The following is a 72,089-nucleotide window of genomic DNA, read 5'->3' on the forward strand; positions in this document are numbered from 1 at the left end:
GGAATTTTAAAGAGCTCAAAAAGGAAATCCCGGAAGTGTGAGGTTTCTAGAAATTCGCCATGTACTATCTCTGACGCAATTTCAACCACAAAGAAACATTTTGTGGCATTCCTTGCCGATTTCACACATTACATAAAGCCTATACGGAGGGGATGCGCGAAAGCGAGGCGGAAAACTCACGCAAAACGTATTAGTCATTCCCTCGCTTAAGGTGAACTGGTTGTAAGCGGATGTCCATTCCCTCGCAAATTGCTCTCTGTTAACTCATAGGAGAGAACGATTAGGATGAGCTGTCACTTGAGGTGAATTTACTGATAAACTTCAAATGCATAGCAGAAGAATAAAATAACGTGATGTGGGTGAAAACGGAAAGAAATATGCTGCTTCATTTTCCTTCGCGCAACCTTCTGCACGCCACGGAAGCTTTCATGTCCGCTGAGTAAAAACTGGCTAACTCATTATTCCCTTTTCACTCTTTTCATTCTTCATGAAGCCTTGTACTTATGTACTTGATGGATAATGCAAGTCGTTGAAACCTTATCTTTTCTAAATTGTTCTTTCTTTAAGCGTTTAAAAATAGCATAACCGTTTTTCCCCTCATCCATTGCTCATTAATGATCCTACATAACAAATTTATTGTCTTCTTGTTGGGGAAACTGGGAAAAATGTCGGCTTTCTTTATATGTAAATCAGGTGTTGTGGATTGTAGTTATTTCCTTTGAGTGTAAAGTTATTTTCTCATCAAGTAGAGCTATAATTATGAAGCCCTTAGGTGCCTTACATTTTATGCAAGTGGACAAGTATGCCATTAAAGTTCTTTGATGGGTACATACCATTCCCGAGGAGTCATCGTCAGAAGTAATCTCAAAGCGGTGGTGATGTCGTCGCTTCGATCACCACCTTTGATTAGGGTTTATTTTTATTTTTTTTTTCGAATAAACCTTCTCTTCAATTTTGTGTTCGCTACGAATTGACCACAACAGTCCTAGAAACTTATAACATTATTGGTTTTCGAAGGACTTAATTTCGTGTGCGAATGGTGATAAACGCAAAGATGAACAAAAGTCTGACCAAGCATTGATAGCAAAATATTTTTTATTGATCTGAGTAATGGTATTAATTTAATGTAAGAATTAATGTTTGTTAAACAAGGATCCATCGAAGAGTCAATTGAATTTTTAATTCGTCATCAGAAGCGTCTTCTGAATTTAAATCGACTTGGCTCGAAAATTTATCTGAGGGTTGATATTGATCTGAATTCAAATTTCATTTACTTGCAGGTTTTTCTCAAAGATTAATAGACTAGATTCTTAAGACTTTAGTGTTCCTAGTCTCTTTACGGCGCCAAAAGCTGAACGTATGCTCTAGTTTTGTTTGAATTTATTAAAAATAGTATTTGTAGTTATAATTTCCATTCTTGCTACAAGCATCCATGGATCCATGTATAAGTATAGCCATTTGTATGTTTCTTGCAGGAATTGGAGAGCTATGTGGTTGTTTAAATGAAGAATATTACGTGTGAGGAATCAGGAATGATAAGATTGCATAGTGGAGCCATTTGAGAAAGAATTTGTGATATTAAGATGATCGCATTTGTAAATTTTGGTTGTGCATGCCATTCTTAGTAATGGAGAAAAAAGGACCGTGAACCTTAATGAATTAACAGAAAGGCTTGAATTAATGTTATCGTTTCTTGAAGCGCTGAATATATTTAAAGATAATTTGCTGAAATTAATATGAAAATAGCAAGATGGATTCAATAATAAAAAAATAATGTCTAATAATTTGAAGAGTGTAAAGTCGCCTTCGAACAACATACTATAGTGAACTTCAAAAATGAATTTTTAAATAAAATTACAGTTCTGACCACCTAGTGATCAGCTCACATAATAATAATCTATAGAAACCTGATTCATAGGGTTCAAATATCGAAACATTTTGATTCTTTGCATGGGAATGCAAATCGATTTTGATTTGTGAATTTTTCTGTTATTATATTCGTTTACTGTGTTCCAAATTTTGTGGAACGAACGTAAAAATCTAAGCATGTAAAATATTCGAATTATTTTCAGATGCCTCCTAAAAATAAAATAATATAAAGTGGGCTTTTAGAATATCACCAAAGGAATCCATGACTGCTATCATCCAAAATATTGGGTATCAAGTGTCGACAACAAAGTTCATGATTGATATTCCAATTTAAATTTCATTCACCACCTTAAATTCGTGTTTTCATTTGTATTTTATTTCAAATTTAGATTTTAATTCTATTTTATTTCGGACTTCGGGAAAATCCGGTTACAAGTACTCCTGTTACAGACATGATCAGTGAAATTTGATCACCAATAATGAGATTTCCTCTTTCTTGATGTGTATTTTTCAACTCCTAATGCTCTTTGAGCTCAAAATACACATACTGTACCACTATTCTTAATCGCCACCGCTTTAGGAATGTGGGACAAGAATCTCGTAAAGCATATGAGTTCTGGATCTGTGCGTTGGATATGTTATTACGGAGACCGAGTTTGTTAGGGACACCATATGAATGTTGCATGGAATGAGGCTCACGGTTTATCATCTCCGAGCAATCTACGTAAATTCAAGAAGCTAAAGGTGGCCATAAAGCCGTCGACTCTTGAATTCCTAGGTGGGCTGATTCAGAAACGCGGCCGGAATGCAATCATGGATTCGAGCGATTTCCTAGCTAGGTTACAATACCTCTGAGCCCGCTCACTTCAATCACGTGATCCTCTTTAAACGTCAGTCCGTTTCCAATATCCGTCGGTCCCGCTATTCCGCCCTATCGTCCTCGGGCGGCCTAACCACCACCACCACCACCGCCGCCGCTTCCTCAGCCAGCACAAAACCGTTCCCACCTACTCCACCTTCCCTCCCTACCTTCAGCCCCAGCAACAAACCAACCAGCTAACCAACTGGCCGGCCGGCTTGCCTGCCTCTGCTCCACTGATTCCATCCTCCTCCCTCGTTGCGATCAAAATCCGATCAAATCAGCGACAACTCGCTCGGAATGATTAATTTGCCAAATGCTAATATGCTTATAATGACTGATTGATGCACGCCTTCCCTTTGTGAGTCTCCGCGGGGGTAGTACCATTGTCGTTAATTCTTTAGAAACGATTTCCCGTTTGTTTTTGGCGATAAGGTGTTGATTTTTCGGAATAGGCTTTTAAATGTAAGTCACCTTGTTTTCTTTCCCAAACGCGTTCACTCATTCCAGGCTATTATTAGTACATGGGTATTTATTTATTAATTTTATTAATTATGGATATTTCTTTAGTCGTTAAGTTTAGATAAGATTAATTAAGTTTTAATATGATAATAATTTAATCGTTTTTCTCTTTGCAGGTAATTGTCCACATTGTGCGTTTTCTTCATGTTGTCTGCTGTTGACTAAAGAAAATGGTGTTTGAACTTCTTGGTCTTTTAAAGGTAATTAAATATTAGTTGTAATCTCACCATGAAAGGCAATGAAAACGTACTTAAATAAAAAATATTTGAACTATTATGTATGCATGTACATGATGTATGTGTGTATGTATATATAGATACACACACACACACACAATAATAAATATTTGTATTAAATTATTTTAGATATTTTAAGATTTAATTCAATGAATATAATGAATTTAAGCTTTTATCACCTCATCTTTGCCACTAGGTTGGCACAACATTCTTGCCCCTATTACTTTTATGTTTGGACGCGATTTATCTTGTGTTATTTGTTTTAGTAACACGTAAATAAGAAAATTGTGCTGTACATGTACCTCTTTGGCTATGTGTTTCAAAGTGCAAGACTTTAGTTTTATTCTGGCAGCAAAGAATCGTAGTAAATTGATTTTTTAGTTCTCCGGAAGCTATCCTCTATCATATTAAAAACAAAAGCATTAAAATTTTAAGTAACGCTATTCAAAGACAACTTAATATAATGGTTGTTTGCGCTGCCGTGAAGTAAAATATGTAATTAGAAACTTGCCAAATGTATTTATATCTTCGTTCGTCCACTAATCTTGCAAGTTTTCTCCGAAGTTAAGATTTATGATATAAAAATTGTTCTTAAGCTTGAATAAGGCGAAATCGTTCTTATTTTTAACAATTATTATTAGGGTTTTAGGCAAAGTCTAAAAATGACACTGAAAAAAATGGAACGATAGTTTGAAGAATTTTATTTCAGGCTTTAGATCCTAATTTTACGCAGTGAAGTTGAAGATTTTAATGAGATCATTAAGTCTAATAAATAATAGGTCTAATAAAAGTAATGGTATGAATTTGAATACTTTGATTCTTGATATGCATGTAAAAATGATACCGTCAGTATGAAAGTACTGAATTGTATACATTTCAACGATTTGCGAAGAATTCCCTCTGCATGCTTTCGCTGATTTTTCAACCACTGCTTGTGCAGCTGCACGTCGTGGTAGGAGAGAGGGGGGCATTTTAATTTTGATGCCTGGAGTGTTCCTACCTGCACCGACTCTGAGGAAACCGCAAGAATGCTGCTAAAAATAATTTGACCGCACTGGACGGAGTGCACTAGACAGAAGAAAACTGCTTAAATACGGGTCTTTCCACTGAGATATTTTCCTTTGTTCTGACTTCATAATTGCAGTTCCATTTAGGTTTTCTCTCCCCCTGCCCCGCTCTTGCCATTACGTGGTCAATGCCTTTCCATCATTTACATTTTTTCCCGCTTACTACGACCGAATGAACGTCGCCGCAGTTTCTCTCTCCCCTTGAAAGTTATTTCTCTCATTCCTCGTTTTTTCAGAATTTCAAGGGCAATAGTAGCCCCGATAAATATGAATGCCCATCTATGATGCCTCCTCTTTTAAATTTATTTTTTCTCATTCATTCCGAATAGAGCCATATGGATCTCTCACTGCGAAGAGTATAATAATGTGTCCAATGAGGCCATTCTCTGTAGCGTATGTTGGTATTATCTGTTAAAAATATAATCTTTCAAATAGTACACTTGGTGAGTAAAAAATGGTGAGGCACTGAGGCACTCCGCTCAAATTGGCATACTATGGATTAAATATTTGCATTCAAAGTCGTTGAGACTCGACAAGCTCTCCAAGCTTATGAAAATGATCAAGTTTTAAACACAAAATTGAACTTTAATTTCTCCAATTAAATTTTGTTGCATTTTGCATGAGATATTGGTTTTGACGTACTTATCGAATCGCGAAATCGACTGATAATTGACTTTCCTAATTCTGTTTTGAAGTTTGAATTTATTGAATCTGGACGTAAGTATTGGTGGATAGTAACTCTATTTAACACCGAAAACCTCACACCAGTAAAATATTTCCTTAAAAAGTGAGTATTTCAAATAGATTTTGTGATGAAGGTGGTGGCTTAAGTAGTACGCAATACATTTGTTTGGTGCAGTGCAGCATCTAGATACTTTCGAGCCGCGCGGCCCCTTGAAGGCTGGTGTTCCCAAGAGGCCGCGCGCTATTTCTAACCCCTCTCCTTTTACATTCCCAGAGATCAGTAGCCCGTATCTCATAGCTACAAGTCGGTTTACAGATCCTTGTAATTTTCACGTTCGGAGTCTTTTGATGGAAATAAATGGGGGAACTTGCCTGCATTACACTGCATACGAATTTGAAAGGCATGCCTGTATATTACTTCTGAGGCTTTTCAGAGGACTTGTAAAGTGACTTTTATATTCAAGTCCTCAGATAGTTCTTCTCGCACGATGCCTACATAAACTGTTGTTCAGTATAGCGCGTTAATTCTTAACGAATATGACTATTGCTTTGTAAAATGGGTGGCAATCCAATAATGTATTATTTAATTATTCGTAAGACTGAAATCTTTCCGTGGGAATGGTACTATACAAATGTTATATTAACAGTCAAATATGGAGGACGTTTAAGTACGCGAAAACTATAATGAATGCGTCTCATGATCATTACCGACCCGAGATTCATACAGAGTTGATAGGGAAGTGCACCTGAAACAGAGATTAGCGTATGTTTTGATTCTGCTGGGAAAGCACACATGGTGACCTAATGAGTTGTGCATAGTTTCCTTGTTTCACCACGTGTGACATCAGAGGCTCTCGGTAATCATCAAAACATCCTCCATTTGTGACGGATATATCAAACCACTCTTTTTGTGTTTAACCGTTGTCTGACGAAATTAGAAAACCTTCTCAAATATCTGCTGTCTGAAATCAAATTTAGCGTTATGATAAGATGAGAAATTAGACGAAAATGGAGCGAGCACGTTTCAACATATGTTTGTTTCGGTCCAAGCTTTTCATTACGCTCATTTTCTAATCGTGATATTACAGCCACCATTGAAAATGCTGATGGCTCTATTGAGACAGTGGATGCAAACCTAGCTGTATCCTCTTAGTGAAACCAATTTCATCAAAATTCCCTATGTGAAGAGTGATTGGGCGAGCCGTCAAACAGCATTTCAGAGAAATATGTTTGCCCTGTCTCCTTATGAGAATCGTTAATCATCGGGGCGCTAGAAGCTTTTCCTCTAATAATTACGCCATCTCAATTTTCGAACTGTCCTCGCAGTGGCAACGGTTTCTTAATGCTTGTCGTCGGATCTCATCAATTTTTTTTCTATAATTACGTATACTTACTTTCCGCCAAGTGATTTGTTTCTATCGTCTCGATCTGTTTCTACCGTCTCTACCGTGCCTAGTCTCGTTAAATTTTCATTAGCAGGACGCCGCTAGGCTTTAATGTTATAATGCACCCATCCGGGCCATCCCCGGCCCTCATTTCATTCCGCCCGCATACCATGGGGGGCTCCCCCTTGTCTCCACTCCCTTCACCCAAGATCGCGCGTTCTGTGTAATCAAGATCCTTCCGGAAATTAGCATATTTCCCCGCTTCGTTATGCCCTCCTTCCCGACCCCCATCCTCCTACCTCAGGGCAAGAATCGATGAACGAGGGCGTGATTTAATGGCGGCCCCTTCGCGTATTTTTTTCATCCCCTTTATTTCCACGCCTCCAAGAATCTTCCGCGTAGCATTTTGTTCCATTCGTGAACATCAAAAAGATACTCTGCCCTTAATACTTCCCCCCTGTGGCGAGTAAAAAAATTTCAAAGTAGCTGGGTGACTGCTATGCATTCCTAGTTTTTTTCCTTCCGGTACTGGCGGAAAATTCACTTTCCACTTTCATACACCACTATGCTCCGCGGATGGGTAACCTTTTCGAATTCATCTTTCCGTTGGATCGGATGAGTCGCTGTTGTGCATGTTTGCTTGAGAACGCAGAAGCCAGATATCAATTCAAAACGATGCACTGAGTAACATTTTGAACGTTTAAAATAAGTTTGCCTTTTGATGTTAGCTCCATTTATATTCTACTGGTTCAATCGAAATACATGTATAGTGCCAACCGTTTTATTTTATCTGTTCCATTAGTATCGTCATGCTGTAGCGACATTAGACGGAAACTGCCAAAGTGTCCATGTTCCTAGGAGGAAAAATGTATAATTAAACATAGATATTGGAGCTCAAAGAATGAGATTGTGGAGGTAAAAAATGGGCGCAATCAAGTGAACAAATATTGGAAATATCCTACCTATCGAGAGATCTTAATTTGCATGTATATCTAGCATTAGAACTGGGTTCTTCTTTCATTCTTCCACGGTTAGGATGTTTTTTGAACTCTTTGATGTCCTCAATATATGAAGGTCATAACAATAATTTACATTGTCGGGTTTCTACTGTTATTAATGCTGACTGATTTTAGTAGCGTGTGGATCCTGTCCGAGTGCACTGTGGAAATCACTTCGAATTAAGTTCTTTGACTATTGGGTGGGTCGTTGACATATTTTAAGCTCTTGGTGGGACGGTGACCCCTTGACCTCTTCGCTTTGATTAAGCTAATGCATACGGTAGGCTTCTCTCCATCCATCATCCCTTCCTGAAATCCTATCTACTGCCGGAATACCTACATATTTCTGATGGTTCATATGCCTTTCTCTGTCAGTTGCCTACTCTCGTATGACTTTAATTACTTAAATCACATTCGTTGGGCAATTTTAATCAATACGGTAACATACTTACGGGTGATGAAATTTATGAATACTTAATGAACTTCGATATCATGCTGATTTGTGGTATTATTTGTTACATAATATTTTGAGGTAAGGAGTTTGTGCTGGATCGCCTAACTTGATCACCCCTACTTGCTTTAAAGTTGGAGAATGCATCATCTCCCCGCGATTTTCCCGTTTGATACTCACCTTGTCACTGAAATTCACTCATGGATTCATAATGTTGCCCATTCTTGCAGTTGCTGTTAGGTATAAAATAACCTACTTCATATTCATAACAATCATGTCATGTAGTTTAACCTGAAACAGGCGAATGATGGAGGGATGGCTGGGGAAATGAGATACGTGAGACCAGTTTAGGATAGATAATCAATAAACTAGCGTACGAAGTTTGGAGTAACATTGGGGAAGCTTCACACGTGCTGGATTTCACGAAAAAATTAAGCGGAATTTTATTTGCAAACTCGGTTATAACATCGCCACGTCTGGAAAGGCTTCTCTCCTCAGCCACGTAAGACTAATTGACCCAAAGAGCAAGCTCCAGGAGTCATACTTAAAGGCGAATCACGGAGCTTACCGCCATCTTCTCTTAAGTCGGGCAATTCAAACACTGTGATACTGCCCCATCGCATCATGAAACCCTTAATCGCCGCGTAAACACGGGAGTCTTCTCCGAAGTAATCCCTAGGTGGGCATCACTCATTCGCGTCGAGGGAAGCGTGGTGGAGATTCAGGCGGGAGATTAGCGGCATGCTCTTTCGGATAGTCAAATATTTCGATAACGCAGACCCCTGCCCCCTCCTCCGGGCAAACTTTCGCCAGAAAACCCTAAACTGTCCTTGCAAGATAACGTTACCAATATTGTCTCATTAAGGTAGCATCCGTTTTAATAGGCGTAATCCAGAAGAAACACTTTTGAAAGTTTCATACACCTGGTAACACATTCGAATTCCTCTGAAACAAAAACTATAATTATTGAACAATATAGATTTGGGAACGATTGAAAAAGTAATATTTTCCTTCGGTTTCGACTTGATTCCTTCAAGCTGACAAATGCGGATAAATCTGATGTTTTTAAGCGTGAGGTGAACAGTACGAGTTATTGTAACTTTGTTCGAGTATCTAGATTTGGCGTAGTTATCTCGGTTTATGAGTGAAATCGCATGTTAGTTGTGAATAGGGACTACCTAATCAGTACGCAATACGTGAAGTAGTGACAAATTCCAAAGACGACGAATTCCAAAGACAAAGATCTTTGGAATTTGTCAAAGGGAAAACACCATACGTGTTTAAAGTTGGCTTTAACCTCGTGGACAGTGGCGCCTCGCGCACGACTACGAATACATGTGACATTGTATGTACGGTATTTCGTCATAACATCTAGTTCCTTTAAAAGCCCCAAAATTTCAGAGTTTAAGAGGACGCCTCGGTAGCTTAAGTGGCTAAAGCACTCGACCGGATATTGAGGGATCTGGGTTCGAGTCCCAGTCAAGGCGAATGATTTTTACGCTCTGAAATTGTTGCAGTGAAGTAGTGAGTTCAAAAGTATTTATATACGTAGTAGTACCTATTGTTGCTTGGCAAAGGATAAATTAACATCCGCGTTTTCCTTACCCGATACTCTACATGTCCGCGATTTTACGTCCAATCTCTCAGTTGCCATACTTAAAGCATGGCTCGTTCTTATAAATACTACATAAATAAAACCAAATGGATAGCATGCAGAATGTAATGCCCCTTCATGGAATCGAACTAAAGCCTCATACTTGGGAAAGACTCAAATTTGCCAGTCGCCGCACTAATTCTCTCCACCCCTCCCGCGATTTTTTCACAGGGAAAGCATGTCCTTCATATCGGAGAGAGCTATCATTATGTGAGAGGCATTATATTCGAACTTCGATTCAGGTCACGCCCACCTGTACTGATTCGTCCGTCGAACTCCTTCGAGGCGGAGGGTCATGAATAGTTTATTTTCTGCGAAAATCTTCCATCACGACTTGGTCGGCCGTTGCATGTGTTACTGATTTATCCACATTTCAATTGCTAATAGGTTGTTGGAGACTTGGGCTAAAGCCTAGTGGGAGGGCCGAATCTTACGACCCCTGCTGAGAGAGGGAGAAGATGGGAAGGCCGTATATGCATATGTATTATATATATATATATATATATATATATATATATATATATATATATATATATATATACATGTTTTTTAAAGTAATCTACCGGTTAAGGTAGGTTTTGGATGGACACAACTACGAAATAAATAGTTTCTTACTCCTGACAAAACACAATCCAGCAATCTACTCTACATCAAGTCCCTCTTCAACTCTGAGTACTTTCTTCCTCCCTTCATCCCGTTCAACATCGCTATCCTGTTCCTTTCCTCGTTTGCCTTACATTCTCCCCTCTATTACAGTCTTCAACGTCCCACTGTCGGTCAATACCCCCTTCATCCATTTTTCCCACCTCCTTAGGACTTCTCCCAATAAACCCCTCTCTTCGACCACCATACATAGCACATTTTCATTTGTTTTCCTTTCGGTCCATTTCACCTTCTCCGTCCTTCTTCACAACCACATTTAAAAAGACACCAATCTACCTGTTTCTTTGCATGAAAAATTATATTGATTGGCAATTTTACAGTTGCTGAGTTATTTTAAGTTCTTCGAAGCTTTATAATGAATATTTATCTTTAAATTCATGACGTGTGATAATAGCATCTGTTATGGAATTAAATTTTCATTGATGTGGAATAAAAGTTGTTTTAGGTAATGGTCATGAATCGCCCACTCCCGTTGTAGCGAAACCGCTTGATTTTTGTGGAATTACCATCGCCTAAACGTTCCGATTTCGATACAATAGGGAGAGAAAGAAGGTTTTTTGGAGATTTCCGGGAAGGTCGGACAAGGTAATGTAGGGGATGCCGAGAGAAAATGGAATTCGGACATACGCAGAGAGAATTTTGAGAGATCGATGATGCCTACGGAGAAAAGAAATGTGCATTTTGGATGGAACAAAGGGAGTTAGAATGCAGAGCCTAAAAACGAGTTATTTTATTCTTTTTATGGGGTTTAAGAATATTTTGAGTCGCGTTTAGTCAGAGTTTAGGAATGCAGTGGTGGCTTGGTTCCATCCATAGAATAACATCCAGCCATGTAATATTATAATGTACAATTTCCTATTCCGTTCCACCCATTGGGCTAATATATTTTACGACCGTTTTCACGCCCACCGTGATGAAGAAATTAGCTTAATTCAACGATTTGATTTTACGGGGTGGGAGAAATTATGTGAAGAACCAAAGCGGCGGTGTAAAAGTTAAAAGCCACTTAACCAGAGCAGCAGTTCGCAATCTCCTGACCACATCTCCCCCACGCCCCTCTCATGCGTATTAATTCATTCCATATTACATTCCCTCACCGCCAACACAGCCATTCTCTCCCCCCCTCCCTTCCTTTATGTCTCCAATGACAACCGTCCCATGTACTCCACGCCACTTGTTCGCCGATAACGACTCCCTCGCACTCTCTCACTCTCTCTCCATCTCTCTCGAGACTTAAGAGGGAAGTCCCTGGGATCGCAAAGCGGGAGTGGGGCCTGAGGGAGTCAGGGAAAGAGAGAGAGAGAGAGAGAGAGATATTTGTTCAGATGCAAATGACGTGGTTGTCATCCGCTCGACTCGTTCCACTCCACCAGCGCGCGCGCACACACACACACACGCACGCACTCACATGAATACACTGACAACCACGCACAGCCAAACTCGCACACTTTCTGCACGCGCGCACAAAACGCACGGAGTCCCTCTTTTGTGCCCCCGGTCCTATTATTTCACAAAAGTGCCGACTCGTTCTGCGTCCTTACACTCCAAGGTCCTGACTGCGACTCTTTTCCAAGCATGCAATTGGGGGGGAGGTTGCTGACACTGGGTCCGTCGAGTTCGCGGGCGGAGGTTTGGACGAATTGTTCGTCGTCGGCGGTCTCATTCATTCCAATGGCGTGGGGAGGAGAGAGCTGAGGGAGAGGGACAAAACCGTGTCCCATGGAGAAGTCGAGCGCAAGAAAATTTCTCCCTTGTGCATTTGTCTTCAATGTTTTTTTTATTCTCACTCCAATGGGGACATTGAACTTCGCGGGAAATTATTTGGCATATTCTTCCGTCGCGGGCTGTGAAACAATCAATCCGATTTCGTCGGATGAGTGCTTCCAATAAAACGTCGCCCGCGTTCCTTACGCGGCGGTGTTCTTCATCTCCTTAGGACGTTGAACTCAAACCTAAATATAAATTGTACTTCTGCTCTATTTATTGGTTGTGTTTGTTTATTCATTTCAAAGAGCAAATTACGGAGCGAGTGTACTTTTTTCACAGAGTCCTAGAGAAAAAATATGTTTTAAAAAAATGCATTGTGGACAAGGTACGGCTGATGGTGTCCCCCGCTGTAGGGAGAGAGATGACACAATGCACTGGTCGCCCTAATCGGATGAGCCTTGCAATCAATTGATCATGGATTGAATCCCGTTTCGGTCATGATGTTGTGATTCCATTTGGAATTTTGATTTTTTAATTATATTGTTTGATTATATAATGATATTCGTTGTACAATTCAACGTTATCCGTGCGTACTATTAAACTGATGATTATATAAAACTACCAGCCCGGAAAATAGAAAAAATCGAATTAAACTTCGATATTGGACTAAATAAATACTCTAGAGCACCATAGTAGTTCCCGTTACGTTTCCTACGTTTTTTCCCACCTCGATTTCCTATTAATTACTCTACATGTTTAAATGGTGGAATGCCTAGAAAAACAAGAAGTTCTCTCTTGGTTCAATTACAATTTCAGATTCATTTTTTCTGCGGAATACCTACATGTATGGCTCTAATTATCTTTGATCTTTGTTGAATTTTAGCTCTAACATTCAACTACACATGAAAGATCATATTAGCCGTTTTCTGCTTCCTGTAAGTTATCTATATGATAATTGATCCGGAGCGTTTGGCAAACGCTAACCATTTTATAGTACCGTTGGCAGCCGCAGTAAACGATAGAATATTGCAGTGCGGATAGCAGTGTGAGTAATAATAGCACGTAAGTGATGGCAATAGTCCACAGCCATTGTATTTTGCACACACCTAACCGTAGAAATTTGATGCAAAAATTGTAAAGAATCCTGTATATGCCTCCTTTGTATGAAATAATAACTGTTATGATTCATTTTAAGTTTTCATGTTATGATGCTACTCTTTCTCCTTTTTCTCGGACTTGGCTCCTTCGGGTTGAAATTTGCGTCGCGTTATTTTGGAGTAACAGTAGCACAGATTTATCATTAAGATGTAATTAATGATTCCACTAATAATAAAAACGTTTTAACTCCATTCAATAGAATCAAGCAATTGGAACAAAGTTATCCAAGCAAGCAAATATTCCAATTTTAACCATCGCTAAGTTGTTTATTTTTTATTTAGACATACTGCTAAGAACATTTAAAGAGGAGGTGAACGTTAATCTGTAATGAGTACATAAGTGATGATGACGCTCACTGGTTAGAAAATATTTCACTCCTTTGTCCTACAGGATGTCATGTGACTTATTTTTGTGTCATTTATTTTGCGAGACCGACAAGTCCAAGATACACATCGCCCAGCAAAGGTTGAAAGGAAGGAAGAATGCGGAAGTGATCGATATAATATTGAGAGAAAGTTGATGCAGCCACTCCTGCAGTCCTTAGTTTTCTCTAAGAAAGCCGGCTGTCAATCAACAGTTGAAATTTGCATTAAATTTACATGGCAATATATTAAATGATAAAGAGTATTGGTGAGAGTACTTCATCCACAACCAATATTTTAAAAAGTTCGTTATGTGACCCGCATATAAAAAATCTATCTAATCGAAAATCTATACTCATATATGTGTGTGTATGTGTGTGTGTGTGTGTGCGTGTGTGTGTGTGTGTGTATATATATATTTTTTTTTAAGGTAATCTACCGGTTAAGGTAGGTTTTTGGATGGACACAACTACCAAACAAATATTTTATTACTCCTAACAAAACACAAAATCCATCATCCTACTCTATATCAGGTCCCTCTTCATCTCTGAGTACTTTCTTCCTCCCTTCATCCCGTCCAACATCCCTATCCTGTTCCTTCCCTTTCCTCTTTTGCCCAACATTCTACCCTCTATCACAGTCTTCAACATCCCACTGCCGGTCAATACCCCCTTCATCCACTTTTCCTGCCTCCACAGGATTTCTCCCAACAAACCCCTCTCTTCTCCCACCATACCAAGTACTTCCTCATTTGTTTTCTTCTCTGTCCATTTCACCTTCTCCATTCTTCTCCACACCCACATTTCAAAAGCCTCCAGTCTACGTCTATCCTCCTGCTTCAATGACCACGTTTCCGCACCGTACATAGCTACGCTCCATATCAAAGTTTTTACGAGTCTTTTCTTAACATCCTTACTCAAAGTCCCCGTCATCAACTCCCTCCTCCTTGTAAAAGCCTCTTTGCCTAGCGCAATTCTTCTCCTTACGTCCCTACTACTTTGACCGTGTTGGTCCAAAACACTACCGAGATACGTAAACTGCTCTACCTGCTCTAGTTTTTGCCCTCCTATTTTAATGTTAAGCTTGGCCTTTTTCTTTCTAGAAAATCGCATAACCTTTGTTTTCTTAATATTGATTCTCATCCCATACCTGTCGCACTGAATTTCCAATTCACTCAGCAATGCTTGCAGCCCCTTGGCTGACTGACATACTAAAGCTTGGTCATCAGCAAACCTAACTGATTTTACGAATTCCCCACCCACTTTCATTCCTACCTCGAGTTCTTCCCATGCCTCTTTAATCATTTCCTCTGCATACAGGTTGAACAGCAACGGTGATAATGGGCAACCCTGCCTCACACCCCTTCCTAACACTGCCCATCCTGACTCCCCGTTTCTCACCCGCACCTGAGCAGTCTGAGACATGTACAGGTTGCGGATTAGCCTCCTTTCCCTCCAATCTATTCCTATTTTCTGCAGAATACTCATTAGTTTTTCCCAATTCACCCTATCAAACGCTTTTTCGAAATCTACGAAAGTGTGTATATATATATATATATATATATATATATATATATATATATATATATGTATATTTATTTATTTATATTTATATTGATATATACATATATTTGTATTTATACATGTATACGTACAACCTTTACACTCACACGTTTATTACCGACCCTCATGCCTTTCCTTTTGTGCTCCTTATGAATAATTCGCAACCTCTCTCTCAGATGGCCGGACAGTTAAGGGAATGAATAGGGGAATGTAAAGGGGGGGATCCATTGGTACTGCTTTGTTGGGTGGATTCACTTTCGCGAGCAAGAGACTAATTGTTGTTCGGGGGCTTGGGACTGGCTGAAGATCGATGGCCACCGACATCGTGCCGAGATAGCTTTAAAAAAATCGAATTCAGCTGACAGAGTTATTTGTAACTGGTGGCTGGATAAAGGGAATTTTGGTTTATATATGCATATGTTTCCCGTTCCTTTTTTTTGCCCAACGCTCAAGAAATGGGAGAGTTGTGGGTGGAGGGAGTGTTGAAGTTTGTGAACGTCGAGAGGAATGATTAATTTATTCTAAGCTCCGCGAAGTTGAATTTTTGGTTGCGGGTCTCTTTTGTTGGTTCGGCGATAAGGATGTCGATTTATGACTCTGTTCACTTCCCGTCTCACCCCATATTTTCTCCCTCTCTTCCTTTCCTAGGAATAGCTTTGGGGGATCTGCACAATTTTTAAGGTCGGAGACTATGTATAGATGTTCGCGTGGTTGGTTGCCCTTTCTCGTTTAATTTTTCCATTGAAATTTAACCGATTCCCCCTGTGATTTTTTCGAAAGAATTATTATTCATAGAGAAGGACTTCCCGGTGACTGGGGGATGAGAGGATAGAAACCCGGCGGCGGCATTAGCCTCAATGAAAGACGGGAAGGGGTCCACAGTTTAATGTCCAATACGATGGACGGCTCGCTCTATCTGAAGTGCCCTCCGCTTGGTAACCATGTAGGAATGGGATATCAATGAAAAATTCTGTCGCCGACTAGATTGGAACCCTCGGGGTGGGAAGCCCGTAAGCGATGAGTCACCGCACCAACCAATTTACCACGACGCTTAGTGATTCCAATCAATTTTGACGCATGCAACTTTTTTCATTTATTTGCGACGAATAAATGTACAGCGTTAGTGATAATCAATCGGGATTTAGATCACCACATGTCCAATTTTGTTTTTCGTTTTGAGCATTAGTGAAAAAGATGAAAAAACAAAGTTTTAACGGCTCGTTGGTATCTCTCATGAGCAACTCAGAATCATCTGCAAGGTGACAAGTGTTAAAATCTCTCAGATGATATTTGCAACATTTTATATCGTTCTATATTGGTCTTTTAGAGTCTCCTCTTTAATCACGGATATCCATTTGATTAAGAGCCATGAGGAGAAGCGATACCCTTTGCACTGGATATTATTCCTCAGGTGCAATGTTTTCAATTAGAAGTATATACATCACCAGTGGCGATTACAGTAATTCTTTAAAAGCACTGCGTTAATTTTCATCATCAAGTTCGTTATTGTCAAGTGAATAAACTCTTGGCTAAGTGTCAGCCTTTTATTTACGGTATCATATGGTGAGCATGAAATTTTCCTACGCACAGTCGCAGTGTCAGAATGCCCTGCGACTCTAAACCTTCCTGAAAATGTACATAAATGTACTCTCATATCCTTCTCCCCATCTCTGAGCGATATAACTTAAACGCGTGATGGGAATAATTTCTCCCTCTCTCTCTCTCCCTCCCTACGTCTCTTGTGTATTCGCCGCTTGTGTCGTCACCGCCATCCGCGGATGACAATCGAGTGAAACTTGTTCATCCGCCGTCGTCCTTGGCTCTCGAGATGATTGTTCGTGGGGGCGGAGGGGAGGGGTAGGGGAACAATGAGGGCAGCAACGCGCCGACGCGAGGGTTTTATTCAGCTCTCCATCCTTGACGTGACCATAAGAGAGGGACTTCCTGGATGACGAGTCTGAATTCCTTCTCCTCGAGCCCTCTCCCATCTCTTACTCTCTTGATTCAACGCAGTGCTCGGGACTTTTCATTTCACTGCTTTAGAGTTACTCGTCTTCTCGTTAGCACGGAGTATATTATGCCTCCATGTTACTGGTCACTGAGGTAGGCGCTCAGCCTTTGGTGGGAGGGTGGGGGTCGTCAACACCGTTGAAAGCTTGATGGATGATTATGGTGAGAGAGTGTTTATTTGCTCGGGACTTCCATTCAGAAGGCCCGGGTTCGATCCTTCTGAGCGGCATGAGTAACAGCAGTTTTCAACCTTTACCTTGTTGCTGAGTGAAATCGTTGTCATGATTCTAGGATAAGCTCCTAAGAAATCCCTATATATTATATAGTTAAATGACTAATCATAAAAAGTTTTTGTTTAGTATTTTGTTCATCCGGTCGCTCGTTTGGACTTATCTGATTTTTTGACGTTTTTCTGCCCTCGATTCTCATAATTCGTCTCGATAGACTTTCCATTATTTTTACGTTTCAATGATTTTCTGTCATTCGCTTTGTACATTTGGATATCAGTATTCCTCTATGCTCAGTGGGAATATTCATTCCGGAACAAAGCAAAGTTTCCGTTCATCTTTTGTAAAATTCTGCCCTAATTCTTCACTATTAATGTTATTCGACAGTCAGCCATGCTTTGAAAAAAGGCCAAAGTGCTGCCGTTCCATTCCTGATTATTCATGTGAATCTTTCTCCACTAGCACATCTATTTGCTCATTGATAAATTTGCAGATCAACCATTTATTTAGGCTTTTAGAGAATTATTTAATGGCAGCACGTTTTCAATGCCCTCATAATTATTTTCTCTATTCCTGCTACAGTTTAATTCGGTAATATTCTATACGTATATCTACCCGCAAGCACTTAACGATTAATTGTTCTGACTTCTGAGAGTATATTTCTATTATTAGTTGAGAAGTTTATTACTTTTTTAAAGAAAGCGTTTTTTGTTTGTGCTACGTTGCTCTGAACGTCTTCGACTATCCTTACTGTTGGTTCCAAATCCATTAATGCATAATCTCTCCCTAGGTGCTTCTGTTAATCATTCCATTCCCTGGATCTCTGCGCTTGGAAAATTGGATATAGCCCAGTGCATTATGGGTGACGGCGTAGCTTTTGATAAATCATCGGCAATTTCGTTCCACTTGTCATTGCTTTTGCCCTATAAATTTAATGTACGATTTCCTTTCTCAAAGTTCCTTGGGGTTTTATATCACTCAGTTTGGGTAGATAATGAATTCTCACCTTCAAGGCCGACTGCAATTTCTATTTCCATCTCCTCCCGTCTCGTTAGGAAGAATGAGGAGGGTAACTTTGATTCAGACGTTTTGCTCGGTCCGTCGCTTGCAAATCTCATCCCTTAGATCATTCGCTCAGCGCGAGTGTGCATCCCTCTTGCCGCATGGCATTCGTGGTGTTAGCACATGGCAGGCCAGAAGGCAATTTCCCACGGGGGAGGAACAGGTGGGCGGAGTGCATATTGCTTCACACACGCACATACACCTACACCGTGATCTCCGGGTCTGTCTTTTTTTCTACACACAGACTGTGCGAGGTGTTCCATCCGCCTTTGGAAGTCGTGACCTGCTCGGATCGCGACTCCCCGCATGCTCTCCTCCTTCCAACCGTGACAGCGATTCCTCTTCTTGCTCTCCATCGCCCCGGCAACTCCTTGGGTGAAAGCTATAAACGGACTACGAGAGTGGTCTGAAAACTTTCCGACCTAACAAAGTTACAAGACATTTTTTCTGAAATTTTCTGAGTCGGAAACTTTTCAGACCACCCATATAAAAGCGTCACATGACCGTTGAAAAATTGTTGGGGATGTGAGTCATTCTACGTACGAAAATTTCTTACAAGATACGGATCTACGGATCTCACGGAAAAATATATGTATTGAGCTTGATGATAACAAGTAGGGAGTTACATGCGCAATCATTGTACTCCTCACATAAAGCATGTTCATTTAGTCCGGAAATGAAGGTAAAGTTCCTTAAGATTGGAAAATACGTACTTCTTCGATCAAAAATATTAGAGAAAATAAACAACATTTCATATATATTGCATCTGGATTCATTAAAATTTGCTTTTTCAAACTAATTAGTCTAAAAAATTGCGAGTAGCGTCATGTGCTCTCTAGATCGGTAATTTTTTTTACCGATAATCAGTAGCTATTAATAGAATATAGGAGTAGTTCTGAGATAGAAGCTACGTCTATCAAAAAAATTATTGAAGTTGATCGATCTCGTTTGAGAGCATGTCAGTGAAGTCAGATCACACGAGATGGAAGCTGTTGACGATGACTTCAAACGTATAATGTTTCTTCATTAATATTTCACGTAGACAGTTACTCATCCGCTTGCAATGCCAAATACACTAAAAAAATACGAATCGAAGTTGAACACTGGTTTATTAGGAGAGATCAGGGAAATAGACGGGCTAGCGATAGCGCCAAAACACTTTTCCTCCCAAAAATTGCACTTTCAAAAAGGACAAAGATAAGGTACTACGGTTAGAACTAATTTGAAACTAATATATAATTAATTGTCTTCAAAGTTGACCGTGTTCTCACACCCTTTGGCAGCTACCACAGAGGCAGCTGCCAGAGTAACGCGTTGACGCGCGCATCTAAATTCTTCCAATTGCTCAAGAATCGATAAGACATCGTCGTCTTTATGGTTTAGACTCCGTAGCTTAGGATTTTTTAGCCCAGCTCCTTAGAGGAATCGGCCTCTGAAGACCATGCGGGAATTCGGAGAAAGCCCGCTCAAAATTAGTGCGAATCCGATAACCATCTACGTCATGATGCCTTTGCGAGCAGCGTTCATATGCACGTGTTTGCTTGTTTGTGTGTCACCGTGTACTCAATGCACATAGCATGCATCAAAGCCGGGAACGCGGAATGCCTGGGAGACGAGATGACGCTATTCAAGGCATGAGTCTTGAGGTCACTTGGCAAATAGGCTGAGAAATTCAAGTATACATCCGGGAATGGAGAGTAGCCGTGCCATCGGGAGCAAGCTACATTCTTTTCGTAGAATCAGGAAAACATGGTGCAGGAAATGGTCATTGTCGTGGTTGTGTGGGAGAATAATGAGTGTTTATATTTAATTCTCACTTGAAAATCAAGTCTAGTAGAAGTAAAAGAAAATAGATCGCTCCTAAAAATAATGGCATAGAGAAGCTTAAAGCTTATTTGACATCTTCTGAAGCATATTCGGAGGAAAGATGATGGGAAAGTAATCAAGAAGACGTTCCAGAGCTTGGCTCTCCAAGCAAATGAAGAGGGACTTCACATCGTATGGTAGCTCGAAGGTAGCTGCAATGAAGAGAGAGAGTCGAATATTCCATCGAGAATGAATGTAAAAGCCGATATATATATTCCATGCAAAAAATAAAACATATATAGTCTGTTTGCAGGCAGTCCTGTTTATAATATACATACTATTTTGCCCAAATACCGAGGATTTGAATCCACAGAGCGTTTCAAGTATGGATTTATGTTTTTCTCTCGTGTGTATCTCTTTATGAAAAATAAAACAATACTAAAAAATGCGACTACAGTGAAAATTATGAGAGATATTTAAATATGATAAAAAGTACTCGTATTCTATTATTTTTTAAGTCAACAGTGTCACAATTTCCCCCAACATTCATATTGTAACCCTTAGTGGTTGTAGGGTGCAGAGGAAAATCTCATTGGACTCTTGAAAAACTAAAGCCTGGGTTTGGGAAAAAAGTAAAGCGTCACCTCTTACGTTGGTCACCACCTCGCTACATATAGACAAAGGGGTCTGATTAGTGGAAATATATTGAGAAGTTTTTTTTTACTTCGTAATATATTGTAAACTGTATTAAACTCTTGGTGGTGGGTCAACGCCCCTCCGAACCCTCTTTTCTTCCTTTCGCTCCATCCACTCCCCGTTAAAACCTTTACCCCACTCCGGAGCCCTTGGCGACCGTTTTTCCCCCCTCGCTTCTAAATCTGTTCCTCCCCCTCTCGCACTTCATCTCTTGTGTTTTTCGCCACTTCCTACTCTCACACCTCCTTTTATCTTTCTATCTCTGCTCGCGGAAAATTTTGAGCCTCGTAATCGAGTTTTACCCCGGCTCAAACTCGATTACGTCCACCACCGCGTCTTTTTTCTGGTGCGTAACTCTCTCTTCACTTGCCTCTCATTCTGCAAAAACTTCTATATATTTACTAAAAAGGAAGTACCGTATTCTTTTTACCTATTGTTGCATCAAATATTAGGACATGGTTGCTGAACTTCGTTTTCTCGTGCATGTATTTCATTTTGCGTTTTTAGCGTGGTAAAAATACTAGGGCTTAGACAATTTCGTCTTTATCATTTCTTAGGATATTTTTTTTATCCCCTTTTCAACGCCTCTTAATTTTTATTGGAGTACTTCTCTATTTTCGTCCGCTCCGCTTCGTGGTCGTAATGCATGGAGCACGAAGTTTTAAAATAATTTTAGCGTTATCTATTTTTCTTTCCTTTAAGACGTATGAATCTGGTTTTCCACCTTGATTGTATTTCTCTAATCACTTTTCTACATTTCTCCCTACTCGTTTCTCATCGTTTCTCTACTCTTGCTTCAAATGTATCGTTCCTTGCAGGGAATCCTATTCTTTTTATAATGAATAGCGCATTGTGTTAGTTTGCCCTGATTAGCCCTGACAATATTTAATTGATTGGCACAGCTATTAATGGGGATTTAAGGGAAATTCATCCCGTCTAACAATATAAAAATTGGTTGGTTAAAAGTAGAATTCATAGCTTACAAATATATCGTGTTATAATGGTGTGACTATCGTAGAAGATTAGTGTAAGGATGAAAGGCTCTGGACATACCGTGAATACCGTGAATCCTAAGAAATGTTCATACTATACTTTGAACTCACCTTAATGTAGTATATGCAAATAAATCAGTGTTGATCTGCATCAGATATATGATAAGTTACCATGTTTTTTCATCCAACTTATGTGTAATTGATCCATTGATGTATCTTGCGTATTCGAGCGTTACTAAACATTATGTATGCGTAAAACTCTAATGAGTAATCTCTAGTAGTAGATGTAACTTTAAAATATTTTCGATTTTATAAATGAAATCTTGTCATTCAGTAATTTCACAGAACACGTGCACACCGACTGGGAAGAGAAACGTGATGCAAGTTTTTAGAAATATCGGCGCATGTAACCACAATCTGAACGAACATGACAAGAGGCATCAGTACTCCGTATTTCAGAACTTTCAGATCTCTACACTTAAACTGCTTACTGGTAATTCCAGCCTGACTTGGATTATTTTGAGAGTGTCCGAACTTTCTTTGACCACATTCTTTTCCCCCTCCCAGTCCGCACTTCTTTTTTTATATTCCATCAGGTTACCTCTGCCTCTTTATCGGTGTCTTACGTGAAGAGAATTGTCGACGGCCTGCTTGTGACCGCTCCCCCTTCACTCCGTGAGGTAGCTGAGCTCGTTAAAGTCCTAGCCGCGTGTGGGAAATTGAATTTTCTCCTCAAAGCAGAAGTTCTCAAAAAGCTCTAGTTGTCTTGACAGCTAGTTGCAAAAGGCTTCGCAGATAACCTCGATGAAACCTTTTACGCGCATGTTAAGCAACTCTAGCCGAGGCCTAGCGCACATCTACCATCATGAAATCTTCTCTCCAACGCGATCCAATGGCTAGAAATGCATGTGAAGTAAAGCAAATTAACTGCTAGCAGAGCTGGAGAATTACACGTATGGAATTGAATGTTTATGTTCGGAGGAGTTCTGATTCCATTTATTGACTTCCTACAACTCATCGTCTCTACCTGAAACTATTCCTAAAGTGTACATAGTCAGAGGAAGGGGAAAAAATACTGTAGGAAATATCCGCAAGATTATAAGGGGAAATATAAAATTCTCAGTGAGTCTCTTTGAGCTAACAAGTTATCGTTTAGGTATGAACTCTCCGGAGCCCAAGGCAGTCAGACTCACGCGCTAGATCATACACCTCGCTCCTTCAGCCTTCTTTTCAACCCGTGTTTTCATACTTACCATTGGCGACTTATGAAGGACTCAAAAGCCATTGGTCACTATCACAAGTAGTTTTTAGGGGAGGCGACCGACAGTTAAGGTCATTTGCGCCATTAGGGATGGATAGGAAAGGAGGAAGGGTGGAGAGAAACCCGGTGTCGACATTATCCTACTCCTAACGAAAGGTTCGCAATTTAACGTACCACCCGACGGACGGCGCTCTCACTCAAAGTGCCTTCCACACAGCACCTTAAGTAGGGATCAGGATACCACTGAAAAATGTCTGCCGTCTCCTGGATACGATCCCGGGCACTCTCTGTGGGAAACTAGTACGTTATTCACCGCACCATCTCGATTACCGTCACTATCTCAAGTTACTAAATATGTCCCGGGGCAATGTGAAATATGAGATCAAAGGCATTCGGTTGCCGATGGACAAGTTTTCAACATTTTAAAGCGAGGAATAGAGATTTCTTGTTGTGAATAGTTATTTTTTTTGCAGTAAATGAATTAGTTTGAATTAAATTGTTACTGCTATTTTCCAAAGAACATTACATGTTAGCGTGTGGTTTCTTATTATTCGCTAAAAGAGAATGCGGTGGATTTATTGTACCTACATTTCGGTTATAAACCTTAAAACTTGCGACGAGATATGTGGTGAGTTAAGGAATATTAAAAAATTAATATAATACAAAGAAATAAATATTTTCAAATACAAAAAATATTACAAACTGCGAGAATATACGCTTTAAAAGCTAAACACAGAAATATACGGAATCATTGATATTCTATCCCACATGTTCCATTCCGATTTTTACCTGTTTTTGTTTTATTTTTCACTTTTTGAGGGTCGGACTGGCCTGCCGGGTAGTGTCCGGTTCGGTCATGTCGTACAATATCTTTCTAGGTGGTCGGTGGGAAACAAAACGTAGAGGGCGTGAGGAGTGGAAATTTGATCAAAAACTCTCCACTGTCTCCTCGAATCGTTCCATTCTTAGATTCCGCCACTCGTTCCTTCCTTCCTTTAGAGAACGCGCCGTCGCATTCCTTTCCATCTCTTACCAACCCTTTCTTCTCCTCTCCTCCTTCACCCCTCCCCCCACCATTTCCTTAGCCATCCCCTCCTCCTTCGCCATTCCGTGGACACCACTCCAGGACGGAAGACGCTAATGACTTAATGAGATTTTCCGTCTCCGGACCCTTGACACCCTCGTCCCGGCGCGATATCGTTTTCACGTTCCCTGGGCGCACAAATGAAAAATGAATTCGCTTAATTCCTCCTTCCCTTTAATCTTCGTCCTCTCCGGAACCAGAGGTGAACTTGTCCAGCGTTTTATTTTTTTTCGACGCGAAACTCGTGGCCCCACACCTTTGATGATCTTCTCCAGAAGCCCCAAGGAAATTGAAATGATACTTTTGTCTGCTGCCCTACTTCCATTTGATCTCATCACTATCGTAGTAAGCTCTAATTCCTCATGAGCCCCTGGTTAGACTCTATGATGATTTCCTACTTCAAAATAACACGCGAAATTTACGAGGGGGCGAAAACTTTCTTAATATAACAAACCGAGGAATCATTCTATGCACGATGGAGTGATTGTATCCTAACTGCTGTGCTAAAGAAGATCGTGCGCTATAACCTCCTTGTATTCGTATCTCGAATAAACAGAGTATATTATAGATCTATGGTACAAAATTCAGGCTTTTGATTCGATAGCTTTGTTGTACTCGAAGGAAGGAAATCTTTTTACAGTGCTGTGAAGTTTTAAAATTTTAAATTTGGCATTTAGGAAAACTTGTTCATCATTTTTAAAGTTTTTTTATTCCAGTTTAAATTCGAGTAGGGTGGTTATAATTGGTCTGACTTCCTAAATGGAGGCCAGGAATGTTATATATTATGCTTACAATAGGTTTTCATATGGTTTATTCGAAACAGTAGCAGATTTAAATTCTCCATGAATTTTGAGCGAATGGTAATCTTTAATTTAAGGATGCAAGCTATATTAACCTCAGTAGTATACGTTTGATTAAGGTGATTATTTTATTACGTGCCCTTATCAAAACCCCTTTTTAACTTTTTAAGAGCATAATTATTTTGAAAATTATTTGTAAATGATAATTTGCTCATCGTTAAAAAATGAGGATATACCCCTTACCTTACCCTCAGGAAGTATTATCTTTACAATTATGTCGGAATTGAGAATTTCGCTATTTATTTGGACGCCATAGTAAATTATTTACCTTTGTGCCAATAAAATAGGTAATATTCTGTAGTTTAGCCTTGCAGGTATCGATTTTTATCCATTGAATAACGTGTACCAACTGTCTTAAAGTCATGGCATAGCAATTAAATATTCATCTTTTAAAGAGCGAATTTTGATTTATGAGTAAATTAGTCTTTTGGCCCAAGGTAATCTGACGGAACACAGGGGCATTTCTCGACCCGTGTGTGACACATACCCAGAGCACTCCATCATATATCCATTTACCCGTAGTGCCTCCGTGCTTTATCGCGTCTCCAGCTCGTCGCGTGTCCAACTCAAAAACTGAAGCTTCCCGGCGTTGACAAGGCTGTCTCGCGAAGCGTGCGGTGAAAAACGAGGGATGGCGTGGGAAATGGAGTGAGCGCGTGTCACAAATCCTTTCTCAGACGATTCTTCAGTGCGTCAGATTAGAGCTCGTGTCGAATGGGCTTTCGGAGGTGATTTCTTTTCACTCTTCATGAAATTGACAGATTAAGAAGGTGATGATTGAAGGTCAATGCCTATTTTTTTTAACATTACCGAGTACGTATATCATTGTCTTGAAGTACTTTGCCCTGAATCTTCAATCAGGAATTTTATTCCTAATCAGCGCGATGTCATTTAAACTGGGGTGAAACGTTTTATATGATTCTGTAACATTTTTTACTCCGATTTAATTGCGTTACAATTATCAGCATCTTACAGTGTACACCTACGATTAGGAAATTTATGTGAAATACCCAATGTTTTTCTCAGATAAGTTCGCGTTAAACTGGGATAAATGCTGAAATTAAACGCTATAGGTTGGTCGAAATGCGGGTGGACTTCGTCAACATTAATCTCTTTTTCGTTCAACACATATATTTTGGCATTATAACCTCCGATTTAAATTTTAGGCTATTTAGGTTTATTATAATGATTCGACATCAGGTACAGAATGCTCATATGAAATGTAAATAAAATAAATTCAGATTCGCAGTATATTAACTAATTGATTATTAGTAAGCCCTCGATATACGAGTATTAATTGTTTGCAGTCCCTATGCTAACTGATCATGAGTATGCTGTCACTATATCACTTTTCTTTTCCTGAAACAAGAAATGCAGACTTCGCAAGAAATGGGCCTCAGTACAGACCTAAACGTAATAGAATATTGTCATTTTAGAAGTGGATCAGGTCTGTAATGTCTTTTCGTTAGAATGCGAGAAATAAACCTATATGCCTCTAAGGAGTGCTGACGTAATTACTCTATCCACCCGTACTTTTTAGAATGGAAATACACAAATACTAAGAAAATAAACAGGATGTTACGAATGCTAAGGTGGAAGTTCTTGGGTCTCGACGTTAATAAGTTCCTGCCTGAATTATTTGTAGGGAAAATTAAAAATTTCACTAACGCTCTTGGAAATTTAAGTGATAGTACTACCTTGATCAAAAAGTTCCCGGAATAAACACCGTGTGGCGCTCCCATCGTTCCGATTTGAGTTATGTTTTTTTTTGTTAAATTGGTACATCTGTTGTTGATATTCCCTTTAAATCTTAGTGTCATAACTTGACATTTGCAAAAGTTACGTAGCCAAGAGTACATCTATCTCTGTGTGTGTTGGCGATTTTTTACAATTGCAGAAATGGATTTAAATTTGCAACAACGAACTTGTATTAAATTTTGCGTAAAAAACGGATTTAGTGGCGCACGGACGTTGGAAATGTTGGAAAAGTGTTTCGGCAACGATTCTCTAAAAAAAACGGTCGTTTACCAGTGGCACGAGCGGTTCAGAAGTGGTCGTGAGTCAATCGAAGATGATGAACGCAGTGGCAGACCATCGACATCGAAAGTCGGTGAAAAAATTGATAAAGTAAAAGAAATGTTGGTCAATAACCGCAAATTAACCATCAGAGAAATAGCGGAGGACTTGAACATTGCCTATGGATCCGCCCAAGACATTGTGGTTAATGATTTGGGTTTCCGTCGTGTAGCAGCCAAAAGACCTCAATTTCATGCAAAAAAGAGACCGTGTTGACGTCGCAAAAGACATGATTTGCGAGGCTGAATCCGATCCCACATTCATCAAAAGGATCATTACTGGAGACGAGACGTGGGTTTATGAGTACGACACGCAATCCAGACATCAGGCAAGTGAATGGCGTTCACCAAATGAGCCGAGACCAAAAAAACCACGTCGTTTTCAGTCAAAAAAGAAGGCAATGCTGACGGTTTTCATGGATTACAACGGTGTAGTGCATCATGAATTTTTGCCAGAAGGCCAGACAGTAAACAAAGAGTATTATTTGGGCGTTATGAGACGTTTGCGTGAAGCAATTCGCCGAAAGAGACCAGAAATGTGGGCAGAAAACTCGTGGATTTTGCACCATGATAACGCACCGTCGCACAGTGCTATCATTATTCGTAATTTTTTGACGAAAAATGCAACAAATACCATCCAACAGCCACCGAATTCACCTGATTTGGCTCCCTGTGACTTCTTTCTGTTCAATCGAGTTAAAAAACCATTACGGGGAACGCGTTTTAGCAGCCGAGAGGAAGTAATGGAAAAATCGCAGGAAGCACTGATGGACATACCGAAAACCGAATATAAAAAATGTTTCGAGGATTGGATCAAGCGCTGGCATAAGTGTGTTGCAGTCGATGGGGATTACTTTGAAGGGGACAATATAGATTTAGATGAATAAACTTGTATTTTTAATTTTCTGAATAAATTCCGGGAAATTTTTGATCAAGGTAGTATGTGCTAAATACGCGAAAGAAGAGGTGTTATATTCAAATGAACTGGCTACTCTTGGAACCTCCTTGATTCGCTTACTCAGAAGTGGATTCTTCACGTATTCAGTGCCGAATTATATTCTTTTACCCTTGTTTAAGGGCCCTCCAACACTATCGCAAAGGTCATTGAATGGCAATTAGTAGGCATTGAGAACTTTTGTCCTTCCTCCTCCGATTTATAGTTGAGTTTTCATGGTTCACAATCATTTGCAAATCGTTCTACTCACAAAGTGATGCCTTTCTTTTCGCTTGTGTCAGAGCCGTGACCTTTTACGTTAGATTCCAGTCTCCTACCCTCTCCTTGAGTCATCGTCCCGATTAGGATGGAGATAATTACATGCTGTTCCATGAGATATGTGAGTCGTCAGGAACCTGGGGATTTAAGCCCTGGATTCTTCACTTTTCCCATTAGAATGACGAGTTTAAAAAATTGGAGCTCGCATCGTTGCACGGCGCCCTTAAATCACTCAACTAAACCACCTTCCACCATCTTCCCTCTCTCAGTGAAGTGTTTATTTTCTGCTCCAATGCATTCCAGTTGCCGTAGATGTCTCTCTCATTCGTATGGCCGCTTCATAACAGCGTCAGCACTAACAGCTTGTCCCACTTGTTACGTATTTATATATTTTTTAAAAGGATCTCCCTCTAGTCACTGCAAAGTCATACCTTCACGTGCTCCTCTCACTCGTTTGTTTTAAAGAGCGTGGCGCTTTCCTCGCATTAATTCGCAGTGGGCGTTGAACTCATAAAGCAGCGCGTTTTGTTTGGAGATACGAGGCGATGGAGAAACGAAACGTATTTTTCCCCGCGTGGTGCACAACATTTAAACGAAAAATGTCTAGAAAAGTAGGATTAAAATGTCTGCCTTGCGAATACTCATTAAATTTTCAAATTTTCATTTGCTCAAGTTCATGGAGTAATTTGTGGCCGGCAATTTTCAAAATTAATTTGAGGCGTATGCCCTATTTGATCTCCTTTAAACCTGTTAACATATTTTGTGAAATTTTTCCTGTTCACATTCTCTTTTCTACCTTCTTACCTTGTAATTAATTCATAAAATATTAACACAGAATTCATTAGCCTGAATGATATTTAATTGGAAAGCACATTAATCTGCTTAATTTCTTAATTTGTTAAAATATTTAATCAAAAGATAAATGGTAATGTCTCTGTGAAATCCAGGTACCGTGGAAACGTAATTTTATCTGTTGATTAAAGCAAAAGTAATACTGAGAGATTTTTTTTATGTTATGAATAGGGAACGTACTCCTCGTAATAATTTATATCAGATGTTGCTATGTAATCAGAAAAATATGCCAGGGCTTCTCTTGTAAAATAATAAAATGTACTGAAAAATCTGCGTTCAGGGATTTATTTTTGAGAAAATAATTTTTCAGTTCGACGAGGGTGACTCGAAGTTTCCTTTAAGAAATAATGATGAAGTAATTCATGGATGACTACTCCTTTCATGTCCTCCATTGGGCCCAGGAAATATTCCTGGTAATCATTACTCTCCCAGTCTTATAGTCGCTTCAATTTCAACAGTATCCCCAACCCCAACTCTCAAGCCTTTCGAATTTGCCCTAGAGGAAACGTACTTAAAAATTGTCTGCGGCACCAACGCCGCTGCCCTCGGCGTCAGAAACAATACAGAATACAACCACCGCATTCCTTTCCGCTAGAGGTCGCGGGTGCACCTACCGTTTCCCCTTTCTCGCGAGAGATGGCAGCGGCTGAGAGCGGGGAATTTTCGAGTGGGTGGGGGTGGAGGGGGACAGGAACTCTTCGAAGGAAAACGACTCTTTAGCTCTTTCCTTTCCTTTTAAGTGTTCCTCTCCGCGGAAGTTCGTAATTAAAAAGGACTTCTTATAAGGATTTCATTTGCGACCCCACGCTAACTCCACGCCCCCACCCGAGTCAAACTCCCTCCCACCACCCGTCAAATTTGTACGACGTGCCCCCACGCCTTGCCTTCTCCTCAAACCCCTCCTTCCTAACCCTCCCCATCCACTCCCACATATCCCCTTTCTTGCCGACGCTGACGAAGGAATTCTCCGACTCTGGTCTCCTCCCTCCCACTCCTGTCACGCTGAATGGTCCCATTAATCGCATCGCCTTCAGATGAAGTACCCCCTACCCCCGACCCGCCTACTCCGCCCGGCACAAAACCAAAGAAATTTAGGTCGCTTACGAGGAAAAAACCAGGATGGTCCGCGCAAAAGTCCTCCCGAGCCATCTTCTACCTGTTTGTTTTGTGTCCCTGGCAATTCTTGTCGATGAGACCCCGGAAGCTTTCCGCCGTTCTCACTGGTGCGCCTGTCAAATTGTTTTTGGAAGTCTTGGGGTTCTGTATTTCATTTTTAATTTACTGCAGCAATGTCCGAAAAATGGTCATTCATCGTCAAATACAGAATTCCATTCCTTCCTCGATTGTGGTTCGTTCGCTAATTCGTTGTGGTTTACTTAACACTACAAAAGCACTGAAATTCAGGTCATCTAAGTTGCTTACTTGTGGAAGTGGCGGTTAAAACTGTCCACTTTGGTTTCACCCTTTAGAAGCTATTTTAATGATGGAGTGGGTAACCACCATCTCGATTCTTCACTACTCACCCGTGAATCCCTGGCCTGTATTTACTTGGCGACACCCTGCAAACTTAATGGTCCGTACGGAGAGTTTTTGTTGTAAGCTTCGTCCGCGGAAGGCATCGGCCTCGGTGTAAACCTCTTCGCCCTCCACAGAATTCCTCCCACTATCCTCTTCTAGCTGGTCTTTAACCTCTTAGCGCCTCCCTTCATAATAAAAATGCATTTAAGTTCGCTCACGCGGAAGTATTACCTTCCGCTGGGAGGATCGTCATCATTTCCCCGGCGATATCTTCAAAAATAAAAAATAAACATCTGATAGAAAAGGAGGCCAGTGGGAAACCGGTTTATTGCGAATAGATTTAGAATCCAGGGTCCTTAGACCATGAACAGTTACCCCCTCCTTACAGTGTATACAGTACCCCTGATACGGTAACATCCCTCTCCTGCCGTGCCTTTGGGATTAACTTCCATTACTTCATTACCACACAATAGGTGGTGATTCCGTTAAAGTCATCAAAAAGAAACGACGGCTAGTATTATATAATATTGTTAAAAACGTTACCATAATTATAGTGATTCATAATCATAGTTTATTCTTTGGTTATGGCTATAATATTATTTTGGCAATATTACTGCAGTGTTGAAGGTCATGAACAAAATGACGAAATCAATAGTAAATTTAGTCAGGAAATGGTCGACTGTACCTCGAGGATAGTATCATCTTCAGCGCTGAGGTGTGCGCCATTATCGCGATCCTACAAAATTATTACTAATATGTTTCAAGCATTCTAAGGGCTAAAACTATAATTTTGGAATTCCTATGGCTATTTTTCTTCATGTTGTGATAAAATAAATAGGCAAGGTTTAAAGAAAATTAGGCAGGTGAAATAATTGATGATTTCTGAAAATAATTAGGAAATATTCAATTTGATAATGTAATATTTTTCCTACTAAATGAAATAGTAATCAAACTGTCGTTTAATGAGTGTTTTAAATGAAACTTTTGGTTTGGTTTTCTTATGAAATAATAGGTTTATACTACTTTCGAGTGTACTCTACCTCCGGATTGGCGAACAGAAAAAAGTACTTTTCGAACTAGACTCAACAAGGAGCTAAAATTTTAATGAAGCCGAGTTCTTCTTTCCACTCCACCGAAAGTGGTAACTCAACGTTTGGATTTCCGGGAAGTTGTTATTTCTAGTGCAGTTGCAGTCGGGGAGGGTCATGCCTCAAACACGTCCCTTTCATTCCTTGACTCCGACTTCGGTGCTCGCTTTAAAATGGAGAACATTTAAAGCGTTTTTCGGGATCGTCACCACCAATCTACTGAGCGTAGCAGGACGGTGAGAGACTTGAGTGATGGAGCGGGAGTGAATTCGTGGAGAAAAGAAGAATTAAAAAAAAAGAAAAAGAGGATTGCGACCCGCATGTCCGACCTCCCACGCCCTTGCCTTTGCCCCCTCTTTCTCCGCGTTGGGTGATGCAGCGGGTAGCCACCGCACAACCATTAACGCACGCGGCATGCCGAGTTCGTGAATGTATGGGAGATGCCGTGGACAAACTTTCGGGTAATGGAGGTGACCTCGCAACTTTTCTTTTCCTCACTTCCCTCTTTTCTTTCCCTCTCTCTTTTTTCCAACCTCCCATCCTGTGTAATCATGGTTAGAGGTTTTCGCGGGGCGAGATTTTGAAGGAGTAATCTGCTCCGAGCGACCTTTCTGTCTTTTCACTTCATCTATCCATCCTCCCCCTCTCGCACTCCGCGTTACGTAGTATGTGGGTCGTTGTGGAATTCGTTAACAAAATGGACTTTAAATTGGCTTCCACTAATGCACGCGTATGTACAATTTTCGTGCCTTTGTTTTTCCTTAGTTTTTTTCATCTCTTTCGAGATTACTTATTTTTTTGTGTAGTTACCCAGTCAAGTGAAGAAAGAATAAACCTGGTATACGAAAATTTTGCATCCTCAATTTGTTTCGGGTTTGGATTGGTATAGATTTCTTTTTCTTTTTACATTCTTGTGATTTTTAAATGAATGAATTAATCAAAAAAATCTGCTACCTCCGCCATGAATTTTCATCATTAAAAATGAGCGAAGTGAAACAAGTAAAATGATATCACAAGCAAGTTCAATCTGCGTTCACGTTGGTTTTAACAGTGGCTTTATTTGTTTAATATATTGTGAGCTACCATTGGTTGCCAATGGTTGAGGATCCTCTCTCGGGTAGATACAAATTGAGAAAGAGAATGATGACGTACCGAAGCAATACTTTTTACTGAGAAGGGTTTGAAAAGCTTTGGGAAATGATAATTATCTTATAGTTTTAATCCGATAAGAAATGTATACTTATCTAAAGAGAGAATGAACAGAAATGAATTACTCATCTGAAGGGATGAATAAACAGGATCTCAACTAAAGGGAGATTTAAATGGGTTGTGAATGGTTTTCATTTTTCTTTGATTATTTTGGCGATTTATTAATTCACTCCAAAGAAATCATGCAAAAGTCATTTTTATTAATAATATGACGGAGATATCAAAAGGTATTGAAAATGCCATCCATATCTTTGCTTTAAGTAAATCCCACGCCATTCCTAGTGCCAATCTATTCTGACATGTTTGCTCCCATGTACTACGATCAATGTATATTGATCATGAATAAGGCTTTATTTGTATCTTTCTCCTTTCCCTCGTCTCCTAATTCCATCTCCCCTTTTATTTCCTTCGCCACCTCTACATTCCCCACTCTCATAATACCGATCTAAATATTCTTAATATTCTCCCCTCGAAGCCCAGGCCAACCTTCCGAAACCCGGCCCTTCCTTTAATTTCCGCACTGTCGTAACTCAGCCCTCTCAGCCTTTGCTTTCACTCCTTAATTATGAATATTGGCGTGGCTCTTCATTTTATATAAGCCACAGAAACCATTTCCCATCATCTTACTACTTCTTGACAATCTCGTTATAATAATCCTCTTTGAAAGTCTTGCCTTCTCATCAAAAGATTGATGGGTCGGCTTAGTAGAGTCGCTAGTCGAATCGCTATCAGTTCATTGTTTTTTTCAAATATGGGCTCAAAGAGTGGTCAATTTTATTGAGAATTAATTTGATGATTTTTTGTGGTGCTTATTTTCTTAAATATTTTCCTATTAGCTCTATCATTATCTGAGATGTTCGAGGCGTTTAGAATGAGTTCGATGTTAAAAGAATGGCTTTTTAAATGAATTGGAAGTGTCAGCTATGATAAATCCTGATAACACGAGGAATGGGCATGAAACACAAGTATGTTGTAATACTAGTGGATGGCTGTTAATCGTACGCAGCGTTATTCATTAAGTTCACAGCAATTGCTAAATTTAGTAAATATAAATGAAATTACACAACGATGTAACTTAATTGAAATGCCACTTACATTACATCATTAAAACACCGAGAAAAATACAACTAGAAATTGTAAATTGTTATAAAACAATTGAGATTATGGTAACCCTTGATTCCTCACGCCCTCTGTTATTTCAACTCGGGTGCTAAGCATCGGAATCTCGAGAACACTTCACTAGGGTTCCTGATTTTCTCAGCTCACGGGTATGAACGTAAGGTTCTTCGCGGTCTTTTTTGCGATCATATAAGTGGCTTAATTGACAAAGATCACATTTTCACATTACTTTGTAAATTCTATGCCAGTAGAGGTCGATAATTTTATATGATGATGTAATATGTGCAAGAAAGCATTCATACAATGGTGAATTTCGTTATTAAACGTTCTAATGATTTTGTACAATACCTCGAGCTTCCAAATTGTTGGAAGAGTTTGGGATCCCTAGATTTTTTCATTGTCGACTCTAAAAAATACGAAATTATGCAATCTCGTAAGTACTCTAGCATCACAGAAATTTAGTGACCTATTTGAATGCAGGAATAAAATTTCACAATCGCAACATTTGTGGATCATGATGATGGTGATACTCTGTGTCGAAAACGGTCGCAAATATCGTGTGGAACAGCTAAACATTTTCCTTCGTATTTTCGTGAAGGAGTTCCACAAAGTAACGCCCTCTACCATCACATACATCCTAATATTAGTTTTAAAAGATTTACCAAAGTTTTAAGTATCAAAACAGCTAATTGGAAATAAGCAAGCATACAAATTATGTTGGCACTCGAAAAACACAAATTTGCATTTTATATAAAATTAGCATACTATATTCTACTCCTATCCAGGGCTCAAAAAAATTGATAAGTTCTTAGTAAGGATTTAAACTAAAAAAATCATTAATTTAGGACTTATACTTCCTTCATCTAGACAAAATTCCGAATTTTTTCCATTCAATATTCACCAAGAGATTACAGTAAGTAGCACCAGTTAAATTCCTCCTCGCTCTTATTGGACCGATTTTATTGTGCATAAGTAACTAGTAAAGCAATTCCGCTAAGATCGCGTTTAAATACATCAAAATTGTAAATGAAGTCGATTTTTTGTAAGAAATTTTCATTGCATAATTTTTTCCTGTTTTTCTTTCAACAAGTGAACGCCACTTTTTTGCATGTCGAACTAGAAGCTTTTTAATACAGTTTTATGTCCGTATGCGATTGTGTTTTTTCCAACTGAAGCAATAAAATATGAATATCTTTTGTCATCTAGCTGCTCATCTGCCGCTAGCCCATTCAATTTTGCACGAGAGTGTTACATATTTTCATTTCACTGCCTGTTCTAAAGGGTATTGATTTTTAAAACTGTATTGTGTGTTAATGTCCCTTTTTTCCTTATCCATTTGTTTTAATGGGTGTAACTTATTTTTTTTAACAATTTTTAATGGGTGTCATGCCTAATCTGTGCGAGATAGGATCTGCCTGCTTAGATCTACTAAGCAGGCGTTTAAAAATATTCAGAGCGCGAAGAAAACTCAAAATTGTTTACTCCTCTGGTTAAGTGTTGACCAATTATGTACATCTCTTCCGTTTTCAGAAGGCATAAGTGAATATTTGAACAAATTGTTCACCTATGAATAATAATTTAAGCGTATAGATTTTTCTATGGTTGAACGTATTTAATTCAGGTATGGATATTTTTGTGATTTTCGGCCGCAGGATTTTCGTGAAATGATCTCTCTCTTCGTTAGGCCCACCCATATTACGCTTACCAGCGTGTAAATAGTGCTCAGCCTTTGTGGATGAGATTGAAAAAGTAAAATGAAATTTTCCATCACATTTTTTCCGCTTTACCCCTAAATCGACTCTTCAAAAACATCCCCCACCTGTTTTTTAGGCGATTTGGTGGATTTTTTCGAGTATGAATAATCCTTTGATGTAAATAGTAAGCATAAGCATGGTGCTAAAGTAGCCCAGACGCCTTATTGCAATATATTTGTATTAAAAGTTTTGTCGAAAATAAAAAGAATTTTTTTAACCTACTCTATTTCAGTTTGTATTTCTCAATTTTTTTAGTGGTGAAATTTTAATTTTCAACGGTATAACTTCGACTTTAATGATGTCGTGGAGTAAGGAAGTCCTCGAATTATAGTTTTGGATTTCTACTCCATTCCTCATCCTAGCCACTGTGTCAATTCGCTTGATTTATTTTTAATTGATTGTATTATATTGCTATTTCATAAAAAACGTTCCCCGTGGCACTTCTTACGGTTGCACATGAAGGGGTACTCTTCATGACAACGGAGAAACCAATAGTCTTCTCTCGGAGGTGATCGGCTTAAAATTAGTGGCATCTTCTCCATCGAATCAGCCCCACCCCTTTCATCATCTTACGGCATGAAAGTCATCAACTTTTAAGCCTCATGAAAGTTTTACAGCTAGACGAGGAGATGCTATACGTTGATTGGACAGAGGAAAAAAAATACGACTCCGGCATCAGCAAAGTAAAACGAGGTCTCTTTTAGGGTCGCAGAAGGGGTTAATTTAACAACTCTGTTCTCTTATTCCACTTTTAATGGGTACTCTTTGAATAAACTACCCTCTGTAGTAAATTTTATGCCTTTAATTAATCTGAGAGAAAATTCCCTATCGACATATGCTCCTTCAGGGTATATACAAACCTTAAATTGATATTTCAGACTCAAGTCATCAATATTAAAACTCAATATGATCGATTTCAGTGGTAATATACATTTTAGTTTAGTTAGTTGTTTTAGCCATTTAGTAAATGTAACGTTTTCCGTTCCCTAATATTTTTAAATCTTCAGGCTAATGTCTTGTTTGCATTATATTGTACATTGAATGAGGAAACAATGCCTTTTTTCTTGCATTATTTAGGTGGATCGTACAATACTTCCTTGTAAAATGCTAGAGACGGAGCTCGTAGTTTCGGCAAAGGTTTACTTTCAGTAAGCCTCGCGTCCAACTAGACTGCTGCTTAGGTTTCAGCGATATCCATCGCGTGGTTTTATTTTCATGGTCGATTGAAGCTGAAAAATTTTTTTATTGAGAAATTTCGAACAAAATGAGTTCCAAGTGGTGATTAAGCAGTTCCATTTAATAGACTTAACATCGAAAGAGATCAGAGTCGAGCTGTTTGAAGTCCAGGGCACATCTGCTTCTGTTTTTACGGCTATTTACAGTTGGTTAAATGAGTTTAAAAGTGTCCCTACATCTACAAATTATTAACATCTTTCAAGTCTGACAGTGGAAGTGAATTTCTCGTAAATGATTGACAAAATCCGTGTTCTGGTTTTGAGTAATCAACAAATCAAAGTTCACCAAATGGTTGAAACCACTGGTTTATCACAAGGTATAATGCTTTCAACTTCTTAGGAAAAATGGTGTGTGGGAAAAACCTTGCAAGTCTGTGCAACTCTTGCCTTTGCTCTCAGTGGAGAATGAACGCAATCGTGTAGTCGATTCTAAGGCTGGTTTGGTGTTTTTCCATCACAATCGTGACGAGTTTTTGCATTCATACATAAATTTGGACGAAACATGGATACACTACTACACTCCAAAGACGTAGGAACCGTGGGTTTCCAAAAGCCATCCGGTTCCAAAAAAGGCGAAGAACGTGAACTCGTCCGGCAAGGCTATGACCCCGGTTTTTCGGGATAAACACGGAATCATCCGCATAGATTACTGGCAAAAAGGAAAAAAAAACTATAAACTGAGAGAAATATGGGTCGTTATTGCACGATTTTAGCGAAGAAATCAAGAAACAATATCATTTGGCAAAGAAGAAAATTTCTTCAATCAAGACAATGCACAGGTGCGCAATTTCAATGTCAAAAATTATGAAATCAAATTAGAATCATTTCAACTACCACCCCGTAGTTGGCTCCCTGTAACTTTTTCACTTTCAAACTTGAAAAATGGCTCGGCAGAAAACGAATCACCTCGAACGAGGAGGTCATTGCCAATACGGATAGCTATTTTGAGGACCTTCCGGAATCCTACTTTTAGGACAGCTTCAAAAAGTTTGAGAAACGCTGGGAAAAATGCATCAAGCTAAATGGACATCATGTTGAAAAATAAATAACATATACAAAAAATAATTTATTTTTCTTTTTTCCTAAGCACGTATTGAATGGCCCACGTGTTTGCTATTCTTTTTTATTGCATCTGTTTTTCTCCTTGTTATTAATATTTAAAGAATCAACAGAAGTTTAGAAGAACAAATCTTATTCCTAAACTGTGCTCGTTATAAGCCTAACGTTGTTTCTATATAATGTATGGAATACGTAAATTATTAGTTAACAATTCAAAAGAACTGACGATTTTAAGTGCTCAATATGCCCGCTTCCTCAAAAAGATTCATCGGAAAAATATACCTGTAGATCTCTGCTAGTGTTACTATCTCATTATGTATACGAACACTTTGTCCAAAGTGCAGAGGAGTGGGGTATGACGAGCTTGAATATGACGCAATATTATTCATTATTTTCTTTCTGTTTTTGCAAACAAATTTTGCCATTATCATCTATAACATAGAATGGCCACTCGAGATTATGCCGCGGAAAGGAGTGGCCAATCTTAACTTACACCTTTGTGTAGATACCCCGCCATACTATAAGTGGCACCCGGCCAAAAAAGAAAGTTAACGAACAGTTTTAACGGTGAATGGAGAAGAAAGAAATTCTCTGGGGAATGGAAGGCTTTCATGTCCAAAACCCTTCGCAATGATAAAGATTATTCCTAAGTACAAAAATCGAAAAATTGTAGAAATTATGAAAATAGGGGAAATCATGCCATCTGTGTGTCTTCCGGTGAAATTCGTTATTTCCTTTCAAATCATCAATTTTTCACCTTTCTACTGCATGTATTTTAATTAACCGATGTTGATCAAATACAATGTATAAAAGCTTCAGAAATACTGAAATTCAAAAATGGATGAAATACTGAAATTCAGAAATGGATGAACTTTGAAAAGATATCACTTGCATAGCTTTTTCTTTCCTACCTACTATTCCTTTCATTTGTTAAACCACCATGCTAAAAAAATTGCAGGTTTTGTATGTGAATATATTCCAGGGTAGACACGCATAAATGCTTTCAGGCAAGGGTACGAATTAAAATGGGCATGAAGAGGAGGGGCAGGAAAGCCATATTAAGACCAGTGGTGAGCAGACGAGGAGCGGATGGAGAGTAAGTTTGGGTTTCTAAAGGCCTGGAGGAATAAAGACGGTCAGACGAGGGTGATAAAACCTGACGGCTTTCTCAATTAAGGTTTCCTCTTTCACCATTCCTAGTCCAACTACGTGAAATTTAGACTTGAGGGTTTTTTTGACCGAATGTTGTAAGAGGAAGGGTTAATTTTTAGTCAAGGGCTTCTCACCAAAGTCGAGTATCTACCCTACCCATCTCCAAGACAGTCAGTTATTCCTGCTGTTACACCGCTGAGGTTAATTCCAACTTTAAGAATGAAGTCTGTGGGTAATCAGAGAGGGGAAGGATAAGGGTTGAGAAAGGGTGGTAGGGATATTTGGATACATTTATTCTAGTTTAACTGTGAAACTTCAAATACGCCAGTCGTGGGATAAGGTGTGTCGACATCTCATATTGACTACTGACATCCTGCACCCCGATTCTTCGACTGCGCTGATTGATAGGCATTTTTACGGCCCACTTCCAGCCGCTCCGCTCTCTAAACTGAATACACCGAAAAATATCAACCGAAGCTTCACTCTCTTTTCTCTAAAGAGCTCTGCGACTTTCAACGTTCAACTCATGTCAGATTTATACACTAACCTTCAGGCGATCCCAAATGACTCCCACGTGTCTTCTCTTCAGTCCTCTTCCAGTTTGTCTCGTTTATTTCTTTACCGTAACATCCGTCAGGAGACCAATTCTTCACCAAAGGTCCTACTACATTCACCTCTGGCATCGAAATCACAGTAAATTTTTGACCCATTCATCCGTTGATCTGAGGAGAGAAGTTGTTTAATTCCCTAATAAATTTCATGCAGCGGAGTAAATCAGGCCTCGGTACGTAAAATGTGACGTTCGATTCATCAAAAACTAAATAATATAATTTTATTACCATCCCGATGATTTTCCTAGGTTTTAGAAAAAATGAATTTCTTTCTTTGTGATAGTTCTGGTGGAGTGTTTTTCGTAATTTTATTCTACCCCAATGTGAAATATTTCTCTCGAGTAAGTTGAGACGGGCTGCCGCCGGCTCCACAGGAAAGGGAATGGATAGAGAAGGGGTGAAAAGGGAAGGGAATATAGACGGGAAAGGAAGAGGAAAAAACGCCCAGTAGAGAGAGAGGGGAGAGTGGAGGGGGGGGGTGGAGGAGTAGAGACAGGAGTGGGAAGAGTGTTCCCTTCGAAGGAACAGGGAGCGGTCGTCCGGGTGGCCCCTGAGGTTAGGGAGCCGGGGATGTGGAGAGAGGGAGGCGGAGGGAGGAATAGGCCACACCAAATGGATGAAGGGTGTTTCGCGGTAGGAATTAAAAAAAAGAAAAGGCAAAGAAAGAACAGGTCGTCGCTTAAAGTCGGAGGGAGAATGTGGTTGTGCTGGGAGAATGGCTGTCCGCATTTCGTGAAGGAATTAGCGTGGAAAAAGCTTGTGGATAGGGTGAGATGGAGGAAAGGAAAGAGGTTGCATGATAAAGCGAGATGGGTCGCTGTAATTCGGAGCTGGCGGAGCCCACTCAAGCCTCTGAAGGATTGCGTTACCGATGATCAAAGAAGATAGCTTCAAATTGTTCTTCCTCGGATACTGAATCCCGTATCTTATTGCAAAATGAGGCTAGTAGTGCTCTTCCAATGCTATTTGAACACGCAAGTTAACAGCGTCGATTTTACAACTTGCATGTAGTTCTCTTATATTTCAAGAATGAATCATAAATTTCCCCTGTTACTGACACACGAATACATATAATAAAATCAATTAATGAGTCAAGTACATTCCCTTCCTGATGATGTAAGATATCCTATTTTCTGAAACCTATTATGGTGTTCACGCCCTAATTATATACTAATTTTTTGCACTATGAAACAGTGATATGAAAATTTGAAAAACCAGCCCGAATAAATATAAATAGATATCGATGAAAGGTTTTTGAAACCTAGTACTGGGCGTGGATCCCTTAGATATAATCGGCAGGTAAAGTTAGAAAGCTATTTGTAAGATAATATGAGAATTCTGTGAAAGCATTGTCCAAAATTTGTACTCGTACTAGTTCTTTGGTATTCAGCCCATTAGTAAAAAGATTCTTTTTCAAGCCTAGATTTATATTCTATTTTTAATGGCTGATTGATTCAGGTTTACAAGTTAATTTTCACCAAATTATTTTCCAGTGGGAAGTTTTGATTTTAATTACAGTATTCAAGTTGTTTGTATGAATGCACTCGCAAGTCTTGCAATCCTCATCTGTCAAAAACTGTGTATTTGCTTCAAGCAGGTGAAGTTTCTGGGGGATTTGTACGTACTAAATGAGAACTTAGAATTGGTTATTTTATTGAATTCCTTATTCAAAATTCAGGGGTGACTGAGCCGACCCGAAATACATTTTTTTTTTTCTATCAACAATTCAAGTAATCCAATCGAATCCAAAATGGATACCGGATTTGACGTGTCTGAAAAGATTCACCAACTTCGGTTGGAAGTATTTTGGTGATCCAAGTTGTATTTTATTTTTCCACATTATCATACTTTTTTCTCTTTCATTGTTTTAAAGTGAATATGAGGAGAACTCGTGGCAAGTTTTTTTTTGCAAACTTTAAATCGAATGATGAGTTGCTGAATTATTTAATATACCAGTAACACTGAGAAACTATGCTTGTTCTTAGTTCTTAGTAGGGGCACATGGGATACTAGTTCAAAAAGACTGAAAGGTGAAAGTTTTTTCTTCACCGTTAAGGGGTTTGGGTTTGGTGGGAAACGCGCGAGAGGGAGTGGGTACGGATAAAAGGGAATGAACCGGGATTTTCGAGTGGAGGGAAGGAGTTGGGAAGGAGAGCAGGGATGAAACACTTTTGAGGGAGATGGGGTGAGTTCGGCCAGGCTGAGCTGTTTGGTGTCCAAAAGCCTGTCCAGAGCCTGATAAAGGATTAATATTGCAATACCACGGTGCTGAATTGAGGAGTTATGCCGTTATCCGGCACAAAACCTCGGCAGCGATACTTTCTGTCAGTCGTTTTGATTGCTTTTTGCCTTTTTTAATGACCATCATATGCTCACAGTGTGAATGAAATGAGAACGTTTTCTGTCATGTGGGACTTTGCCTAATGACTCCGGCTTTACCATCTCATATGTGACAATCATTGTCATACTTTTCATTTAATCCAAGAACTATGCTCTTTTCGTCAAACTATATCCGTGGCCCTTATTACTGTTAGTTTCCCAAGCCTAATAAAAACCTTTTCATTCTAAAAAAAATAGAATTTAAAAAAGTAAAAGCATAGAAGTATAATCTTATCACCAAGTTTCCTGTCCAAGGAATCATCATATCCTGTGTTTTTGATTACTTTGGCCGCCAATGTATTCTAAATCTTTCATTAATAAAGCCTTATCATTCCGTAATTTATTATTGCTCTTATCTTGCGTAATGCAGAATAGTCCACAGAATGTATTCATATTAGGGAAAGTTAAATAAATAACGAATCATTTTAAAATACATTTATATTATTTTATATTTATTTTATCTACTTCACATCGCTAATTGTGCCTCACAGGAATTTCTTGAAGACCTTGACTTTATCCTGGTCGCTGAAGTTGCTTATAAATGATTATTTGAACTGTCTGAGAAAAATTTACCTTTAAGGATCTTGTCATCTAATTCTATTATTTAATTGTAGCAAAAATTCAGGGTGTCTCTTAGAATTACTTTTGCTTTTTATTCAAATGTGCAAAACTTTCCACTCCCGAGTTTTCGTCGTGTAGCGTTTTGCATGGTGCTTAAAATACTCCCCAAAGTGTCTTGGATAAGTTGAGAGTTGAGCTTTAGGGGTTCTTTTATGAGTGCGAATCCCGCTATTTCGGTGCCACGGATTAAGAAGTGCTCATATACGGTTGCAGATTTCTCTTAAAGTTTTGAAATTTCGCTGGGTTTCACGGTAGCAAATGATTTTGTGACTTGGCGGAAAATCGAGTAGAAACTTTTAATCTCGATAAAAGGAGTCCAATGCAGCGCGCTAAAAAATAAGCCGGGGAAATTCGTGATTAATTAGCGGGATTTCAAAAACCCAGGACGAGGCAATTCGAAATTTCAATGTGACTGGGAAAAATCTTAACAAAACTTGCGAAATTTCACACGTTTTCTTGTGGCATCCTTGCGGTCTCCAGTGAATTAATTATCCTAATTAGTTTTTAAAATTCAGTCAATCTGGGAATATGCAACGATGCATCAATCAATTCAAGTGAAAATAGTATTAATTTCAATGACGACTTTAACCGCGAAATTTATATTGGAAATCTAAATGGAATATTTTTTTGTTGGACAACACGCACCTACATTTTTATCTGTGTATAATGTTCGTTGCTGATAATATTATTAGTTATATATTCCACTTTTAAGCTTACTTAATTATTCTTAATGAAAGTCCTCTTCAGTTCTGTTCGGTATCTCTAGGCGGGCAGGAGGTAATGAATAACCTTTTGTTACCCATTAATTACTATAGAGTGCCCTCGTTAGGAAAAAACTCAGAATGTAAACCTCTCTTGAAGGAGCAATATTTTTCCCTCCAACGGTGTTAGGTTATAAAAGATACATAGAAAAATTCCAGCATTACTAATTTTATGATCACGAAATACACGATGTTTAAACCCTTAAATCTGCGATAACGAGAGTTTGCTGAGCACTTATGGGTGACTTTTGTGTGAAGCTCGTTCCCACTGGATGCGTAACTCTTGAGCGGCATATGAACATGCCTTAATTGTATGGAAGACCTCGACCCTGATGCTTAACCAATGAATAATTCCGTCTACAACCCGAAAATATCTATGCCTGCATATTTGTCGGCGTTAAACTATTTTTACATCTTCATGGCTAAATTATTGTTCTATTAGAGTAGTTTACATGCCTAATTTCTTTCTATTTTATGTTCCGTGTGTTTTCATAAATAACTGATAGTTGGATACTTGAACTTGGCTTGGAGTAGAAGTGTAAATCAATTGCGTAGTTTCAGGAGTGATGTTTTGGAGGGAGAACATGATAGTTTGTTAAATAATGACACTATTCCAGTATATGAAGATTTATTATGATTTTGATTCCGACGTTACTTTGTTAACTTCAAGACCTAAATATGGCGAAGGAACGTCGAAATATGATCGCAATAAATCTTTATATAGTGAAATAGTGTGACTATTTAACATACTATCATGAAGAATGAAAGAAATCACTCGTTGTCAGGAGCTCTTGTTTCCTAGGGCGATACGTTGTAGCTCACTCCGTTACTTTCTTGTATAGAATTTTTGTTTTCCCATAAATTCCGCATTAGTTTCTATCATTACCTCCAAGTTAATGGCGTTACATTGAATGATAGTACCTTCACTCTAAGTTACATCTCATTAATAAAATTCCTTACGAATGGCTAGGTCAAGGATAGATCCCCCTATATCCTTTGAGTGCGACCATTTATGAACCCTATTGCCTATTCTTGGAGTAAACTCGTTTAGTTCGCAGCTAATCTCAAAATTTCGATCTACCACCGTAAGCAACCCAGATGAACGCACTTGATAGCACAAAGCATATTTCGAAGAAGGAATCACGGTAAGATACAAAATGAAGAGGGTTTTGATTACGTCAGGATTACATTGGAATCAACATTTCTACTCGTTGTAATTCACGTTACGCCGTAATACCCACATCCTGAGGAAATATTTGAACGAACCATCAAATTATAGGTTTTCCGGTCAATACGCTTCCATGAAATTATCGGAGTTTCTCCGAAGCCGTAATCTGTCCCATTTGAATGCTTGTGTTGCTAAATCCTGGCTGAAAGGCAGTGGGAATGAGAAATAGGAGCTCATGAACGAATTTCTCTCGTTGCCATGGGAGAGCAAAATGTTTTGTTGGGAGGTGGGACGCTTTCAGTTCTGTGGAGAAATAAATCCCCGTGCCATCAAGATAAAACCTTTATAATCCCCGTTGGACCCGTGCAGTGAGGCATTTCGGAGATTAAACGAGGTCGATTGAGCTGCTGTTCCGCGTCTTACGCGGAACGTTGTGGTGAATCACATCATCAGGGGGCAAAGGCCTGGATTAAAAAGAGATACATAACAACGCGCTTTCGTCTGTTAAAATTTCCTTCAATTGTCCTTATCAAGTACACATTTTGTATGCATTTCAGTAAAGGAAGCCCTATCGCTTCCTAATATTCCTGCTATGCGATCAATGAAACTTAATTGTCCAGAAAAAATTGACGTATCGCGTAGTAGTTGATTGTTTATTATAAACAAATATTTTATCACGCTAATTATTTTCTACGATTAATGTCTTGCGTGGTTTATCTATCGCCATAAGTTATATTTCTGATGATACTTCTGTAATCTGTTATGTAAAATAATTTACCTGTGCAACTTGAAAATAATATGAAACTAAAAGTCGTGTTCTACAAGCTGCATCTTATCGATGGCTTTTTTATTTCTAGTCGGATGGCTTTCTGGGTCCAATCAAATTAATGACTAGTTTGCTTGTTTGGTTTAATTAAACTATTAGTTTTTGAATGAGGTGGATTGAATTTTCATAATTAGACAGCTCCGGGACAGAGTATTTTTTCAAAACTGTTGCGATAACTGCCCAGTATTTGAGCAGCTCTATTCCCTTGCTGAGAATGAATCTTCGTTTCTACCTATAAAATTACTGTTTCTATAGGAATGAATGGCTCAAGAAAATCCGAAACATATGTATATACGCTATAAGCCTATGGTATATATACGAGTCTACTGCCTCGTATATACACTATGTAGCAATCTCACTTTTTCTATGTCACTAATTACTTTTAGATTAGTGTATTTGGTTTTTGTAAATAACCTGTATGATTTAAAAAACAATTTTTCTTAACCCTTTCCCTGCATGAGAAAATGTACCCCAAAATTAGCCTCATACTTAGTTTAAAAATTACTCGTTCCTCATTTTAATCAAAGGGTGCGCGTCGCGCCGCAGTGGTCAAAGTTGCATCGGGGCTTAGCCGGAGAACTTGAAGTTTACCGTATGAAATTGCGATGGCCTTCATGGTTTCTTAATTCTAAGCACCATAATTTTATGTAAGCTCTCCGAACGTGTCTCACAAAAAAAGACGACCCAGACAGTCAAGAAACAAATTTCATCCCACTTCCGAGGATCTTGTTTGAACCCCGTCCGCGAACACGAATAACGAGAGGTCGAGAGTCATGTATGCGGAGTCCACTCCTCTTCCATCACGGCGACAAAATACGTGATCTCGTTAGTTGTAACCGAAGTGTCCTAGAGTTAGATAATTCCGCGTCAGAATCTTTTTTTTCTTTAATTACGTGGGGGTCGACGGTTGTACGATTTACTCGAAAAAGACCCTCCGAAAGGAACTGTGAAAGTACTGAAAAAAATTCGAGGAAAAATGTTTTCGACCAATCCTGGAATCACAGAGAAGGGGGTGAGGGTTCAGACATTATGCAGTCGTGGGACGCGCTCGCATGGTGCTGAAATTTTGGGAGGTGGGTACGCCGGGTTGAAGGGAAGTGGGCGAGGGGAAATATTCCCCTGGTAGGAACGGAAGCGACTCCTCAGGAACCCTTTTTGAAAAAAAATACTACCTCATTCCGTAGCGTCCTGCTCACCGAGGTGTGGCCTCGCAAGGGTCTTCTTTTCTGTGCCGGCGACCGGCCACGTATGGATCAAGTGGGCGTGTGGTTGTAGGTACACGTTCCCATCTCCTGGTGGCAGGCGGCTGCGAGGCCCAATCTCCAACGCCATGGTCGCTGAATATTTTTTTCACTGAGCCGCGGAGATGAAAATTTTTCTCCGTGGTGTTCTGGTCTTGGGTTGACGTGAGCCACAGAGACGTGAAATAAAACCTCATTTATGTACATAATTCGTCTTTTGATGGAGGGCTGAGTAGTGCCGAAAAGTAGGTGCTCGTTTCCATCACCGAGATTGCTCTCGCCGGCCTAGCAAGACTTAAAGGAGGTTGTAAGCAAAAAAGGTAATGAATTCGTAGGTTTTTCGGTGTGGGAGGAAGTTGATAAGGTCGGTCGCGGGTCGGCGCGGCATAAGCAGAGTGGTTAGTGGCGCGCGAGAAATTTTGGACGTGCTACCCCATCTCTTTGAATTCCCGTGTGTTGATTTCGTTCCTCAAAAAGGACAGAAGTATCTGCTTGGAATGAAACTCTCGCTGAAACTAATGCTAGGAGTGGAAATATCCAACTGACAGGTTAATGAGGGGTCCCACGCATAATGCACTGGTCTGACTGGAAAGGATGTTAATTGGAAATTATACCAGATACGAAATATAAATAAGCCAAGAATTTAATTCGTTAACGATGAAATATTTCTGAAATTCTCCATGTTTTTTAAGGTTCCGCTGAAATTCAGGCGATCTGTTGAATTCGGTTGCAAAAGAAAACATGTTCTCCGTGTTTAAACGTCCTTATAATCCTCAGTGTACATGTATAATGAAGATACATCAATGCAAAATTTATTATTTTTGCTCAAAAATAGCTTCTGTACGTAAGTATCATTGCGGATTAGAATAGTAATAGTCAGTTCATAAACTTAGACCAAAGTAACTGTTAGGAGACAAGATTAGTTGATACTTTTCAATTCCTGTTTTTAAATTGTGTACTATCAAATGAGTGTATACATTTTGAAGGATGTATGTTTATGTCCATCAAACCGCAGTTTTCTAAACAATATAACTTCGGGTGTATGTAGAGTTTACCTAGAAATAAATCTGACGACCTAAAATTCTCATATTTAGGACAGGCAGGCATTCTCATATTGGTGGATGTTGAGTTACTTTCCCAATCGACTCTGTGATTGGGTTATTGCGACCATAAATGTGTCCTTTTAGTGCCTATAAAGAATGAGCATTAGTATAAGATTTTATATATGTTAATATTTCATATTTTTGATAATCAATCATGTATCGCCGAAGAAATAACAAAGTAAATAATCATTTTAAACCGCGGGAACAGCAATCAGTACTAAATGAAACGGGTGGGATAACTGGACACTTCGCTCTCTAAAATAAATAACTAATTCGATTGGTTTTCATGTGGAATTGCATATTTACGCAGTAGCTTTTGCCAAGGCCTACGATACGGTTTGTTCATTTCCAATATGAGAATTATATGATGACAATTTTAACGCTAGAAGTAAGGGGGAAGTAAGAAGAGCAGGTGATGTGAAGGTGAATGGGAGGAAGTGTGGGATTAGCGTCATAGCGACCAACTACGAGTTTCCTCCGAAAAGTAACCCGCGGATGATATCGCCCCACTTGCACCTCCGTCGGACGTTTTATTTTCCGCAGATAAAAAGCAGGGAGAAAAACCGAAAACCCAAACCTCTTTTCACTTCGAAGAGTGAAGTGGCTTCCGTCATTCATTAAGACCTAAAGCGACGATAAACAGAGGGATAAACGGTTTAAGTCGTAGGCACGCTGGCGTGGTTGGGGGAGAGGATGTGGGGTAGACCGAATGTCGTGTGCTGGTGGCAGGCTAGACGAGAGCATATCTCTCCCAGCAGCGAATCCCTGCGATCGCCAAAGAGGCCGCGCATACTTATCCCCGCTGTCTCTCATTGGATCGAAGCTCATATTTTGTGTGTGGACGTATAATTTACAGCAGGATGAACTTAGGAGAAACGGAGGCAAAAGAAAGAGTACGGAAAGAGTGGTTGTTGGCGGGAACGTGCGGGGGTCATGCATGTCTTGTATTCAGGGGGACAGGTCTGTGGTACGGAAAGAGGGTTTCCAAAGGCATATAAATGTTTCTGCCGGATGGGCTGAGACATAGAGAAATATTCTTTGGGCGTTTGATGCGTCGTGATAAATATTTTATGAAGGGCTAGTCAAGAAGTCGCGAGTCAGGTGTCATTATAAAACAAATAATATCATAGAATAGGGAATTAATGGCATACTCGTAAATACGTGTGCCTTGTGTTAACCAGCTTGTATACAGATAGTTGAAATTTGAAGCCAAGGTTGATTTCCCCCGTCTTTGCCGATCGTGTAATCATCCTCTACCCGAAAAAGCTCTTTTCAATTATGCTAAAAAGGACGGTAAATAAATATGAATTTGTTTTAGCATTATTGATTTTTTAATATTTCCGATCTCTGAGCAAACATGTCTTATTCTCTAAGCTAAGCATACGAAATGGCACCGAACGATAAGGACCGCTTGGAGGGTCAAGTTAATGAGTGACAATTTTGCATGGGCTGGCACTTTATTTTTCCTTTGTGCTATCCAGATAAGTGCAATTAATATGATAAATTACTATGATAACAAATAGGTTTTTAGTTTTCTGATTATTTTCATTCTGTTATTTGTAACACCTATCCAGGTTCTCTCTCGTTTCCAGAGGTTGCCATGCAACTATATGCTAAACTATATGGATGAAAATAAATTATATATTATATAAGCAACGCAAATGATCCACAGCACCTTTCATCCAGATCCACAGATTCTAAGCACCGTAGAACCTATTTTTTAAACATTTTCATTACTTAAATATTAGTTTCCATCAAGAACGGAATCATTGGAGAGTTAATGAATATCTGATGGATATCGAATTATATTTTAACGCAAATTAAACAAAGGTTATGAGATTTTAAAGAAATAGGAAGGCTTAGTTAAACTTTAAAATAGGAGTGCAAAAACTAAATCATGTGGAATAATGTATCTACCTTGTCAGTAATTTGTACTTAAATGGTCAAAATAGTTAGGATTTAAGAGAAATAATTGTCCTAGACAAAGAATCTTTCCCTAGGATGAAGGGGCCGATGGCAGGAACGTAAGTAAGGATGTGGAGAAAAGAGACCAAGAAGAGGTATTTATATGGCGCGTGGTTTATTACGGCTCGGAAACTTGGTCGTTAAAGCAGGATGATAGGCGTAGATTGGAGGCTTCTGAGATGTGTGTAGAAAGTTAAAATGTACGGAAAGGAAAAAAACGAAGAGGTACTTGGCTTGATGGGACAGGAGAAGGTACTTTTGGGATAAACCCAAAGGAGGAAGGAGTTGTGGATACCGAAAATGTTAATTGGGGATGTAATGTTGAATACATAGAGGGGAGAACGTTAGGCAGACGAGGTATGGGGAGGGAAGGGCACGGTGGACGGAATGAAGGGAAGTAGCACCATATGCGGAATTGAAGAGCAGTTAAATGTAGTCTGTCTGGGTTTTCAGGTTATTCCTTGTTAGATGAAGCTAAGAAATGCAGATATGTTGAGCCTGTGTCCATCCAAAGCCTACCCCCACTGGTAGACTACCATTAATTTTTAGTTAAATTCTTTTTGTTCATAACCAAACAGAGCTTGTTTAAATTTGAATTATTTAGAAATCACTACGGATATTTGATAATAGTAGATAATACCGTGTTTAATGAAGCCATGAAATTGAAATAGATTATTTTTTCTGTTTTGTGATTCTCATTTGTATTCTTAATAGACAACGAAAACACATGTTCATTTTGAGAAGAGCGAGATTGTGTTTAATACTGTTAGCACTGTTTTTACCTTAATAATAGGAGAAGCCAAAGCAAATAGAACGAAAAAATTTCGTAAGAAAAACGTCGCAATCTGCTAGTCATCCTACTCAGTAATAGTGCGAAACTTATCAGTGGTTAATTGATCGATATCCCGTAATTGGAGCTGGAGCAAGTTTAACTTATTTTTTCGGCTTCGTAATCTGTATGAAGCCGTCTAATTTTGTGCGCGATCTTACAAGTTACACGGGAGAGCTATGAGGTTGTAGCTGGCGGCGCAACCTCAAGTGCACAGAATAAGTCAGTCTAGTTTGGGGGAGGGGAAGAGGATTCTATTGCCTTGGGCTTCCGGATTAGGTCTCCATCCTTTTGCTGGGGGAGGGTGAGAGCTTTGAGCCTTCTAATACCTCCCACTCCATCTACTTCTTGAACTTCTTGGCCCTCTGTTTCCTCCTGCATTATCTGAAGCCTCGGGATGCTCCATGCTGCCGCCTCCGCGAACTTCCTGCTCTTAAAAACTCTCTCCTCAAGACTACTCCTTTCCGTCGCCCCGTCTCCGCTCCGGACAATACACTCCCCATTTCTATCGCACCCCATCCATCTGAATTTATTTCCCCATTAGCGTCTTAAGGGAAGGAGAGGTCGAGGGAAAAGTTCCTTCTCCCCCGTTGTTTTCCTCGGTTATGAATTAAGGAGATGGGGTCTGGACGCGGCGGGTGGGGGGGGGGAAATGGTGTGCGGGGAAGATTCCGGGGGAATGGGTTTTGGTGGATAATTGATTGATTTCCTCCCAAAGCCCCCTAGCTCCTCGTCGTCGTTTGGAGGGAAAGTTGATCGGGATTATTTCGATCGTCGTCCGCAGCGATATGTCGTTTTGGGATGGAGTGAAAAACGGGGAAGTAAATTAAACCCTTTCGGCGAGTTCAAATTTTACTACGCGCTTGTTTATGGACAGTTCGGTATACACAAATTAATTTCCGAAATGGAGAAGTTTCCTGCTAAGTTTGTAATTTTCAGGAGGCAGAGTGGTCATGGCCTGATTAATTAGATTTCCATCTCATTTCAATTTTAATCTCGTAAGGTTGTTTCTTATCCGACAAACAAATGGAATGATAACGACATAGTGGAATCACACTCTGTTTATAGCTTTAAAATTGTTAATGTTGAAATTGTTAGAATTGGTTGGGAAAAGTTCTAAGACCCATCACATCCTTCCGTAGCCGAATTAAAATCGTCATCCTTTCCGTAAATTCTAAGAATTAACTTTTTGTGACAAAGTTTTTTGTCAGCACTACAATGCTGTATGATTAGTGTTATTTTTTTGAAAGGTTTTATTTATTATTATATTGAATTTGAATGATATAGAAATCATGAATCGGTTTTCAAGTTGAATAAATTTTCTCTTTCTATTCAGAGTAATGATCGGTCTATTTTTAATTTATGCAATTTTAATTATTGGAAAAGATGTGCTGGAGATACTAATTCGTTATTCTCCGTTTCTAGAATTTCCTATTCTGAAACTAGTACTACAAAACACATTGTTCTTTTACCGTGCAGCAAATGTTGTATGTACGACATTGGATGCTCCTGAACCGTTTTAATTATAAATATTTGCAAAAATCATGAGTTAACTGCGAAAATCTGGATATACTCATGGAGTTTTATTGTGTTTACTATTAAGAACTTACAATTTAGTTTATAAACGGTGTTATAGACTCGTTTAAGTATTTCCTTCAGAGATAAACTAAATAGAAATATATTTTTGATCATCCTTGAACAATCTAAAGAGAAGGGTGATCCGTAGCCAGATCCGTGGTAATCCCGCGAATACACCCTCATCGCTCCTGCCGATTACGTCCAAATCTCATAATGCGAGGTCTGGGATCTCAAAAGAATGGGAGTAAAATTCATCGGCTCTGCATTGGTAGAACAATTGACCGTTTGAAATTCCGGAGATCAGCGTTTGTGGTAGAAAGAGGAAGTTGCCCTTAAATTCACCTAAAATGCTCGTACCGCTGAGGAAAAATTAAATTTCATTTCCCTGACCTTCCAGAAATTGTGGATTGCTCGTGGGGCAATTAGTTTCATTTTCACCGCACCATGCCGTAGGCAGTGATCCCAGGAGATTAACAGTGTAATAGATTTTTGCGGAATTATATTTACGTAATGGGGCTGCCACAAGTTCACACTACAATATCCATCAGTTTCAAAGACAATAAAAATCATATTTTTAAATATTCTTAAAAACCAAACAAGCTCAGAGATTTTTATGAGCATTGTTCTCCAAATAAACCACGGTTTATTTGTGTTGTAATTATATTTTTTTCGGATAATTTCACAAAAACTAAAGCATCACAGCTCGGTGTCCTTTACCGTTCACTCCTGTCAGATTTAGTCTTCACTCGTCTCCATCGCTGAACAAACTTTAACTTTGAGATATCAATTTTTTTTCTGGATTAATATTCGGATACATACATTATGAACATTTTTGAAATCAAAATGTAGGCCGTGATATCATCCCCTTAACTCTTTTCATCGTTTTATTTATTTTATCCTAAAATATTTTCTTATGTAAATTATCAATGTTTTGATGCTATCAATCATTCACTTTAATGAACGCGGCACTGACATGTCCTCCTAACACATCTTTCATGTGCTCCAAGGTCATGCGTAACGGTCTAAACGTAACCGCTTTAACGTTTCCCTTTGCCGGGAGCCAGCAAACTTCAGACCAGGATGTGTGCATGGTTAGTACTCAAGCTTCCATTGGTATTTCATTCCGTTGAAATTGGGTTACAGCCGGCGTGAGTGCTGCGCAAGGTGTTGCAGAAGCAAAGAGGTTAATCTGCATGACAACTAAAGTCCTCTTCTCTTCTCCCCACTTCTCTTATTCATCAGGCTAGAGGAGGTTCCATAAGCTCTTTCGTCCATAGTCTGCGGTCAGGAGTCCGTTTTTTTAATTTCTGCTTATTTTATTCTATTTCGTAGGCGATGGTAGTGGTAGACTGTGGTAAAACTTATAGCAGGGTGCTCTCTTCAACTGCTCGCTAGATTTGAAAAAAAGGAGAATTAATGCAGGCGCAAATGGAGTATCCATGGGCGTGAAAAATGTAACCGGGAAATAAGGGGTTGAGGTCAGGAAGTTGTGGGGCGCGGGTGAAGTAAGCGGTGTAAATAGTCCACCGCGGAAGCCATCAGAATTAATTACGCGACTTCCTCCACCTCCTCTCTGTGCTCCCGTTCTCTCTCTCTCTCTCTCAAATCTTTCCACCGCCTTATTCGTACATTAATCCTTCTAATGCGGGGCGAGACAGGAATGAGCCACATACCTAGGAGCGCAGTGTAAACTAGAGATAGTGCCCAGCCATTGAACTTCACGCTGAGCCAACTCAGGCGGTATTCTTTTTATTATGAGGACAAATGCTGTATATTTACGTTTCGTATTTTGACATTGAAATTAGTGTGCTACGTGTCCAGTGCTCTCATGGATTTTCATTGTTAAATATTTGAAACATTGATTAATGGAATGATTCTGAGGATGTTGGATGAATACACGTTGTGTGAATTTTTATGTGAAGATTTGCAAGTGTCGCATATAATATGAAAATACAGACCAGTGAACCAGGATATTTTGGCCATGTCTATCAATGTTTAGGAAATCATCCAATTCTACCCCTTATTATCTAAGATAAAATTGATAACACCCGGAATTTTAAAGGAAATACAATGTATAGACAATGGCTAACTACGTTTTGATCTTAAAAAATGAAAACTTGGGATACTCTTTACATGTCTCATAAATTTGGAGAAAAATCACTCACCATTACACTTTGAGGCATATAGCCTTTGATACCCCATCTAGCTGAACTTTCAAAGGTAACCTGAATCGATCCTTCTATCTACCGGCAGATCATGGATTTCGAGTTGATACTTTCCAGAGATAGCGAAACATGATCCCCAATGGCTTCCTAAAAAAAGGCAGATAACAAATAAACTTCAGATTTTCTAATAGCCGTATAAGAGTGCACTGACACTTCTGCTACGCATTTAAATTAATGGCGTTCGCCAATAATTCAGTAGTATCAGTATTGAGTATTATTTTCTCGATCCAAGACGAAGTTTCGTATCGTAATTTATCGTTTTATCGTAAAAAGTAGCCTAAATTGAGATGCTTATTATATCTCTGAATACTCTTACAATGGATTGAATTTCGAACTTGAAACCCAGACACAATGTACCTTAAACACATTCCCCACACAATTTCCTCATTCAGTTCGTTATAGTTTACCCACCCTTATGTCTTTCACAAAGGCTATTATTTTTATCACAATTCTCAGCTAACCTAATAATCTCCTTTTTATACAACCTTTCTAAAGTCTGTTATCTTTCAATGTCTCAGCTATCCAATTTTTCCTTCTTCCAATCTCATCCCTTAACCTTCTCTCTTACCTTACTCTCACGTTTATCATGCAATCTGCCAAGCTTTATTTTTGCACCCGTATACATGGCGTTTATTATTGCCATCAATTTACGCATGTTTCCTTCAGAGATCAAGTTGATCTAATCAGCGCTCCTATCAGATTCTTTATTTACGAGTGAAATAGGCAATCTCTTCTTTCTCATGGTTTGTCTGTCAAAATCAACCATGAAACTCCAAGAGAAACTCGATTATTTTTTTAAATTCATTGCAATGAATGTTGCTCACATGATACCAATTACTTTCCAAAAAGCCGAGATAGTGTTATGAATTAGGTGCCCTATCTTTTTTTGATGGAGAACATGACTGTAAAAGACTGTGAGAATCAAAAATATATACTGATTTATTTGTAGTCTAAGTAATAGCATTTGCCTGTTATTTAATTTCAGTTTATAAATGACGGCACTCTTTACTGCAAAATTAAGACAGTGTAATATTTGCTTGAAATTTTGTTGAACGCGCAACCTGCTATTTATTGTTGAGAATCCAAAAACGTAGATAAAACCTTTCAAAAACCCAAGACATATATAATATTCAAAGTAGGCATCAGCATGTTCTTAGTTCAAATTCTTTCATGTTGGTTCACCCCAGTTGATAAAACTTTTTAAAAAATGTCATACATTGTTTTGTAAATAAATATGCAGATAAATTTATGCTTAATAAATGTTTGATGAAAATAATCTGCCGTCATATTTGGCTGAAATTGTTTACATTTTTATCTTCTTTTTACCGTGATTGTTCAACCACTTTCTCTGGGAACTGATCCACAGGAAATTCTACTCTTACTAGGCGATAATTTTCCTCCATCAGTATTTCATTGTCTGGTCAAAGCGGAGTCGTAGCGATTTATTTGAATATCCCTAAAATTGTTTTCCATGGAGTTTTCAAAGTAGTATATAAAATAGCTGAGGCGGGTGATACTTGCAGGAGTCCCAAGGGTAGCCATAGGAGGATATTCCTCTCTATTTTTACGGATAATTTTTCCCTTCCTTTTATTTTCACTCCGCCAGTTTTTTTTACCTCCGTGGAAAAGTACTCTCCATCTCTCTTATTTTTTTTCACGGAGACGGAGGGAAAAAATGAACTGAGTGTGTGCCGAAGGGGGACACGAGGGAGTCAGGAGAAATTGGCCGGAAAAGACCACCCCCACCACTCTATCTCTCTATCTCTCTCTCTAACACACACACCCACACATATTCCTCCTGCCTTTTTGAAAGGGAGGAGATTTTGTCTCCCTTCTCCCCCAAAGATGTGAGCCTTTTCTCCGTGCAGACAAGAGTTGAGTCAACTTTTTTAGAGTCTCGTATTTCTGGTGAGTCTCTTTCTCTTTTCTGCCTCCCATTTCTTTCTTTAACTCCCCTTGTCCGCGTTCAATTTTTTTATCTGCCTTTTTAATCCAAACGGAATTAAGGAGTCAAAATTCTCCCCCTCTCCTCCCCTCCCCCCCCCCTCTCTCTCACCCTCGGTCGCAACGAGAACTTATTTTTTACGTCTCTCAAACTTTTGCACCGTAATTGCATTCATTGGTCGCATGGACGACTTTTAATTTTTACTGAACGTTCTTCGGGCAGATGAATTTTCGCACTTCAAAATATTTGGGTGCCGCTTATAATTTCTTTACGTTTTATAATTGTCATCACGATGGGAAATAAGATATCTGCATGATACTAGAAAGAGCCTCGGTGAAGTGAAATTTTCCTATTTTTCTAGCAAGGTAACTTCTTCATAAAGAGACATACCCGTGGTGAGAATCATTTTGGAACTTCTCATGGTAACTCTTTGATTCCGTTGGCTACCTGCGTTCCTCCAGTTTCCAAAGGAGTTTCCTGAACTGCACTGTCTCGAGACTTTCAAGAAGCCCGGTAACCCGAGAACTCAAAACAAAAGGAGCTCTAGTCACTTGCAGTCAGATGTACACCTTGACTTCCGTCGTGAAGACAGTTTTGTGCGAAGTTGAGAGGAAGTCCTCGTATTTTTTTCCCTTCCTTAGAGAATCTCACTCTTGAATGAACGAAACTGGCGCCGCCGCCGCATGCAAAGTACGGGAACTCGGTCCGGCCTCTATTCGCCCACCCACCCCTCATCCCCCAAACCATGGACGGGTTCGTTTATTACTTCCTGAGGATGACCCTCAGGTTGGTCCACACTCCCTCTATCTACCCGCCCCCCTTCCGAAAACTGGTGGTCCCTTGCTAACCACGCCCTCTTCCGACACTTCCTCTTATCTTCCTAAACCCTCCAATCCTTCCATCCCCTCTTATTTATCCTTCGTGAAGCTGAGACATGGGGGAAGGTTCGTTTCGGACCGCATAAACCCCTTTCTCATCGTGCCCTTCCCATTTCGGGAATATTATGCCTTCCCTCCATCTACTTGTTTTTCTCTATTATCTTGCTATAATATTTTCAAAATAAAAATATGTTGAGAGAGATCTGAATCTAATTCGCTCTTTGTGTCCGGGAGTGCTCTTGCACCCATCTTTTATTAAAGCAAATATTTCTGTTATTTTTGCGTGCAAGTGCTTACAAAGGCAGGGGCTGAAACGGTAATTAAAATATTCCTCCTTTTCCAAATTGCTCAACATTCATCCTTCAAATAATGAGAATACTTATTATTTTTTGCATGTAAGAAACTTGTAAAATATATTTGCATATTATTTTGCAATAAAATTCCACATTGTGGACAATCGCTTCATCCTTTCATTTTTTTTCCTTAAGATATTAAAGTGGTTTTAACGTTTTGATACATCATTTCGCCATTTGACGTAGTATTTCATCTTAATTTATCTAATTATCATTTGTTAATAATTTAACTTATGAAATGCAAGGTAATAATGCGTAGTTTATTGTTAGATATGAAGATGGTTTTTAATTATTAATGCATTAAGTGTAGATATTATATTACATGCAGTAATTGTCAGGTTCCTTATTTCGTGAATTGCGATTAAATGGATCAGCATTCACCGGATAAACCCGTGTGTAATTTGTCAATCACTTGATCGCTTAAATTGGAGTCCATTGTACATGCTTCTTTAGGTATAATTAAACGCGTCACCATGAGAGAAATTGATTTTTAATGGAGGAAATTCCAAAGGGCAAAGTGATCGATTTGTTCTAAATATGTTGCATGAAAGTGTCTTGTCGTGCGTCATTCTTCGGCTGAAATTGTATTTTTGAAAGAAATATTCCCTTCTCTTATGCATAATTAGCCATAACCTTATTTTGCAGTTGCACGCATCCATATCTCTTATTACTCTTCATTCGTGGACACGGAAATAGAAAAACCTCTTGTAATGAACCAAAAGTTGAGTCTTATGAGAGTTCTCTTCATGATAGGGCGGAGCTTATACCCAACTAAAACCCATGGAATGTGAATTTCACTCAGGGATGGTATGGATTCGAACGATCTGTTCTGCCCTCTTAGTGTGTATTTGTTTCGCCGCACAATCTGCGAATTCTCGTTTAAAGAGGATCACTTGAGTTTTATATATGGTTATCCTTAGCGATTTCTTAACCCGAATTTCTAAAATCCATGCTTTAGCCACTAGACTAATTATTATACAATACGTTGAATGGCTCTGAAAATCTGATTTTAGAGTACTTATTATGATAATATAATTTTAATGTTGTCCGAATATTGTGATGATGTTTTTGTAAATACTAATAAAATTCCAAGAAACGTTAGTAGCAATCGGTTGAATACTTTCGTATTATATCTTCACCACATATTTCTTTAGCATAGCTTAGACGCTTTGGCTTACAGCAACGTTGCCATCCATACCTCTTTACTTTATTTGCTATCCCTGTCCTCCATTCTTCCATCCATTCATCGTTCTGGTCAATTTTTCCGGCCAAGCCTTCTCTATCCCTCCCACTCATATTCAGCCTCTAACCTACGCCGCTTCCCCAAAGGAAGCGGTTACTCCACTATGTTTGAACAACCACGAACGAGGGAGAACAAGCAGTTGAGCTAGCAAGGGCTGGTCTTTTACCTCGTTCCAGAAACGTCGCGTGTGGTAAAGTTGGGGCCTCGAGAAGGTTGCTGCTTGTGTACTTTAATGGCCTTGGCGCTAGGACGGTAAAAATACCTAAACCTTATCCCTGTCGGAAAATTAACGAGAAAGAATGCTTTCGTAACATTAGAGCATGCTTTGCGTTTATAGGTGTCAGGTGCGCGCCCAACTAATTAATTCTAATTCTTTTAGAATTTTAAGTAGGTTCTAAGAAATGAACGCACTTGCTCATTTTGTGCACAAATAATTTATTATCTTTTCAGGCTGATGCTAGATCGCATTATATTGTGGAAGGAATATATCTTCATGAATTTTAATCTGATGGCCCATTTTCAATAAAATTTACCGATTACAATGGTTGATGGATTTATTTATAGGATGGATCATATTAGAGTAAAAATGTCTTTATAATATTATTGATCGTGTTTTTCTAGTTTTTATTACTTTTTATGGTTTTTCCGTGTGACTTTATCGCTTGAGTGAAACTGAACCCGCACCTGCATTATAAAAAGCTTTCCTTTTGGAGTATTTAAATAATAATAATAATTTTTATAAATTATTACAATAATAATAATAATAATATTTAACCGCTCATTATATAATTAAATAATATTTTGGTTATGAAATTAAAAACAATTGCAGTTGAGTTTGGCTGAGAAGGGTCAAAACCTAATAAAATCACTCCGTCATTTATAATATGTGGTTTTTAATTGCCTTTTACTTGAAATTAACGTCTAATGAAAATAAATTGTTGCGTGATGTATAGGATTATCCTTCATGGGTGCGAAATGGAATCGAGTGAGATCAACATATCTGTGGTACAGTTAATTATTTGACTTTGATTAAAGCAGACAAATTCTTAAAAATATTAAATTGTGTGGTAATAACCATTTCACGAAGCATGTGTGATCAGAAGAATGTTCATTCCATAATGAGGCCTTTTTTCCTTTGACTTCTTTTTGAGCACCTTAGTCATAGTCAACACGTGTTTCACATGTAAACTGCGTGTTGCGGGACATTAGGATATACTTTTTTCCAACTGTTTCGTCATGCACAATTGATGGAAATCAGCTTTTAGTGAAGAGCGTGCATGCAGCTCTTGTCCGCACTCATTCTATTCAGATTCTATAATATTTCAGCAATAAATACTTAATATACCAAATGATTTATTACCGTAATTTAGAATTTTCTACTATGAAGAGCCAGTAAGTACTCATCTAAATTTTATTGTCTTAATGTTTGCTATTCGTTCGTATCCTTTTGAACTGAAAATTTAAAATTCCACGATTACTAGCAATAGGAGGTCGTGCGATGTCGCTAAATTTAGGCCATGGGTTAGCTCTGGACTAACCTTGAACTCTCGTGCCGCGTTGTCAATTTTTACCTTGAGCTTGTAAATAATGCCAGATCGCGTGCAAGGATTGAGATTAGTTACGTGGAACTCGTCTGCCATCCGTTCCTTCCGCGGGAAATGTCAAGTGCCGAATTTAGCTCCCAAGGGAAAGCGCATCCCAGGCCGGAATAGCCCAAAATATTTTCTTCTCTGGTAAGTTCAATTAGTAAGTTATCCGTACTCTAAGGTGCTATATTCCTGATTGGGATATAAAATGGTCTTAAATTTTAAATTATTAGAGCTATAGACTTAATGGTGAAACACTCAATATTTGAAGGGGTTAGTTCTTTTTCCTTATTATATACCTACCGTTAGAACAATTCATAAATATTTCTATTATCACGCATTTAAATATCCAAGTATGAGTACGACTTTTACCCTGTGAAATGATGGTATTTTAATATTATTTGACAGTGTATGTTTCAATAAAACGTGACAGCTTCGCAGTGTCGGAAAAATATTTTTCACTTCAACTCTATTACAACTATAACTATTTTAAATATTTATCGCTATATCCTAGTTAATTTTACTTATTTTATTTATTTTCAGGTAAGGAACAGTTTCAACTCAATAACTGTAAGCTGTTATCATTGCCAACTGTTGACGGGAGGTTGAAGTTCTATCATTCATAAAATGTAAGCATTTGTGAACAATGTAAGCACAAATTATCCCTCCCCCGTATATTCTCTTCTCCATCACTTCCATACTAGGTGAGTACATTCCATTTCTTACACGGAGAGCACGGAACTATTTGCGTGTAGACCTGGTGACTCTTAGGAGTTGAAACTGGCGTCGTGTTTGAATGAAGTATAAAATTGAGATTCAACCACTCCGATCTAACTTACTTTTTAGTTGCTAAAACTGAATTCGCTAGTGCTTAAACTTATCCGACTAGAAATTTGTGCATATATTTTATTTGTTATCCTTAATTTATAAATATTTCTTTATGAGTTCTATGAATGAAGATGCTTCAATGAAAATAGCCATGAATTTCAGGCAATACCAAATGGTAGAGTATCTTGTGTGTGGCTGGATAAAATTAATTTGGCTAACGTCACGTGCCGTAAATTGGATAGGAAAGTAGAGATTGCTTGGTGAAGAAATGGCTAGAAGGGGAGGAAGTCGGACATGGAGACAAATGTGACTGAAGTTCACGCAGTCAAACTAAAAATAGGAAGAATAGTGGCGGGATCCGAGGGAACGTATTGGGGGAATATGTCTGTGAAAACGGATATAGAGGGACTTATGTGCGAAGAAAAGGACCGAGCCCTCTTGAGACCTTACGTTTTTCATTCGCTTAGCAGAAGATGGAACATCCAGGTGAGACCAAAATTCATAGCAGAGCCGAATGAGATCCTGTGGCGGATTGTTTTCTCCCCGAAGGATACGAATGAAGAATGATTCCAGTGTTGAATAATGTTAAAGAAATGTGATATATGCTGGAGATGATAGCAAGAAAATAGCAGTTAAAAGTGAGAGCAATGCGCGACAGAATAAACGGTTAATAGGATTTCTCGGATATAAAAAAATCATTCTCTTCGGGAGCGGCAGAGTATTATGGAACTTTCCAATCGCGGTATAGTATGCGTGTTGGCCTGGTTCCAGATATTACATTATGACATCATCCATTTCTGAACTAGAGCATTGAATATCTGCAGGACTCCATTCTACCTTATAAAAGCTAGTTCCCATGTACCATGCTAGCTTTCCATGCAGCAGCATTCTTGCTTTGGCCAATTATTTGTTCCTTCTTCGTTTAGCATAGATTGTTATTTTATGTTAATTATGCACTTATTGAAATTTTAATATATATGATATTCATTCAATAAAAATATTATTCGTTTTTCGAAAATAATCTCTAAGCTTAAAGAAGTGCCACAATCTCCTTTATTTCGTATTGATAGGGCTCTGGTGCTTAGGTATTAATTGTAAGAAAAGTAGTTCAAGTTCCTCTAGATATTCTTTTTTATGCATGCAGGCTCCTTAAAATGGATCGGTAATTATTTTCAGATACGTTTATCTGATGAAAAATAATTCTATACGTTTTGCGAGCATAAAAGTCGATTTGTTAAAATCTACTCGTTCATATTCCACTGTTTCAGCCTTCACTTCGTGGAAGTATTTCATATCCATACTGAAAAGACTGTAATTTTCCACAGACTTAAATAAATCTGTTGAAAAGTACAGTCTTTCTAGTATGGATGTACTCGTTCAATTGTGAAAGAAAGTATTGTCTTCATAAGTTTAATTTTATTTGTGATGAGCCACCATGAAAGCTAATAATGTATAGCTTATTTTCAAGTATTCATTTAATTCTGGCTCATTCCCTGAATTTAATCTCGCTCTTAGAGCCTTATCTTTTGTGGTGTTGGAATTACATGCAACTCTTCACTTCTTTACTTTTCCGGTAGAAAAAGAAAAAAAAATATTTACTTAAGTTATTTTCTGGAATATACCTAACTCGCTGCTTTGAAACTTAATATTAACCCGTTGAAATTCACTGGTTGATGGAAAAATTTAAATAAAAGTAAACCTCAAAAAATGCAATACTTGTTAAGTGTAAAGGCGATGTGAATCTCAAGAAGAAAATTGGAATTCATCCATTGATCAACATTTTGCAATTATTTACATCGAGCTCTTACTATCAAACGGCAGCCTAAATTATTTTGAGGGAAATAAAACATTTCAAGAGATATGCACATTCCACAGTAGTATGATTGGAATTCGGTTGTCAAGCGACGTCTTAACTCTTAAATTCACCTTCGAACCATCACAACTACCCCATCTAAAGATGCAGAAGCAAATGAGTTTTACGTGAGGGATTTAAGAGTGCGGAGAAGTACAAACGTAAGTTTTCGAGGAGTGGAAACGTTTATGCGAAGTGGTGGCTGCGATTCCCTCGGGGACCATTGAAGCGCCCAATAGATTCTATTTTATGTTTTTATGGGGCGATAAAAAATAGGGAAAACAAAACTTAGAGATGAGAGGCAGATCGATAAAGGGAAGGTAGGGAGCGAAAGAGGAATGAACGGTATGGGTGCATGAACTTATGTGAGTGTGTTCCTGTGCGCTCGTGCAACGGAAAAATATTAAAATACAAAACGTTGGGAGGTGCTCCGAGCTTTGGCTTTCTCCTGAGAGAACCATCTCCCGTCAAAACCTTCTCCCGAGAGAACCTTTTCCCAAGATAGCCTTCTCTCGTGCCTGTCGCTTGAGATTTGCCATTACACCGTCCGCCAAGGGGCCAGAGGATATCATTTACATAGCGTCAATACGAATCAGAAATACCCCATAGTGTTAATCACTATTGTCATCAGTAATCATTAAACACATTTTTTTTAATCGATGAACGGATAACAGTAGACAGGCGGGGCGCACTTAGTCTTAGCTGGGGCTCTGACTCAGTGACTTAGCTGACTGACTAAGTGTTCTTTACTATGCTGCAAAGTAGGCGATAAGTGGGAATTTGATGTATTCCCTTTAGTAATTAACCTGCAATAAGATATGATAAGGCTTGGTAGTATAACTAATTCGAACTCACCTGACCGGTTTTAGATTTAAGTCATTTCATCGATCAATTTCATCAATATTGGAATAATTGCAGAATTTTAAGCATTTTAGAAGAAATTGCAAACCACTTTGCTTTAACACGCCTACTAATCGATTCAAGGGGTATTTTAATTAATTTTACTTGTTACCAATATCTTCTTTGTTTCGTAAATGACCCATTTCTGTGTACAAAAACCTAGTGAATGTGATTTTTTATAATCCATTCTCAATCATTTTATTTCACCGCTCCGTTACATTTGATGACTTAGAGGGAACAGATTTATGTTTAAGGTTTCCAATTTTTTTTTCTGACGGTCATTAGGGTAATACTAGGCACTAGTATATGCATATACGTATATTAATTTGATACCTTCCATTTTTGATTTTAGCCATGGGGCAAAAAAAATATGAATCAGTCAGTTGTGAATAATACGTATGATGTACATGCGAAAAAAATATTTACATATTTTTCAATGACACCCTCCTAACTGACTCACATTGATATTTTATTGCTATATATCTCCGATTCTCGATCAGAGGTGTGAATCCTAAAGATAAGAAGAGTGAGGGACCTAAAGGGGGTTTGGGGAAAGCTGCTGGCGAAAGAGAGTTTCGGTTCTTTTTTTAGCTCGCATCGGAGTCTTTTGTGGTAGAGAAGAGAGGCAAGGGTTTAGGTAAAATGTACATGGAAAGTTCCGTCGAAACCGCCGCCTTGCCTCTCCTCCTCGTCCCGGCTGGCGTTGCGATGTCTGGGACACCATATGCCTTCGCCCGGTTCGGCGAAGCATGGGGGGGATGGAAAAAGGAGGCCACTACCCTGTCTCTGTACTCCCTCCCATTGTGAATGATCAACCCCTGGTAGGGATGGAGAAAGGGATTTTTATATGAGGCATTAATATGAGGTAGAAGTATTATTTGTGATGGGATGGACTGCGTAATTTCTTTATTTAGAGACGAGTGTATATAAATGAATACGTGAGTGAGTGGAATTAAATGCCTGCATTCATAATTGTGGAAATATAGAGTCATATTTGGAATAAAAGTCAAGGCTTGAATATAAAACCAATGATATTGCTAATTTTTATACATGAAACTGAAGAAATAAACCGCATATCCTATTAAAACTTTAGTAGTGCTATTGTATGAAAAGAACTAATGAATTGAGAAGGGCTCACTAACCTGTTAAACTAATATGTTTCTAGGAAGCTAATATTCCCTCTCTCGAAGCCACAGACAAAGCTTTGAAGCTAAGATCACTAACGTCATGTGCGTCAGATGTCATGTGCATCATATGCACGTTTCTGAGTAACATGCGCCTTCGGAGCGCTTGTCTAACGCATCCGTGATCGACGGCAAAGGATACGTTATGTTTCAGATTCAGTTGTCCCATGCAGTATTCCTCATGTCAAATGATAATCTAGTTGACTTCAATTTATCTCGAAATTACTCAATCAAACATAAACTTTCACAGCGGTTCGTTAATGATTCGTTTCTCTCGTAAAATAACAAGTTAAATTAACACGAAGATGAATGGTTGATGTTGACTGCAGCGCTAGAGAAACAGTAAGAAACACACTAATGCGTAACCTGAAATGTTCAAAATTTAGTATAACGGTCCTGAGAAAATAAATGAGGAGGAAATTAGAAATAAATGACTAGCTTATGTTAAATGTGCTGTCACGATATTACTTTGGCCTTGGATAATAGTGTAAGTCAATGCAGCTATGGAAAGGGAGCGAGTGGGGGCATATCATCCTTATTTCCTTGCTTTAATCGTCTGACGAGCAAAAGAGCATGACAGAGATCCACTGTGATGTGTGAAGTGTGGGTACACATAACGTCAGAGTGGTATAGGTATGTCTATTAAATCAAAGTACCCAACCCGACGTTTGACTTGATATGTCAGGGTAGAGCTAATGTTAAGGTCAGCAGTGTGTAAAATTCACACGCTAGGGTGGCGGAGGGTCATGTATCTTTGCCACCATTAGTTTCCTGAAGATATCTGGTACCTGAAGAAGTCATAGTCTGGGTGAGGCTGAGGGTTTGCAGAGGTATCACCCGGAATAGAAACCGGGCTCTACCAAAGTGAACTATCGCTCCCCATGCCTGCAGAAATATTTGTTTTGTTCCGTTGAGTCGGATTAATACTCTTAGTTTTGGGTGGGCGTCATCTACCGAACCTTGCATTGCAAAATTATATCTTTTTCCCTCTTCATATCCCGTGAATCAAATGCATCGTCCCAATAATAAAGTTTTTTCCTCCAGTCGACAGGAAACTCCTTTATCACGCGATTGGACCGCTTCATTGCGGTTTTTCTTCATTCCTCTGGCAAAGGGACTCCCCGGAAAGTGTGAAGTGGAAAAATTTATCGACGGTGGTGAGGCCACGTTATTATGACCTAGGCTGTCGTCGCGCACGCTCTGGGTGCATGTGTGGGACGGGAAAACTTGCTTGAGAAGACTGGGAGATTGGCCGGACGGAACGCAAGTCCTTTTTCTTTTCGGAGGCCGCGGGATGGCGTGGGCGAGGCGTCGGGGTGTAGGGGGGATGACCGGGGCAGATGGAGAAGGAGCGGCGAAAGAGCGGCTGGGTGGGGGTAGGGAGGCGAAGCCGTGGGAGAGGGTCCGGCGGAGTTTGCTGGACCCCTTTGAACTGGTTCGGAAATTTGCATAGTCATGAACTCCGAAGGAGACATGAGGGAGTGGCGGGAGGACGTGGTCCAATATTCGGGACGCGGGAGTGTTTGCCGTACACTTCGCATGGGGATCTCGTTGCTCTGCTTTTCCACAAGGGAGCCACCGTCTCTCCCCTTTCTCTCTCCCCTCTTTAGCACCCCTCATGAACTTTCACGGGTGCATCTCACCCCTCCACGTCTCCAATAACTCTGGCCATATCTCTCACCATTTGCACACACCGTGTTACCGGTCCAACCGCCCTTGTTAGAAATAGCCAGTGCCCGAGGATTTAGCTAGATCTCAAGATCCCAGCTGTTTCCTACTCTTGGTTCGGAATTTTAGGCCATTTCTATGATGAAAGCTTCGGAGAGACCAGGAGAAGCTATCAGTCCGTGCGTGTGCTCCTTGGAAGTTTGGAAGGTTACTTTTTTTTAAGTTCCAGTTTTCCGCTTTACCGTAAAGCTTAAGTTCTTTCACGCAAAGAACTCTCAGTCAGGGTTGTGCTTGGTAAGTCTGGAGGGAGTTATATAGATATTGCTCGGATCTATGGACACAAGAGGATATGTGAAGTTAGCGGTCGCCCACTGAGCTTCTGTGCTCATGTGACGCGATGAGCTTAGAGGAATACTTATGTTGCTTTCTTTTTGGTGAGCTTCCATGATCTCTCGCCTTCTCTGGCTTAGGCTAGGATGGATGTATGTATATTTGTTTCGTGCATGAGAGACTTCAACTTCTAAAATTTAATGGAATAATTTTTGTACTCTTTGGGTAATTTTTTAGTGGTATGACCTCTGGTTATGAATATTGATTCTTTTCCTCCATGGTTAATGCAGCGACATGTAAAAATAGAAAAACTGATGCTTTTTACATATTCTGTATATTATCAAATGAACAAAAATACATTTGTGTGTATCAAATCTCGTCTTCAGGCGTTCACAGGGCACGGCATAATTTCCCTTCTGTTAGTTTTGTGCGAAACATTCTAACATATTTATTGAATATGTGGCTGTCTATGTATATACGATCCATTACTTAACGCATACGTCATAAAAGAGAAGGCAATGTAAAATTCGACGTAAATGGGAGTGGAAGTGATATCAATTTTAGTTGCTATTCGAACGCCAGTATCAATGAAAGCATAGGCTAGGTTTTTAAATATTTGACACTCTAGTTGCTGACACAAGAAAAAAAACTTTACTGAATTCATTGAGCACCAGTAGTTTTTTGTCCTCTTCGTTTGTAATTCGGGTGCTGTCCCCTTTCTCAGAGGCCCAATTAAGTTTTAAAATTGCAATTCCAATGAGTGAAGAGAATTTCGTTCAAAATGCCAAAGGTTTTATGGTGGAATATAAATTTTGTGCTTGATATTAATTTGCTCGCGTCCTTTGCAGTCCGGAGGGAATAATTCAGGTAATCTCAAGCTCACAGGTCGTAACCCAGATAGCGGTGACCTCTTTGATAAAAACATCCGCGTTTTTCAGCACTTGCCATCCGTTCCGATGGCGATTTCGGTGTCACGCTTTAAACTAAATAATCCCATTCTATCGAACGAAGAATGGTGTTTGTTCACTCTAAGGGATAAATTTAAATTTTATTCACGAGTTTGGTAGGTGTATGCAAATGCGATATTTGAAAAAAAGATTTTTTCTAAAAATTGCCATGTTGCTCATAAAACTAAACTGAAAAAAACCAAGATACTGACCACTCGGCCCTGATGCGCCATCATACGTAGATTTCATCGATTTGCGTTTTCAGCGAGGAAGAGAGAAAGCGTGGGGAAAAGACAGAGAAGAGGGAATTTCACGCCTTTTGGGCAATATTACCACGTGCCATTCTTCTCTGAGCTGGAGTTAAGTGCTTTAACGTTACGCGTTGGATTACTCGGAAATGTAGAACCTGGTTGATAAACAAAGAAAAAATAGGTCTTGTTCTCTTTTAAAACTTTCTGGAAGCGGTAATGGAATGTATTGAGCGAGAAGAAAAATACCTTTTGAAATATATTATTCCATCCTTTTAGATTGATTGCCAGTATAAGTTAATTGATTGGTATTAAAGTCGGAATAATATGCTTTCCCATTTTTTTCCTGCATTTCTTAACTATCGTAAACATTATGTAACACTGCTTCTGTTCTCTAAATTTTAGATTTCAATTAGACCTAGCATTAATATCTTGACGAATCGATATACTAGTATTATATAGTATTAATCTTCGATTACACATTCTCCGATACTAATTTTGGCTAAAAAATAAAAGTTCTAATTTGCCTTTCGAAAGCATTCAAATACTATAACTATATTTCAAATTTTTACAGGTGAAATACCAAGTCCGGCAAAAATAATTTCTGCCAAGCATGTCCGGATCCGGACGAGGTGTGAGCGATCCCAGCGTCTTTGATTCGCTTTTTAGCATTTGAAGTGGTTACGCTGTTTAAATGCCCTTATTTTCAATTCTCAGCTCACCTCATCCCTAATGTAGCGGCCTCAGTCGCCGGAACAGTACAAAGCACTATTCTTTGATGCAATTCGGGAAGCTGCGAAACTCCTCCTCCATCCGAAGTCGAAACAGAGTTGACGCCACTGCATCGCCCTCTTCGAGGAGAGGAATGGGACTTCCTTGTCCGATGGTCCCCACTCCGCGCGACGACTTGCATTCCTCCCTCTTCCGCCGAATCCTTGCTCTCGGAGAGGGAGGAAAAAAATGAAAGAACGAGCAGGCGAGGAAGAATAAAAAAATAACGCTCTCGCGCGAACGCGCACACTCGCACAAAAAGACCGGTCCCCTCGGAGACGCGCTTTAATATTTGAGGAGTCCCAGAGTGGGCGAATCTCTCTCCCACTCACTCCGTTCTCTCTCCCGCACCCACTCCTCGCCCGTCTCGTTCTTAAAGCGGCATCAATGCACGAGGTTAGGAAAAAAAAGGAATAGGTACCCTAGAGGACGTTCCTCCCCTTCCCCGGATTATTCAGTGAAGGAGGATCTGCCATCCAAGGGTTACCGTAGGGTTAAGGAGGAATGCAGGGGATAGAAGAAGAAGGGTTTAATGGGAGCTCTTCGTCCTCTACTAGCGTCCTCGGGGTCCTCTCTCTCTTCTTACCCGCTCTCCTCGACCTCGTTGAATTCCAATGCATTTGAAGGTTCACTCGGCGTGATTTTGCAATGATTCGTTGGAGGGAATAAGCAGGCTGGGAAGGAGGGCGGTTGAGAAAAATGGAAAAAAAGTAGACCAGAATTTTTTGCCTCACTTTTATCTCAGTGCTAGCGCGTTGTTCCTGTTTCTGGGTGATCGGAAATGTATGCTCTCAATTTGCGGTTTAGGCGGAGGCTGAAATCATTTTCGAAATGCCTTCTTCTAATCACGTATCAAGATAGCAGTAGTAATTTTTCATGGATAAGTGTTAAGTTTCTATGTGATTTTGTCATTCATCCCCAAAAAACTAATGCAATAATTTCATCACGATTCGAAATTTATATATATATATATATATATATATATATATATATATATATATATATATATATATATATATTTCTTAGGCATATGGGGATCATATATGCTTTTTTTAATAACCAGGATGGACGTCGTAGGTTATAGAAGAAGGGAACATGCACTATTTTAGTGACTAAGAAGACTCCTCCCCTGGAAACAGCGGAAATGCGGTATGCGGTCCATGGAGAGGAGTATTTATCTTCTCATGAAGGTACTATTCGTTAGGCGTAGGACTGAAGAGAGGGCTTTCCATTCTTTCATCTTCTTACTTTGGTAAATTTAATGTCAGTCTTTTTAATCCTCAATGGGGTAAATTACCCGAGACATCGAGTAACATTCGCAATCTCAGCTTGAATATTGTCCTCTATTAAAATCATTCTCTCAAAAATGTCATTAATGACTTAGTCTGAATGGTGTAATGGAATTCATCTATTTTGACACGATATATTTGCCACGTTAATTCTTTCTTTGAAATTTTGACTCATTTTATGTTATCTGCCCTTTTCGAATGAAATTGAATATTTTTTTAATATTACTGGGAGCCTTCTGTATTGTCTAGTATTCGTCCTCTAACTGTGCAAGATGAATGCACGTGCGGAAGTTTTTCGTGTCTATGATTGACATTGTTTCAGATTTGTAGTACTCATGAGGTTTTTATTCTGGGGCGCAACGTATAAATGTGGAGATATCGGCGAATTCTGTACTTCGTAGTGTGAACGTTATTTGAATATATTTTTTGGTACATGAACTTGACGCCATTATAATTTTAGGCCGGCTTAATAGATCTTCGATCATATCCCTATGTGGATTCATGAGTATTGTTTAGAAATATTACAGTTTCTAAAGTGTGGTCAGTCTTATGATTAGCTATCATTTTTGTAACATTTAATGTCGTGAAAGGAAAGAAAATCCGCTGTACAATCAACACAAAAATCTTCATTTATCGGCTCAGTATATACTATTCAGTCACCAGTTGTCTAAACCCAGGTTTAAAATGAATGTTTTAATTGTACACAAATTCACAAAATTATATTTTTTCCTTGCTGAAATAGAGTTATTTCAGAGAAAATATTTTCTCATATTAGATTTTTATATAAATAACACATCGTGTTAAATGTTATTCTCTTCACACACACTTGTGTTACATGGAAGTTTACATTTTTATCACTCAATTACGTTCAAATACAGGTGGAAATCATTGAATAATGTGAACAAACCATTGTAAAAAAAGAATTGAATGATTATTTGAACTCTAGGTTGGATTAAATATGCTCTGATTGAATATTAATGACCAAATTCCATCAAAAAATCATAAATTATATTAGTAATGAGCGTAAACCTGGAGCGAGATAAAAGTTTGACCGTTGTTTTTATGACTTATATCATTGGAAACAATTATTATTTTTAATACTCTATTTTAGTGCAGTTTCACATATTTATTACAGTTAAATTTGTAGTATGCTGAAAGAAATAAATATCACACAAATTAATTTTCCACGTTTTACTATAACATGCCGAACGAAAAGAAATGTCATACGAATTCGGAGCCCCTTTCGTGACATCTCATCGTACTCTGACTATCCCACTCGTTTAGACACGGGAAAACATGAGGGTGAATGAA

The sequence above is a fragment of the Hetaerina americana genome, unplaced genomic scaffold (genome assembly GCF_022747635.1).
Source record: "Hetaerina americana unplaced genomic scaffold, ioHetAmer1.1.p SCAF_7, whole genome shotgun sequence".
NCBI lineage: Eukaryota > Metazoa > Arthropoda > Insecta > Odonata > Calopterygidae > Hetaerina > Hetaerina americana.